Raw genomic sequence first — 72,089 nt, forward strand, 5'->3', positions numbered from 1 at the left:
TGGAGATTAGGCCCTTATCAGATATGTCATTGGCAAATATGTTTTCCCACACAGTGGGTTTTCTCGTTGTTTTGTTGATGGTTTCTTTTGCTGTGCAGAAGCTTTTTATTTTGATGTAGTCCCATTTGTTCATTTTTTCTTTAGTTTCAAGTGCCCTAGGAGCTGTATCAGTGAAGAAATTGCTTCGGCATATGTCTGAGATTTTGTTGCCTTTGGATTCTTCTAGAATTTTTATGGTTTCCCGTCGTACATTTAAGTCCTTTATCCATTTTGAGTTTATTTTTGTGTATGGTGTAAGTTGGTGGTCTAGTTTCATTTTCTTGCATATATCTGTCCAGTTTTCCCAGCACCATTTATTGAAGAGACTATCTTGGCTCCATTGTATGTTCTTGCCTCCTTTGTCAAATATTAATTGAGCATATTGGTTCGGGCCGATTTCTGGGCTCTCTATTCTATTCCATTGATCTATATGCCTATTCTTGTGCCAGTACCAGGCAGTTTTGAGAACAGTGGCTTTGTAATACAACTTGATATCTGGTATTGAGATCCCACCTACTTTGTTCTTTTTCAGGATTGCTGCAGCTATTCGGGGTCTTTTTTTATTCCAGATGAATTTTTGGAGAGTTCGTTCTAGATCTCTGAAGTATGCCGTTGGTATTTTAATGGGAAGTGCGTTGAATTTATAGATTGCTTTGGGTAGTATGGACATTTTAATGATGTTGATTCTACCAATCCATGAACACGGTATGTTCTTCCATCTGTTTATGTCTTCCTCTATATCTTTTTTCAACGTCCTGTAGTTTTCTGAGTAGAGGTCTTTTACCTCTTTAGTTAAGTTTATTCCTAGGTAGCTTAATTTTTTTGGTGCGATGGTAAACGGGATTGTTTTTATAATCTCTCTTTCTGAAAGTTCACTATTGGTGTATAGAAATGCCTCAGATTTCTTGGGGTTAATTTTGTATCCTGCTACATTGCCAAATTCATGTATTAAGTCTAGTAGCTTTTTGATGGAATCTCTAGGGTTTTGTATGTATAATATCATGTCGTCTGCAAATAAGGACAGTTTTACTTCCTCTTTTCCAATTTGGATGCCTTTTATTTCTTCTTCTTGCCGAATTGCAATGGCTAACACTTCCAGTACTATGTTGAACAGGAGTGGTGAGAGGGGGCATCCCTGTCTTGTTCCTGTTCTTAGGGGAAATGGTGTTAGTTTTTGTCCATTGAGTATGATGTTGGCTGTGGGCCTGTCATATATGGCTTTTATTATGTTGAGGTATGATCCTTCTACTCCCACCTTGCTGAGAGTTTTTATCAAAAATGGGTGTTGAATTTTGTCAAATGCTTTTTCTGCATCAATTGATATGACCATGTGGTTTTTTTCTTTCAATTTGTTTATGTGATGTATCACGTTTATTGATTTGCGGATATTGTACCATCCTTGCATCCCTGGGATAAATCCTACTTGGTCATGGTGTATGATCTTTCTGATGTACTGCTGGATCCGATTTGCTAAGATTTTGTTGAGGATTTTGGCATCTATGTTCATGAGGGATATTGGCCTGTAATTCTCTTTCATTGTGTTGTCTTTACCTGGTTTTGGTATTAGGGTGATGCTGGCTTCATAGAATGAGCTTGGAAGTGTTCCTTCCTCTTGAATTTTTTGTAGTAGTCTGAGGAGGATAGGTTTTAGTTCTTCCTTGAATGTTTGGTAAAACTCCCCTGTGAAGCCGTCTGGTCCTGGGCTTTTGTTTGATGGAAGCCTTTTGATGACTGCTTCAATTTCTTCCATAGTTATTGGCCTGTTGAGATTTTTAGATTCTTCCTGATTGAGTTTTGGAATGTTGTATTTTTCTAGGAATTTGTCCATTTCCTCCATGTTGTCTAGTTTGTTGGAGTAGAGCTGTCCATAGTATTTTTTAACAATCATTTGTATTTCTGTGGGGTCTGTTGTTATTTCGCCTCTATCGTTTCTGATTTTATTTATTTGGGTCCTCTCTCTCTGCTTCTTGGTGAGTCTGGCTAGAGGTTTGTCAATCTTGTTTATCCTTTCAAAGAACCAGCTCTTGGTTTCATTGATTTTCTGTATTGTTTTTTTGGTCTCTATGTCATTTATTTCTGCTCTAATCTTTATTATCTCCTTCCTTCTGCTCACTCTGGGGTTTTCTTGTTGCTCTCTTTCTAATTCTTTGAGTTGTAGAGTTAGATGATTTACTACCATTTTTTCTTGTTTTTTGAGATCGGCCTGTAGAGCTATAAACTTCCCTCTCAGGACTGCTTTCATTGTGTCCCATAGGTTTTGGATTGTTGTGTTTTCATTGTCATTAGTTTCCAGGATGTTTTTAATTTCTTCTTTGATCTCATTGGTAACCCAATCAATATTTAATAACATGCTAGTCAGCTTCCAGGTGTTTGAGTATTTTGGGTTGTTTTTATTGTAGTTTATTTCTAGTATTATGCCATTGTGGTCTGTGAAGATGCTTTTTATGATTTCAATCTTCTTGAATTTGGGGATACTTTGCTTGTGACCCAATATGTGGTCTATTTTTGAAGATGTACCATGAGCACCTGAGAAGAACGTATATTCCCTGGCTTTGGGGTGAAGTGTTCTGAAGATGTCTATTAAGTCCATCTGATCTAGTGAGTCATTTAGGATTGCTGTATCTTTGCTGATTGTTTGTCTATAGGACTTATCCAGAGAGCACACATCTTACCCGATGACCCCACAACCCCTGGTCCCTGGCTCCCTCTCCCTTGTAGTTGCTCGTACCCCTGTGCTTATCCTACAGGGAGAAATGAACTGAGCTAATCACTGGATGACTGACCCCCGCTGCAGTCGCAGGATGGGCCCCACCCCCAGAGCAGGATGCAAATAGATGCTTTATCTAAGGTATGTCATCATCATATATGCTCGAGTGAGCACACAAACATTTTACCACTAAGAAATCTGAAAAAAATAAACATAGACAAACATGATTATAAATTTTGTATTTTCATGGTGGACAGTCATCATTTGCCCCAACAGCCATCTGAAGCCAATAGTCCTGATTATTAAAAATCACAAAATTGTATAAATGTTCTCCTCCTTTTTGAAAACCATGTTCATTTTCTCTCCATGAAACAGGGCTGTCTGCAAAGCCTTGAACCGACAACGTAACCCACGGAGCTAACTTGGGTTCGTCAAAGTAGCGACTGAAAAAGAAAGATTAATTCTTAACAAACAGGAAGAATTAGGAATGTTCACTTTTTTTTTCTTATTCAGAGTAAGTGATACTTCTGATGTTCCAATGAAGCTTAGACCTTAATTTTTATTTATAAAAATCAGGAGATGCAAATTAAATTCTTGATGCTATATTGTCAATTCAATAAAGGTTAACCAAAATACAATGCACAAAACAAACTTCAGCTTTTCCTACCTCCATTGTGGAAGATCATGTAAGATTCAAAGGACAAAAACCCCCCAAAGTGAATAAGAATAGTTTCTCTCCATATAATAGCGCTGCTTTCAGTCTCTGTTACCTGAAATCCTGCAAAATAATTTATTGGATTCTAAAACTGAAGTCTTCCTATTGAAGAAAATCTAAGTACTCAACTAACACATGTGAAAAAGAATGCTGGATTTAAAAAGGAAAACCATCAAGACTTCAACCTTAGACATTTTCAAAGTGAAGACTGACACATTATGCTTACTTTGTAGACTTTTCAATATGGGGGCTGAGTTTCCTGACATTAGATACAATGTAGCGCTTATTTATATAATACCTCCCAAAATGAAAAAACTACTACTACTTAATACAGTCCTTGGCATATTACTGATGCCCAGTGAATCATACGATGTTAGGGCTGGAACTGATCTTAGATAGGATTTGGATTCAGAGATAGTCAACTCCTTTTTTGTACTCCCTTTAAAAATTAGACATTTTGCAGAACTCCATTATTTAAAACAGATTATGTCTTTCATAGGGTATTGGTATTTTCTTAATGACATTATAACTTCAACAAAGTGATCCAGGGCAGCAGAACTAGAAAAATGAGCAGTTTGTCTTCAAGAAGTATCCTGAAGCTCTGTTATTTGTCTTTCCATACGGACAAGTATGTGGCAATAGAATTTCCCATCACCAAGGATAATTACGTCATTTAAGATAACGTTGCTGCACTGTGAGCCCAAACAAGGAAAAAAAGGGAAATGTGTATGACAGGACGATGAAATTTGGAACAGTAGCACTGCTCCTAAAATGTCACGTTGGCACAGACAAACCAGATGAAAAAGGTAAAAAGTTTCATACCACAGCTGTTCCAACAGGAGACATATCTTCTCTGGAAGTATGAAACCGGTGATTGTACACAAACAAGCTTTGGCCACCACTGTGCTTGGCTGAGGACAGCAATAGGTTGATATGAAATTATTAGGCTCATTATTTCTGTCACAAAAAAGAAAGAAAACACATTTATGTCCACCATATGTTCACTTTCAGAATATTAAGACCCTGTTGAAGCCAGAGCCCTTAGAGGCGCAGGAGCGCTCTTACGCACAGTTTGGCATTACTGCAGACGGCGCCCAGCCAATCGAGGAGCTCGCAAGGGCTGCAGGCCGCCCCTGGCTTTCCCCGGAGCTCACTGCTTTGCAGCACCGGGCACTGCAGCTCTGTCATCGTGCTCACTGCGACTTTTGGCTGATGCTCCTGAATTCCGTAACTGGAGAAGTATGACATCATCGCCGAGTCTCCCACACCTTAAAACAAACCATATAAGGCCTTTTGAATATTGTAAACAGTCTACGGCCATACCACCCTGAACGCGCCCGATCTCGTCTGAATATTGTAAACAGGTCCCATGAATCCCTAAAACTACTCCTCCCATAGGAGAGTTACGGGAAGCAGGTAGGTTTAAGTAAAATGGAAGGAAGTTGTGCAATGCTTTATTCAAATTAAAATAATTTAAGTTGCTTTCAGCTGCATGTGCCCAAGTTCTATAAACATTCGTCTTCTTTCACACTTTTCCAAGAAAAACATATACTTTCAGATTCAACCCATACTAGTTTCATCATTTTCTGTAGTAAGAAATTTCAACTTAAATAAGACCCAAATCATAACTTTTATACAAATAAAATTAATGAATTCTACAGAAAAAGAAACATATTTGCACATACTCTATAAAAGAAAGAGGAACTGAATGATGATGGAAACGCATTCAAGGTTGTCTCTGAACCCAGTAATCCAGTGTATCTTCAAGGATTTTCCAATATCCTTGGAAGAAAAAATGGTGCCCCCCTCTGGAGCAAATGGCAGGCTTGTCTGCTGTTCAGTCTAATGAAAATATTATCTCCTTCCCCCCTTCCAGGGCAAAGGTCAGCAAGCTTACTGCCCAGTATAAAAGACTTGAGTTCGTTAGATAAGCTCCAGTCTCCCTTCCTGCAACATGTATGGCCAGCACCACCAGGCCCCCTGTGTATCTCCCTGGAGGATCTGGAGTTCGGTGGACGGTGCAAGTGCTGATACTCTGAGCACTGATGCTGCTGTGAGTCATTAAGTCATTTGTCTCTGACCCATGTCTCCTGCCAACATCTATGAGATTGTGCAGGCTAACTTCATAGCCTATAAGTAGGATAAAGTCGCAGATAGTTCCTGACAATCCCTTAAAATAATTGGGAATCTTAGGACACAGAGCCATGCAGAACCCAATGCATAGATGGTCCTCAATGAAGACTCATGTGACTAAAATGTCAGTCCATCTCTCTGCCCTCTTGTATCTCTACCATAAGGAGGAGGAGGAGCACTGAAGTATTACAGACCCAGGACTCATGCAAGACAAACACCCAGCAGCCAGACACTTCCCACGAGGGGCAGAGAGACGGACATATTTCCAAAAGGGACCTATGTGCTTTCCTATTTTCCAAAAGAGAGCACTACACCATCGGAATTGTGATGCTCTGAGTCATTATATTCGTGGGATGTGCCAAAAAATACACTTCTAAAAGGAGGAAGGCACAGCAATTGTAAGTAGATTAACATTTTGGTGACCATCAAATTTTGAATTAAATTTATTGTTCCAATCAATTAAAAACTGCAACAAATTTAATCCAATCTCTAATGGCATGCCTGACTATTACTGTGCAATGTGAAGGGGAAGTTTGTGTATATAACTATAGTGGTATTAGTTTAAAACATAACATCTGAAACATTAAGCTGTTCGAGATAAGCTGGAGAAAGGAGAGAAACAGGTAAAGGTAAGCTGCTCAGCTTTCACTCTCAAGATCTCTGGGTCTAAAAATAAAAACCAACAAATAAATAAAAATAAATAAAACAAACAGATCTCTGGGTCTACACATAAGCAAGGAGATGGAGGCAGCAGGCTCCACACATAGATTATCCCGAACTACAGTTTCTGTGGATGTGAGAGGGGCCAAGGCAGCTTCCTTAATAATGTTCACACATATGTGTACATAATATCCCTGACCACAGTGATGAATCACCATTCTTCATCACTCCCCTTTAATTACAATTAGATTTCAAAATCACTGTATTTATTTCACAGTTGATTCTTCATACCTGTATGATGCCAAGCCAAAAGAAAATCAAATTTCAGTGGCTTCTTTTCTTTGAAGGACCAAGATATTCTTTCATACTTCTTAGAATCCAGCTTAAAGGATAAGTCCATCAAATCAATGGAAATAACTTAAAAAATGGAAACAGAAATAAGTATTTCATTCATATGTAAATAGCTTACACTGTGGAAAAAGTATTGTATTAAAAATCCAGAGTTTTAGGAAACTATATGGGTAATAAAAATTATGTTCTTCTTGCCCTCTCTTTGTTTTGTCAAATCAAAATTCTGCCTTTAGTGGTCATTTCTAGCATTAAGAGATAGTAACAGATTTTTTAAAATGTTTTTATTGATTTCAGAGAGAGGAAAGGAGAGGGAGAGAATCATTGATTGGCTGCCTCCTGCACACCCCCCACTGGGAATCAAGCCCACAATGGGAGCATGTGCCCTGACCAGGAGTCGAACTATGTCACTCAAACACTGAGCCAAACAGCTGGGCAACAGATGTTTTTAATTCATACTTTTCCTAGGTCAAAGCCAAGGACAGAGTCAACTCCAACCTACCTGTGGATGTGGCAACTTTTGCTACTGAGGCTCAAGCTGGACACTGCCAGCAGAATGACAACTCTTCACTCATAAGTACATTTCTACCAGTAACCACAGACTTGGGCAAATCAAAGGAAATTCTTTTTTTGTACTTTTGAAATGTTTTTATTGATTTTAGAGAGAGAGGAAGAGGGCAAGAAGGAAACATTGATGAATGAGAGAATCACTGACCAGCTGCCTCTTACACGCCCCATTTGAACCCTGGGCATGTGCCCTGACTGGGAATTGAACCAGTGACCTCAACCAACTGAGCCACATGGGCTAGGGCTCAAAGGAAGTTCTTCATTAAGAACAATTTGTAGACTCTTACCTTGAGTTTATTATTTTAAATTTTTGAGCCAAAACGTAAATACTTAAAGGACCATTCTAATTCTATGATCTTGATAAGATGCAGCCTACAGCTGAAGAGAAGTAGCATTATCTTATCCTCCCTGTGGTCCAACTGAGAGCCTTTTGAGTCAGAAGCTTTAAAGACAAGAAAAACCCATACTTTTTCTGAACAAAGAGAATAGAGGTGATTCAAGCATTTAAATTTAAATTGCCACGAAAAGATTACTACCTTGCTAGAAACTGATGGAGCAAGCATAATACTTACTAAATTTCATTATTTTTCTACCAGAATAACGAGATGGATGACCTTGAAGTCCAGTTTCTTCATAAGTGTCTTTATCCAGTGATAAAATTAATTTCCCTATAAATCAAATAATTCCCATAAAAGTGATGTCAAAACATGACTTATGACTAAAAGAAAGCAAGGTAATATCAGAGTGATAAATTGCATACAAGAATTTTATTTATAATACAAGGATATTATTTATACATACAGACATCTTATTTATAATACAAGGATACTGTTTAAATGTTACATATACAAGGATATTATTTATAATAGTGAAACTAGAAATTTATCTAAATTTCTATTAAAGAAAGAATGAACAAGTCATTGTATACCTCTTTTTTGGAATACCTTCGAGACATTAAAAATAGTGCGTTAGAACTATATGCACTGGTATGGAAAGATGTCTATGATATAGAGCTTGGGAAAAAGGCAAACTGAGAGATAAAATACTATAATGTAATTTATGTTAAAAAGAAGCACCTTTATGTGTGTTTATAAATTCATAGGAAATGTCTAGAAGAATGAACACAACCTGTTAACAACAGTTCCTTCTAAGAAGGGGAGTGAGTTTGGAAGAAGGGGGATGAAACGGTGACTTTCACTTTCTGTACATCTGGATGATTTGACTGTTTTTACAGTTTGCATTTCCTTTTTAATTAACAAAGAAAAGAAAAGATGAGTGTTGTTACCATTTGGCAGCAGGGCAACAGTATTATCTTCATCAATATTTGTATTGTATGATAGTGCATAGCATGAACCTGTAAGAGAAAGCCCAGAGGAGAAATTTAGAAAAAAAAATCACAGCTGCAAAAAGTTAGCGGATTATTTTTTATATGATAATAAATCTTTGAAATTACTGCTCCAGCTCACGCAATACACCTAAAACCTGCCAGCGCTGACCTGGGGGACATGAAAGGCCAAGCACAGTTAGTTTTTCTTTTGTTTTGTTTTTTATTGCTTAAAGTATTACAAAGGGTATTACATATGTATCCTTTTTTCCCCCGCCCTTGACCTCCCCTACCCCCCAATGTCTTATGTCCATTGGTTATGCTTATATGCATGCATATAAGTCCTTCGGTTGATCTCTTACCCCCCCTCCCCCTTCTGCCCCACCTTCCTGGCCTTCCTGCTGCAGTTTGACAGTCTGTTTGAGGCAGCTCTGCCTCTGTAACTATTTTTGTTCATAAGTTTATAATGGTCTTTATTATCCATGGATGAGTGAGATCATGTGGTATTTTTCCTTCATTGACTGGTTTATTTCACTTAGCATAATGCTCTCCAGTTCCATCCATGCCGTTGCAAATGGTAAGAGTTCCTTCTTTCTTACAGCAGCATAGTATTCCATCGTGTAGATGTACCAGTTTTCTAATCCATTCATCTACTGATGGGCACTTAGGCTGTTTCCAGATCTTAGCTATGGTGAATTGTGCTGCTATGAACATATGGGTGCATATATCCTTTCTGATTTCTTGGGATATATTCCTAGAAGTGGGATCACAGGGTCAAATGGGAGTTCCATTTTTAGTTTTTTGAGGAAACTCCATACTGTCTTCCATAGTGGCTGCACCAGCCTGTAATCCCACCAGCTGCAAGCACAGTTAGTTTAATCCCCTGCCCAAGACCTGTTTGTGCAAGCTGACTGCTATCGAGCAGAAGATCGACTGAGCATGGGGCGTGAGTCTTTGGGGATGCTGGCAGAGAGGCACAAAGTGGACTATTAGGTAAGTGTACACACGCGTGACGCAGGGTTCCAGGCTGAGATTCAAATGTGCCAGGAACTTGTATGAAGTTAAGAAAGCAACTCAATCTCTCCCAGTTCAATTTCCTCACCTGTAAAATGGGAATCATAGGCCTATTTCATAGAGTTGTTGCAAGGATTTAAATTGGGTAAGATGTGTAACAGTGCCTACTATTGCTATGTCCACACTATTAACAAAGTAGTATTAAGATTCAAAACAGAATAAAGGAATAATGTCGATGAAACCAAAGACAAGTCGTCCAGCTTCATAAGCAGACCCAGCAACATCAGAATGAGCAGAGTTCCAGGTAACTAAGATCCTTCACAGCTCCACTGAGAGGACACACAAGAGTCCTACAACAAGATAAGTAAGTGGCTTACTTCTAAGTGTAGCAACTTATGGAGCGAGGGCGGGATCCCTAAACACTTTCTGAAATACAATTTCAAACAAGTGGATCCTAGAAAAGAACAGGAATAAACCAATCAACCCAGCAGATATGAATGGGAATGAGGTGAGCCGAGTAGGGTGAGAGTCATAAAATCTAAACAGAAGACATCAAACCACAACAAGTGCCCGGCTCTGAGAACAGCTGCTGCGGTTGCCTCAGGAAGCCAGCCCTGTGAGACAGCTGTTGTGGGAACTACTGGGAGCAGTGTTCTTTGCAGCCACACACCCAGCAGCACGGTATCTGAAAACGTGGATCAAAAGACGTTCCTCTTCATTAATTCCTGTTTCAAGACGAGGGATATCCTTTTGTTACAACAACCCCATGGAACACTTGTGGACAAGTGTCATCAGAAACCAGCACCTAACGAAAGCATGAGAGAGAGAAAGTTGAGAGTACGGAGAGACGGGGAGAGTGATGCCTGCACCAGGTCACAGACCATCTCCATCGGCCGTGCCGAAAACACCAGCCCTTGTATTGTGATATGATCTAACTGTCCTTCCTCGTCTTGCCATGCTCACAGACACTACAGTTTTTCTTACCTTTCTTTACAAAGGTATTGATGAATTCTTGGGTAATTAACTCATGAAGAGGTAAATTCTTCACAAAGTAATAGGCTCCAGTTTCCATGACCAGGCTTTTCAGTTCTTTGGATAGTATCCCACACTCAGGAATCAGAAATGAAACCTATTGGAAAGTGTAAATATAAACAGGTCTCATTATTATGGAGACCAACACCCAAGTTTCTACATCATGAAGACTGTTATTTCTACAAAACTTTAAAAAAAATTTTTTTATTGATTTCAGAGTGGAAAGGGGAGGTTAGAGAGATAGAAACATCAATGATGAGAGAATCATCGATAGGCTGCCTCCTACATGCCCCCTACCAGGGACTGAACCTGCAACCCGGGGCATGTGCCCTGACCAGGAATCCAAGTGTGACCTTCTGGTTCATAGGTCGATGCTCAGCCACTGAGCCACACCGGCTGGGCCAAAACTCTTATAAATTAACTTGTCAATCTCAGGCGGGGAAAAAATCTGACAATCCAAGTTTTTCATTTCTGTATTCGAAGATACAGTTCTAGAAAGAGAATGAGCAAAAAAACTTTAATGCAGGGGTGGGGAACCTCTGCCCTGAGGGCCTATAAGGCCTGAGAAATCATTTGTTTTGGCCCTGCCAAGGCATTAAGGGTGAGTTAATTAAATCTTTGACCAAATACAGCAGGCTACTTTTTAGTTGATAATTTTGTATGGCCTGCGAATAATGTTATTAATATCCAAATGACTCTTGGCAGAAAAAGGTTCCCCACCCTTGCTTTAGTAGCAAGGTCTTGTTAATATTGTATCTTTTATAAATAATCAATATATTTTGTCCTGTTCCTTTTACCACTCTAACAAAATTTTAGGGAAATATAGGACAACTGAATATCTAGATTTGTTTATCTAGTAGCAGGCTTGAATCAAAGGAACTGTCCCTTAGGGCATAAGGAATGTGTCCCTTCAGAATCAATGATTCAGAGGGCACCTGGAAGCAGAAGTGTTCCCGGACTAAACATTCTACAGAGCAGACTGGTGGGTTAGGCGAACACCCCTGACTGCTGGCAGTGGTGAGCTTCCCGCCCAAAGCAGAGAGGCTAAACCTAAGGGTGTACATGCTGCCCACGGGCTCCACACCTTGAAAACCGCTCTCCCAGGGCCTGACCGCCAGTCTGTTCCCAAGGACCAGGACCACCGCTTGCGTCTGGGAGACTGGCCCGTCCAGCCTGAGAGAAGCCCAGGTCGGTCACTTACAGTGCTGAAGGCTTAAACCATCATCAGAGGCTGATTTTCTGGAGGCCTAGCCCCTTCAATAGGCTGGTAAAAGCGGCCTACTCAAACTTGACCGGGAATTTGGGTTGTTCTCCCTACTCAGCAAATCCTGGATAAACCCATGATTAACCTCATGGAGGCCTCAACTTCCCACATCTGTGAAGAACGCACTCCATGAGGATGACATTCTTTTATTTTTTATTTTTGGTTAATACGCACTCGAGGATATTTTTCCCATTGATTTTTAGAGCGAATTTAAGGGAGAGAGAGAGAGGGAGCGAGGAGAGAGAGAGAAGCAACGATGTGAGAGACACTTCGATTGGTTTCCAGGACGGGATCGTGCCCTTGAGGAGGAATCTAACCACTTAGCACAGCGGCCAGGGTGGGGGTGACATTCAAGAAACAGCAGCCAGTGTTACCAACCCCACACGACCCTTAAGGGCGCTTGCTAGCAGGGCCACCACAGGAATGTGTCCCCAAAGCGGCAGAAATAGCACAGTTTGCCTGCAGGACACAGAGGGCAGCAGGCAGGCAAAGCAGAAAGTTGCCACGCGCAGGATAGAAAAGCAAGTAGTTTCCTGGGGCTGGACTCCGCACGATGCTCTGTGGGGAAGGAATTACGTGATGGGGAGGCGAGAGTCTGGCTTCCTTTTGGGGCAAAAGTAAGTTCCCTGCGGCTGCGCTTCGCAGCTGTCACGCCCTCCTATCTCCCTAGCCGCGGGCTGGGAGTCCCTCCCCGGAATGCAAGGCACCTGGGCCGCGGAAGGGACCAGCCAGTGGCGTTTGGATCAGGCCAAGAGCACATTGCCTCACGCCCGGCGCATCCTGGGAATTGTAGTCCTACAGATCCGCAAACCACTGGCTCAAAGCGGTTAAGAGACTACACTTCCCAGAGCACCCCGCGAGCGGACCCACCACACCAGAGCGCGGGATCTCCCAAGCTTCCCCGGCTCCCTGGCCCAGGCGGCCGGACTCACCCTGTAATTGTGATAGTGCGTCTCCACAAGATGCCTGTGGCGCGACTTGTCGTCACCGAAGTTGGATTTCTCGCAGACCAGCAAGTGCCGGGGTACCTGTCGCAGCCTGCGCAGGGTAGCCATGCTCTCCCTTACGCACGCCTTCCAGAAGTTGGTGTGCCCGCCCCTCCTCGTCGTCCCGCCCCATCTCCTCGCCCCGCCCATTCTCCTCGCCCCGCCCCTCCTCCTCGCCCCGCCCATTCCCCCTCGCCCCGCCCCCTCCTCCTCGTCCGCCTGCTAGTGGAGTCAGGCTCCCAGGTAGGGTTGGGGCTAGCGTGCGGACCAGTCTAGGCTTCTTTGGAACCCAGGCAGAAGCTTAATAACGGATACCGGACACTGCAAATCCGCTGCCTAAAATGGAAATTTCTGGTACCTGGGAACCTAGAACTTGCCTTTTCAAAGCCACCTTTCTTCCTGTGCCCTCCATTTCTTACCATAGATCCTCCTTCTGAGCGCAACTCTTCCCCCTTGGTTCTTCCCAAAATATTAAGGAAGTTTCTTTAGGAAGGAAATACACAATTTCTATTTTCAGCCCTACAATAAGAGGCCTTTGGGACCACTTTTAAGATCCCTTTAAAATATCCTTCAGAACCTCCTATAATTTGTTGCTGTTGGAAGTTACAGTAATAATTCATTTTTCTTTTTAACTTTTCTGATCAACTCCAATTATTACATAGCTACATGCTTCTTAGATTGCATTATGCCCACCCCCAATTCTGTGCAGAGAGAATGCAAAACAGCAGAATACCCGTGGTACAACTTTCTGGAACATTAATTTTACTATAAAATTTGGAAGAACCAAAGTTAAGTAATTTACAAGGTTAGTATTGTCAATGTAAGAAACATTCAAGCCTGTGAAGAATTTTGTGAGTTTATTTGATTCAAACTGTTGATAATTGTCAGGAAGCAAAAACTCAATGAGTTGAGATAATGTTCCAGAGAATGGCAGTTTTGTATCTTATTTTATACATTACAATCAAAAGAGGAGACATGTATGGGTTACATGAAATCCATTGGTGATAGCTTAGGGAGGCAGCAGAAAGTTAAGCAGGGAACCTCTGGGACTGGATAAAAAATAAAATGATACGCACACTTTTTTACATAGGTGAGTGCAGGAGACTTAACAGTCAACAATCTTCTATACTAATAAAAGGGTAATATGCTAATTAGACCGGGTAGACCAGACGTCTTTCGGATGTCATTCTGGACATCCTTCCTGACAAAGCCAGGGCATGGCTGGCCTGCAAACTGCCCACAGCCCCTCGCCCAGGCTGGCCCCGCCCCCCCAGCGGGGACCCTCACCCCAATTGGGAGTGTGGCCGGTCTGCAAACTGCCCGCAGCCCTTCACCCCAGCCGGTGTTGCCCCTAGTGAGGACCCCATCCTGATCTGGGGCCCTCTTCAGGGCAGGCCAGCCAGCCCCCACCCATGCACCAGGCCTCTATCCTATATAATAAAAGGATAATATGCAAATTGACCCAAACGGCAGAATGACCAGAACAACCACTGGACCAGTCACTATGAGGCACACTGACCACCTCTTGGTTCCTTTCCCTGGCTGGCAGGCTCCGATCACCTGATGGCCACCCGTGGTGGGGGTGGGGCCGGCGAGTGGGCAGGAACAGCCGACCTCTTGGTCCCTTCCCCTGGCTGTCAGGCACCGATCACCCGATGGCAAACAGGGAACCAGGGGTGAGTGGCGATGGGCACGGGGCCAGCTGCGGGCAGTGAGGGAAAATGGCCTTGATTGCAGTCCAGGCCTAGGGACCGTACCCGTGCACAAATTTCGTGCGCCAGGCCTCTAGCCCTATATAATAAAAGCCCAGTGACCATAATGGCAGAACGACCAGAACGACCTCTCAACCAGTCACTATGAGGCGCACTGACCACCTTTTGGTCTCTTTCCCCTGCCGGCAGGCTCAGATTGCCGATGGCGAATGGGGACCCAGGGTGGGTGGTGGGGGATGTGGGCGATGCCAGGCCAAGGACCCTGCCCTGCCGGTTGCCCCACACACACAGGGTGACTGGCGGTGGGATGGGGCTGGTGAGCAGGCAGAATGGCTGACCTCTCTGTCCCTCCCCCAGCCGTCAGGCTCCCATCGCTGCTGGGGAATGGGGAACCCAGTTGGGGGGTGGCAGCGGGGGGTGGGGCTGGCTGCTGGCAGCCGGGGAAGATGGCCCTGATCGCAGGCTAGGCCTAGGGACTGTACCTGTGCACGAATTCGTGCGCCGGGCCTCTAGTTAACTCAATAACCATGAGGGGATTTCTGGTCTCCACAGACCAATGCCTGTGCTTTGAGGGCTCTGGAAAAAGGAAAACTACTTTCACATTGTAAAGATATATTCTTATAGATGCAAAAAGTCAATAGACAGGCTCAGCTTTATTAAAGATTGACCTTTGTCAGGGAAGATGCCGACCTAGGACATGACTATCCACCATAAATTGCTTTAGTTAAAAGGTTTTAATTTCAGACCATCCTTTGTGGTTCGCTTTAGGTCTCTGAGTTTGCAAGGCTGCCATGCAGACCCTCCCTGAGCTAGTCAGGTTAGCATGTGGCCCCTTTTCATCCACAGTATAAAAAATTTAAAACCAAGACAAAGCTAGAAAGTCACCTGAGGGTTAATGTCACAAACCTGTGCCCAAAATGTCAGACTGACTCTGAGAAAACGCTAAGGAAAACCTATTTCTCATTATTGTAAATGGGAAAAATTATAAGACATAGGGAGTCAGTGAAAAACTCTAGGCAGTCTCCCTCCGGAGCACCCCTTGCCTTCCCCTCCCCCGCCTCTCTCGGGCATGCTTTTGCTCCCTGCGTTCTAAGGGTCCACACGAGACTTGCAACCAATGGAGCAATGGGCAGCAGCAACTCATCCTGGGCTAATCCCTGAACCTATCCCCAAGGCCGGCTTTGGAGGCAGCAGCAGCCCCACCTTGGCTCACTCCTTTCTTGTAACGTCTCCAGAGAGCCGAAGCAGCCCTACCCAGCTCTCCCCTGATGCTTCTTCTATTTTAAGCCCTTCCTTGTCTCACTGTCCCCAGATTTAATAAACATACTCTCAAAATCAAAAAAGAAAAAGAAAAACTCCACTAATTTTCTAAATCACAATAGGGCACCTAGACTCATTTACAAATATTATACTCAGATATACACTGCTTAAAACATTGCTTTTTGGTCACTTCACAGTTAAGCAGTGGTGGCCTTCCTAAAGGCAGCAATATCATATCTGTTCATCTCCTTTTGAAACTGGACAGCTAATGGATCTGGGCTGCCTGTCACTGCTTGAGCCAATTAAGCAGAGACAGGGTCGAATGGTACATGAGCGTTTTTATTTTCCAATATTGCCGACAGCATGGGAGAGCAGCAGGTCATCCACAAAAATCTGTCCTGTCTCCCTACCTCCTTGCCCCCTAAGCCAGTTGCTTATATTGGGTAGAAGGACAAAGATTACATGGGGAAGTAGGCAAAAGGCATAAAAATGGGTATAATTACAGGCAATGTAGACTGGGGTTGCAAAGGGCGGGCACCTCCAGGACTCCATTGTTTAGGCAACAAGGTTATTAATCTTTCCGTGATGATGGGCAGTTCTTCAATTAGGAGAATGAACCACAGCATTTCGAGGTTGACTGCCAGGCCCCAGGGCATACAGCTCTCAGCCAGGTCAGAATGTGCTTTCTTTAATCAGAACAAAACAATCACAGTTAACAGAGCGTGATTAGTATTTCTTATAATTATAGCTAGTCCCCACTATTCTATTTCTTCCTCCCACCCATAACATTTTGTTGATATTCCAAAGCTTTCCCAAGTGACTAGTGTGATTCTGATGGTCTACCAATTGTATTTGGAGGCAAGATGCTTTTCTAGCAAGCCATTTAGTTTAAAATATTTTATTAAATTTTGAAGACTCAGTATAAATTTTATGCTTATAAACATCAGCTGCACACACACACAAAGGATTGAGAGGTAAATACCTGTTATGCAGTTAGGGTATTCAAAACTCAGACCTGTCTTTTCAGGGAAACATTACCTGAGGATTTGTTTTGTGGGGTGTGCCTGTGGTATGAAATAGAAAGCAAAAATCCCATTTATTTTACAGATTCAAGCTGTAGCTTCAAATCAATTTGGGGCTGAGGAGTGCTTTCAGTCTACCTTCCCAGAGTTATTTTTTTAAAGTATATTTTTATTGATTTCAGAGAGGAAGGGAAAGAGAGAAAGAGAGAGAAAATCATTGATTGGCTGCCTCTTGCACGCCTCCCTACTGGGGATCAAGCCCGCAACCTGGGCATGTGCCTGACCTGGAATTGAACCATGACCTCTTGGTTCATAGGTGATGCTCAACCACTGAGCCACGCCAGCCAGGCAGCCTACCTTCCCAGAGTTCTATGCCTGTAATGACTCCTTGCCAATATTATTCATTTCCTCCTCCCTCCATGGGCCATTTCTATCAGCATACAAAAACATGTACTTAAGCCCAGCCAGTGTGGCTCATTGATTGAGCATCCACCAAGGAACAACTGTTCTATTCCCATCAGGACACATGCCTGAGTTGCAGGCTCCCTCCCCGGTAGGGGGTATGCAGGAGGCAGCCAGCGGATCAATGATTCTCTCTCATCATTGATTTTTCTATCTCTCTCTCCCTCTCCCTTCCTATCTCTGAAATAAATAAAAACATATTTTAAAAAACAAACAAACAGGGAGAAGACCTTTCTCCAAAGAGGATATACAGATGGCCAAAAGACATGAAAAGATCCTCAATGACACTAATCATCAGAGAAATGCAAACTAAAACCACAACGAACCCTGATTGGGTAGCTCGTTTTGTTAGTGTCATCCTATACACCAAAAAGGTTGTGGGTTCAATTTCCAGTCAGGGCACATTCCTAGGTTTTGGGTTCAGTCTCCAGTTGGGTGCATAGGGGAGGCAACCCATCTATGTTTCTCTCTCTCATTGGTTTCTCTCTCTCTCTCTCTCTCTCTCTCTCTCTCTCTCTCTCTCTCTCAATGAAAGCATATCCTCAAATGAGAATTTAAAAAAAAAAAAAACAACTCTAGCTGATGTGACTTAGTTGGTTGGAGCATTGTTGGTACACCAAAAGGTTGTGGATTCAATTCCCAGTCAGGGCACATACTCAGGTTGTAGCTTCGATCCCCAGGGATATGTGTGAGAGGCAGCTGATGGATATTTCTCTCTTACACTAGATGATTCTCTCTCTCTCTCTCTCTCTCTCTCTCTCTCTCTCTCTCTCTCTCTTTCTCTCACAAAAAATCTGTATATATATAAACAGGTAATATGCAAATTAGCCTGGCATCATGACCGCTCAGGAGGAGCTGCATGTGCAGATGGGCAGGAGGGGACTGAGTGCCACCCCCAGCCCCAGCGGACACACACCAGGGGTGGGAGCGTGCTCTGAGTGGCCACAGCATGGCTCAGAGCACGCCTCCGGTGGGTAGTGGCAGCGGCCAGAGCGAAGCAGCCCAGGTCCCGGGTGCTGGAGGGAAGCCGGTGCTGGCAGCCAGGGGAAGGAAGGCCTATTCTTGCACAAATCTTCGTGCATTGGGCCTCTAGTTAAAAATAATTTAAAAAACAGTCACTAATAAAATAAAAATAAAACTACAATGAGATATCCCCTCACACCTGTTGAAATGGCTACCATCAATAAATCAGCAAACAAGTGTTGGTGAGGATGTGGAGGAAAGGGAACCATCATGCACTATTGGTAGGAATGCAGTCTGATGCAACCATAATGGAAAAATAGTATGAAGGTTCCTCAAAATATTTAAAATGGAACTGCCTTATGACCCAGCGATTCCAGTTCTCTGGGTCTGAAGAAACCCAAAGCACTAATTCAAAAAGACATATGCATCCATATGTTCATTACCGCATTATTTACAACTAGGGGCCCAGTGCACGGATCTGTGAACCCGCCATGTTTCACACAGACACCAGTCCTATCACCTCCACCTTGGTCTCCGCAGAGTGGACGCCAACAACTTGGGCGCGCACTTTCACCAGGCGGCTGCGGGAACTAGGTTGGCCCCTCCTTCGCAGAGTCTGGTGCACCTGGGTTTGCGCGCACTGGGGGATGACAGGGATGGCGGGCATGCTGGGAAGTGCTGCATCCAGAAGCTGACAGCCCAGCCTGCAAGATACACAGTCCTGGGCATGTGGCCACCCAACTGCTTGCTGTGGCTCCAGGAGGTGATGACGCTGAGGCGAGGCATGGGACACGGGGGCCTGGAGCAGGGCCTGTGTGAAGGGGCTTGTTTTTCTCACTCAGACTCAAAGTTATTTGGGATCCTGATCTCAGCTGTGCGAGGGCGGAACTCCACTTTTTGACAGAATTTCCTGAAGCCGTCCAGAACTGGTCTAGTAGAATCAGTCTAGAGCTGTCGCCACGCCTATATTTATTTGCACCTTTTCTTAATCGCTGATTGTTGCCATCTTTACTTCCTCTCCAGCGGTGAACCAACCACTTAGCATATTATTAGCATATCACACTTTGATTGGTTGAATGGCCCACCGGTCCAGCGCCAGTGGAGCAGACACTTTGCATTTTACGCTTTTATTATATAGGACTAGAGGCCCAGTGCATGAAATTTGTGCACAGGGGAGGGTCCCCTCAACCCGGCCTGCACCCTCTCACAATCCGGGACCTCTGGCTCCTAACCGCTCACCTGCCTGCCTGCTTGATTGACCCTAACCACTCTGCCTGCCTGCCTGATTGTCCCTAACCACTTACCTGCTTGCCTGATCACCACTAACCACTCACCTGCCTGCCTGATCACCCCTAATCACCTCTGCCTCAGCCCCCACCGCAGCAGCTTCATCCAGAAGGTCATCCGAAATGACGTCTGGAAGGTCGTTCGGCAGTCTGGTCTGATTGGCATATTACGCTTTTATTATTATAGATAGCCAAGATGTGGAAGTAAACTAAGTGTCCATTAATAGATGAATGGGTTAAAGAAGATATGGTACATCTTACCATTTGTGACAACATGGATGGAGCTAGAGGATATTGTACTAAGTGGAATAAATCAGACAAAGAAAGACAAATACCATATGATTTCACTTATATGTGGAATCTAAACAAAACAAATGAATAATTCATAACATAAACTTGAAGATTCAGTGAACAGACTGATGGCTGCCACATTGGGGTAGGGGAATTAGGAGGATGGGTGAAAAGGGGAAAGGAATTAGGAAATACAAATTGGATAGTTACAAAATAGTCACAGGGATGCATCCATATGTTCAGCATAGGGAATATAGTTAATAATTTATAATAATAAAAGCACAATATGCTAATTAGACTGGACAGCTGAACGACCTTCTGAAGGTCCTTCTGGACGTCCTTCAGACGACCTTCCAGCTGAAGCCAGGGCTGCGAGGGCCGAGGCAAGCCGCCGCGGCTTCCAGGGCTGAGCCCCTTGCACAAATTTCATGCACCGGGCCTCTAGTATAATAATTATTATGTATGATGCCAGATGGATACTGGAAATATCAGGGGGATCACTTTATAAAGTACATGATGGTCTAACTACTGTGCTGTATTTCTGAAACTAATACAAAATAATAATAAATAGCAACTGTAATTTAAACATACAATTTTAATTAAAGAAAAAGATCTCTAGAGGTGGACAGCACTGGTTCTTATTTCAGAATGTTACTTATTTTTTCCATAATTGTAGAATACTAAGCTGTGGGGTGAATTTTTGATTCCCAAATGAATGTGAATGAAGTGGAGAGTGCAAAACAAGTTATTTTACAATAAAAGGAGTGAAAAATCCATGAAAGTAAGATAGAGTAGTGGTGGGGAGGGAAGAAGGGCAAGGGGAGAGCTGCCTGAAGTATACTGAACAGAGCTTTGAGCAGTGTGACAGAATAAGCAATGGAAGGACAGCTGGGGTGCAGACTCTGAGGGGAAGAAAGAAGGTGATGAGGTAAGAACATTGGGTGAGATAAATTTCCAAATTCTCCGACTGCTGGAGCCATTGCCCTGGGGCAGGTGTGTGTGTGTATGTGGAGGGGATGTGGTAGAAGGCTAATTCTCAGGCAGGAGTGGGGTACAGGGGCATCACTGTGTGCATGGACATCCAGTGCCAGGAGTGGGACTTACCACATCTGGCCTTCATGTCCACTGGAAGTATTCATTTATTCAATCATCAACCTCTTAATTAAGTGCCTGCTACATGCCAGACACGGTGCTAATGAAGCACCAGAGACTGCACCAGAGACGATCTCCCTGTTCTGCCTTCAAGGGATTTACATCTCATCAGAACAATACTTGTTATTTCTTTTCCACCTCCCCACAGTTCCTGAAAGTGTATTCCATATAGAATGGGCGAATTGCAATTATTGTTAATAATGGAATAAATTTTTACATTCAAATGAAGCTTTTTACATTCAGAGTTTTTACAAAAATGCAATATCTGAACTGTAGGACTTTATTTTTGCTGTCTTTAAAATTAATAATACAGACAAAATAGAAAATAAAAAACTCCAATTTTCCAATATTAAATGTTCACATTGATACCATTGGGAGTTTTTCAAAATATTTTTTAATTGATTTCAGAGAGGAAGGGAGGAGAGAGAGATAGAAACATCAATGATGAGAATCATTGACTGGCTGCCTCTTGCACGCCCTCTACTGGGGATTGAGCCCGCAGCCTGGGCTTATGCCTTTGACCAAAATCAAACCTGGGACCCTTCAGTCTGCAGGCTGACGCTCTATCCACTGAGCCAAACAGGCTAGGGCCCAGTGGGAGTTTTGTTTTTGTTTTCTCTTAACTAGTATCCATGGACTTAGGGACTTCAAATGGTTATAAAAGGGGTGGGGGAGAGGGAGAAAAAGAAACATGTGACACATGCTCTATCATTTCCTTGCATTTCATATTTCTGTGATGATTAATACACACATAGATGTATGGATCTGAAACTTTTTCAGTGACACTTGTTTACAATTAAAATGCGAATTTCACCCTAACCGGTTTGGCTCGGTGGATAGAGCGTCGGCCTGCGGACTGAAGGGTCCCAGGTTCGATTCCGGTCAAGGGCGTGTACCTTGGTTGCGGGCACATCCCCAGTAGGAGGTGTGTAGGAGGCAGCTGATTGATGTTTCTCTCTCATCGATGTTTCTAACTCTCTGTTCCTCTCCCTTCCTCTCTGTAAAAAAATCAATAAAATATATTTAAAATAAATAAATAAATAAATAAAAATGCGAATTTCATCTCCTTTATTCCTCTTGAATGTAGTCATAGTCCTGAGCAGCCATCATAGCATTTCTCCATGAGGCAGGGCTTCACTCCCTGGACATGTTTACTGGAAAAGAAAAAGAATGAAATTGCCGCGAGTCAGCTAACTTTGGCCATCATGCTCGCTTTGACTAAAGAGTATTATTTGGGCCTGGCCCGTGGTTGGAGTGTCAGCCTGCAGACCTAAAGGGTCGTGGGTTTTATTTCTGGTCAAGGGTATGTATCTGCAATGCAGGTTTGATCCCTGGACCCAGTCAGGGTGCATGCAGGAGTCAACCAATCGATGTGTCTCTCTCACATCGATGTTTCCTTCTCTCTCTCTCCCACTCTTCTAAAAAATCAAAGGAAAAAATATCCTTAGATGAGGATTTTTTAAAAAAGTATTGCTTGGTGTTTCTGTGAAGTTTGGCTCCCTTCACAGCGTCGCAGCCCTGTGGGCGCTGGATTCAGCATGCACAGTCCCTTTCAACACCACTGATGGCACAGGGGACTGTCACAGTCTCATGCTTGGTGTGGCTAAGTCTTGAGAACCTACTAGGGTTGTTGGATGTTAGGCACATTTTAGCAAAGCACATGCCTGTGGAAATTAGGTGCAATGTGTCTCTAGACTCAATTCATTGTGTTCTTTTCCCCAGCTGTGGCCTGCAGCTGGTAATCCTGAAAATAGAAACTAAAAATGTTGGTAAGCAGAGAAAGACAAATCCTTTGGCTTCTGGGGGCTTCAAACGTTAATTTTGGTCATGTTCCTTCATCACACCGGAGTGGAGGATCGCAGAAGATGCAAATACAGGGACCTGCAGCCAACCTTGAGAGGCTCTCTCACCAGTAAAGTCTTGAGGTTGAGGACGGTGCCTTCGCACTGCGGCAGCCCTGCTCAAAGTGAATGCAGTGCACTTGTTTTGTCATTAAACCTTACATGTAAGGTTATGTTGTGGTAAAAGGCTTTATTAAATCCTTTATTCACAAATGGAAACAATGAAATAACAAATTATTCTAAAATTTCTGCCTTCATAACCTTCCTGACCTCTGGTTTTCTGGAGGAAGCCTGAGGTTGGAAAAGGGAGGCAACGCCCTACCTGGTCTGGCTCAGTGGATAGAGCGTCAGCCTGCGGACTGAAGGGTCCCAGGTTCGATTCCAGTCAAGGGCATGTACCTTGTTTGTGGGCACATGCCCAGTAGGGGATGTGCAGGAGGCAGCTGATTGATGTTTTTCTCTCATCGATGTTTCTAACTCTCTATGCCTCTCCCTTCCTCTCTGTAAAAAATAAAATATATAAAAAAAAGAAAAGAAAAGGGAGGCAACCTTCTAAGACAGCAGTTCAATAGAAACACATTGTGAGCCATGTCTGTAGTTTCTAATTTCCTATTAACCACATTAAAAACATAGAAAGAAATCAGTGAAATTGATTATAATATAATTTAACCCAATCTATCCAAAATATTATTTTAATGTGTAATCAATATAAAAATTTTAATGAAATATTTTGTATTTCTTTCTGTGTATATAGAGAATCTTGAAATTCACTCTATTTTATACTCCTAGTACATCATAATTCTGACCAGTCATACTTCAAGTTTGTAGCTGCCAGTGCAGGCCTAAGGGCTCTGACTCCCTCCCGCTCTTTAGTCAGGGCTAGGGATCACCCTTCCTGTTAACATCTCTCCTCAGACCCAAGGCAGGGAGAGATGGAGCCTGAGAGGGAACAGAGGGATGCAAGCAGGAAATTTCCAAAGGTATACCACTGCTTTTTGGCGTGGTCCATTCCCCTTTCCAGAGACCAGACAGCAATGAAAGGAAGATGAGGCCCCAAGAGGAGGGAACTGCATGTCTTCAGATCTATCCACAGCCTTGACCTCTGGAGTTCAGATGGAAGGGCATGGATTAAAGGCAACTTCTTATTTTGCAATCTGACCTTAGGCCCTAGAGGTTGTCTGTTTTCTTTTCTTTTCTTTTTTAAAGAGGTTGTCTGTTTTCCTTGTGGTGTGGGATACTGTGTGAGTTTAAGCACCAATCACATGCATACATGTCTACATGTATTTCTGTAAAACTCAAGAGATCCAACTTAAAGAGGGGAAAAGAAAATCAGCATCTATAGGATGCCTACTGTTTGCCAAGTCACATTATTATTATCCCTGAAACCTGGCATCCTGTCTGCAGTGGGTCTCTGTATTAGCTATCCCTGCATCACAAACCACCCCAGAATTCATGTAGCTCATGACTGAAATGGTCAGCAGCGCTGGCTGGGCTCAGCTGGATCCTTCTTCTGCTCTCAGCTGGGCTCCTTCATGAATGTATGTGGTAGCTGCTGGTCGACTAGGGGCCTTTGCTTCTGGGGGTTAAGCTAGCTGTCAACCAGCACCATGGTTTTACTCCCTGTGGTACCTCATCCTCCAGTAGGCTAACAGGTTTGTTCTCATGGAGATGGCTGGGTTCTAAAAAAAAATTAAATTAAATTAAAAAAAAGCGAAGCAGACCTTTTAAGCCTCGTTCATGCAATCCGGCACACTATTACATCTGCTGCGTTCTGTTTGGCCAAACAGATAAGGCCAGCCGTGATGCGAGGCATGGAGTAGCAGGCTCTGCCTCTCGATGGGAATGGCTGTAAAATCACATCGCAAAGGGAGGAATGAAGCATCACTGATGTCTTTGCAATCGCCGTCATTGTGCCTTTTCTTGCAGACAAGGTTTATAGAACTGTTGCAAGTCAAGAAACTTGTCCAAAGCCCCAAGTGGCTGGGCTGGGATTCCATGTCAACTCCGCCTGACTTTAGAGCCCACTATCCCTACCAGACCACTCTCCTCCTACAGCTTCCGAACCACGTGAGGTCTGGAGAGAGACCCTTCTGAAAGAAAAGCAGGGTTCCTCTGAGATTGCGGTCTATCTAGTACTTTTCATCATTGGGAATAATACCCTCAAGAAGTTTGCTGGAGTGTCTTTTCTTTCCAATTTTTAAAAATTGATTTTTAGAGAGAGAGGAAGGGAGAGGGAGGAGAGAGAGAGAGAAACATTGATGTGAGAACGCAGTATCAATTGGCTGCCTCTGGCACATCCCCAACCAGGGACTGAGCTAGCAACCCAGGCCTGTGCCCTGACCTGGAATCGAACTGGCCACCGTACACAGGATGATGCCCAGCCAAGTGAGACACACTGGCCAGGGCTACTGGAGTGTCTTAGAAAGGCTTGGAATAATTTAGGAAATGGCTGAGGGCTGAGTTTAGGGAATCAAGACCCCAGCAATATAGCTTTTCTTTCTAATCACAAGAGAAATTTGAAAGGATGTATAATTCTCTCAATAATTCTGCAAATTCTTTTCATCCCTTTGTGGTATTTGCAGGCTAGCTATGATTTTCAACACCGACTAAACCAAACTGTGCCAGAAACAGCCTCTTACTCTGAAAGCAAATGACATACAGATAGGTCAGCTGGAAGACATTCCCCCCTGCTGCAATTTAGCCAAATCCTAACTAATCCTGAAGTAGTCCTTTGATTTTAATAGGGCATGGCTGTTTTCTAACCCTCCTCCCTCCTCCCTCCCCACACACCATAGCACATATGGGCATCACTTGCAGCTAAGGAGTCTTTGGCCCTGAGTCTGTGGTTCTCACCCTTGGCTGCACATTAGAATCACCTGGGGTGAGGGCTTTTAAAATTCCCCAAACCCTAGTTGCAACAGACCAATGAAATCCAAATCCCTGGAGTGGGACGGGCATCAGTATTTTTGTGGCTCTCCAGGTGATTACTGTGCGGCCGGGCGGAGAACCACTGCTTTAAGCCAACCGCTTTGGGCAAACTAGTTGCAAAGGGTTTACCAGGTGAATGTAAACACATTTGCTGCTGAGTTGTACCCTTCAGGCTTACCTGCATCCCTACTTTCAATCTTGTGCGTGAACAAACCTCTAATACCTGTTTTGGTCCTGATTCAATCAAGTTCCACAATATTGTGTGTACGCTACACTAAAGGCACTGTGGTAGGTGTTATGGTCTTGGTGAGCATCAGTGTGGGGGACTTTTCTGGAGGAAAAAATAGCATTATTAAAAATCAAAACCAGCATTGGCCAGCTGGCTCAGTTGGTTGGAGCATCATCCCATACACCAAAAGGTTGAGGTTTGATTCCAGTCAGGCACATACCTGGTCAGGGCATGGGGTGCGTAGGGAGACAACAGATACATGTTTCTCTCTCACATCGTGCTTCTCTCTCTCTCTCTTTCTCTCTCTCTCTCTCTCTCTCTCTTTCTCTCTCTCAAAATTAATTTTTAAAAAGTCAAAACCATTCTATTTACCAAATTGAGGCAAAAATGGAAAGATCCTAAAGGTCGCCCAAGGGTTAGGATATTAATAAATACTTTGGAATATTAAAATCCAAGTTTATGATGATGCCATGAGTGACATGTTCCACTTCCAAGGAAAACAAGCTTTGTGTGAACTAGCTGTTATTCTGAGATATTGAGTTGGGATATTCGTGTAAATAGTAATACTTAAATTTATGTATTTATGTATAACATGCATAATGAAATATATGCAGAAACCATTGATATAAAGCTTGATAAATTATTACAGAGTGAATACATTTGTGTAACCAATAGCTAGAACCAGCTTTTCTCAGGCCCCTGACAATCACTTTCTGGCTCCCCCTTCCCAAAGGTAACCACTATCTTAATGGCTAGCACTGTAAATCAATTTTGTCTTTTTATAAAAACATTTTATTACGAAAATATTTAAGCATATTCAAAATAACAAAATGCTATAATAGACCCAACTTCAACAACTACTAATTATCTGCCATTTTTGTCTCATCTATAGCTTAGCTTATGACCCACTCCTCACTTTATTTTTCTCAGATTGTTTTTCATGTGGCAAGATGTACAAACATTGAAAGGCACAGATATTAACTGTAGAGTTTTGATAAATATAAACACCTGCATAGCCTTCACCCCTTTTAAGAACAGAGTATTTCCATCATCCCCAGAAAAATCTCTCATGTTCCTTCTCAGGCAATTTTTTCCTCCCCTATAGGCAACCACTGTTCTGAGTTTTTTCATCATAGGCTTATTTTGCCTGTAATCATACAATGATGTATTAGGTCAGCTTGTCTCACTCTAGTCTGTCCAACATTCATCTATGATGTGTGTACTTTGTTCCTTGGTATTACTGAGTTCTATTCTGTTGTAGTAAATAAACAAACTACAATTTGTTCATCCTTTTTTTTATTGATGAACATTTGGGTTATTTTCTGATTTGGGGTACTATAAAAGATCTGTGAACTTTTTTGTACATATACTTTTTTTTGAGAAATCCTCACCCAATGATATGTTTTTATTGAGTCAGGGAGAGAGAGGGGGAGAGAGAGAGAGAGAGAGAAAGAGAGAGAGAGAGAGAGAGAGAGAGAGAGAGAGAGAGAGAAACATTGATGTGAGAGAGAGAAACATCTATTTGTTACCTCCCTGACCGGGGATCAAAACTGCAACCTATGTATATACCCGAGAAATCTTTTGGTGTATAGGATGATACTCCAACCAACTGACCCACCAGCCAGAGCACAAATACTTTTTTTTGTATTCTATTTAATTTCTTTATTAACATTTAAATGACACCTCCACATTATTTTAGTGGTTGCTCCAGAGATTAAAATAAGCACCTTTAACATATCACAATCTATTTAGAGTTAATAGTGTACTGTTTTAATAAATGTAAAATATAAAACCTTGCTACAGAGAAGTTTCATTTACCGCCTTCTATCCTTTGTGCTACTGTTGTCATACATTTTATATCTACATGTTATAAATCCCATAATACGATGTTATCATTTTGTCTTAAATACTCATAAGTCCTTTAAAAATTATGAGAAAAAGGTTATTAATAAATATTTGGAGGGAGATATTTGAAGCGATGCAAATATATTGTTTCGCCTTTATGTTTTACTCACAATTTTTGCATTCATGACTGAATCTTGTCTACAGTAATTAATATTGTGGTGTTCTAGTGATGATTTTATTATTGGGTAATAATCCAATGCTATCATTATTTATATTGCTGCTCACATTATTCTAGCTTGGGCCATTAGGTTGACTCTTTTTACAGTTCCATCTTTCTTTTTTTTTTGTTTTTAGTACTTTTTAACTTTCGGGTACTACAAGATAGTCTAGGACAGAGGTTCTCAACCTGTGGGTCGCGACCCCTTTGGGGGTCGAATGACCCTTTCACAGGGGTTGCCTAAGACCATCGGAAAACACATATATAATTACATATTGTTTACAGTAGCAAAATTACAGTTATGAAGTAGCAACGAAAATAATTTTATGGTTGGGGGTCATTAGGAAGGTTGAGAACCACTGGTCTAGGATAATCTTGCATTTTCCACCCCAGCCCTAGAGTTAATCATTTCTCCAAGAAACCCTGGTTCCTTTTATTGGATAATGATATTTAGGAACTAAGATCTGGGTGCAAGGTGTGCTCACTGCTACTGGAGTGTCACTGCTAGTAGGCCCTCTCAGTAGACAGAGTTTGGAAATATATGTATGAGTACAAACTCAGGTATACTCATCTATCTATCTATCTATCTATCTATCTATCTATCTATCTGGATAACTATGTTAAAATAGACACAGGTTCATACTACAGAGTTCATTCTAGTATTCTCCCTTTGCTTGTAACTTCTTTCCCAACAGTAAAAAACAGGGCTCCAATTGTCTACAGTATATTTGCTAACATGTAAAGTAGTTTCAGAATTGCTGACTCATGCCCTTCTGAGAAACAAAGGTACCAACTAGAGGACAGTGTCTGTGTACAGTTCTTTAGTTTCACAGTATCCTGTCATGACACTGTTTTCCGAAGGTACGAAGGGCAGGAGCTTTCATCGGCACCCCCTTCCATATGGTCATACATTCACTAGCTACTAACTGCATTCCATCTGAGTCCCCCCAACATCCTGGTTATTTTTTAAAAATTTGCATAGAGTAGAATTACTCCTTGCGGTTTTGACAACTGTATAGAGTTAGGTCTCCATCTCCATAGTAACACATGGAACTGTTTCACACTCCAAAAATTATTTCATGCTGCTGCTTTGTAACCATTTCCCTCCCCCACCCCATCCTTGGTAACCACTGGTCATTTTATATCCCTATAATTTTGCCTTTTATAGGATGTCATATAAGTCTCAGAAGTAAATGCCAACCAGTTTCAAGCAGAAAAAATGTATATGCTTTATCCTCACCCTTTTCTGAATAATTTCACAGCCCTGTACAATAGGAGCTGCTGTCACTGCAGAACCAGGCTCAGCCGGGAAAGTCATTGGTGAGACCAGCTTCCTGCCAGCTATTCCCTACGGCCCCGCAGTAATGAGACTTTCACCAACCTGGACATTCTGCTCTGTCCTCCCAGGTGGCTGGCAGGAAACCCTGGTTAGGATTCTGGATGACAGCTGCTTTCATCCTAGATATTCATAACAGAAACTCATGATGAAAAGTCTTTAAGACTTAAAAGCATAAATCTCTAACGTGTGATTTTGGCTGTTAAGAAACCAGTAAGAGGTCTTTCTAGCATCTCTTAAGTCATGATTAAAAATGACCCTGTATTCATAAGGCCAATCCTTATTGCCTCTATTGTGCAAAGTAGGGTAAGTTCAAGATGGTATGATGCAATGTTATCCTATCCATTAGAAATATGTCAGCTTATAAGTCATAGATAGATAGATAGATAGATAGATAGATAGATAGATAGATATAGATATAGATATATAGATATATATATTGATTTCAGAGAGGAAGGGGAGAGATAGAAACATCCATGATGAGAGAGGGCCATTGATAGGATGCCTCCTGCAAGCCCCCAACCGGGGATTGAGCCTACAAAATGGGCATGTGCCTTGACCAGGAATCAAACCGTGACCTCCTGGTTCAAAGGTCAATGCTCAAATCCCGGCTGGGCTAAAACTGTGTAAGCTTAAAAAACTCAGTGGGTATTTAAAATAAATTATAAAACAAAGAAAACCTTTTTTTTTGAAAGGGGGGAAATATCACAGATCAGAATAAAAACTAGAATTTTCATAGTTTATAATAAATTATATGCCTTATTCTATTCTTATGTAATATCCCTCAGTTTTGTAATAAATACTTCTAATTTTCAGCTTGAAAATACCCAGCTGTATAAAAAAACACAAATTCAGAAAAATAGAATTATTGTTTTCAGTATCTTCCGAGGAAAACCTTTCAAACAAAATGATTTGTGATAGGGCTGGTAGCAGGAGCTATCATTGTGAAAGACAGAACTACTCTAGAACAATCCAGATTTTGATTAATAACAGGGGCTTAGTCAGATGAAGAGGAATACAGACATGAAAACCAAACTCCCATCATTATCTCTGGAAGCATTTTTGAAAATTTCCATTTGGACACAAGTTTTTGTCTTCAGAAATACCAGACAAAAAACAAGCAGCAATAGAGGAGGATGAACTGCTTGGGCCGGCACTGAGAGGAACTCAGTGCCATAATTACGTCTCCAGGAGCCCCACGGGATGAGGGCTGTCACCAGGACCACCCTGGTACCACTCAGCAAGAAGAATCCTCAGTGACATTTAGCTTACTTCTCTGCACCATCAAAACCAAAATGAAACTACTGAATAAGAATTCAGTAAAACCTAAGTCCCTTATTTAAAGTATGCAAAGCGTCTAGCTGCAAATTCAACAATGGAAAACAAATCAATTTGCCGCCTGGCAAAAGCAGTACTATTTAATGAGAACATATTCTATGCTTCACAGTCTCATCACCAAGGAGATTATGTTTAACCAACTTTCCAATGCATAGGTAAACATGCATTTGTTTTAATTTTTTAAAATATATTTTTATTGATTTCAGAGAGGAAGGAAAAGGGGGAAAGAGATAGAAACATCAATGATGAGGGAGAATCATTGATCAGCTGCCTCTTGCACACCCATAATGGGATCAAGCTTGCAACCTGGCTATGTTCCCTGACCCGGAATCAAATTGTGACCTCATGGTTCATAGTTTGATGCTCAATCACTGAGCCATGCTGCCTGGGTATGTTTTTATAAAATATAGATTATACTGTATAATTTTATAGTCCCCTTTTAAATACCCAGTGTTAGTACAATTATTTTACAATTCTTTGGGACAATATATTAAATCAAAAGCACATATATTTGCCCTGGCTGGTGTTTCTCAGTAGTTAGAGCATTGGCCTATGCACCAGAGGGTCTTGGGTTCAATTGCCTGTCAAACTCCCAGGGGTCCATGGATGTTCTCAATGAGTCCAGGTTAGTAAAAAATGTATTGGGGAGGTTTTCTCCCTGACTAGGTAGCTCATTTGGTTGGAGCATCGTCCCATACACCAAAAGATTGTGGGTTTGATTCCTGGTCAGGACACATACCTAGGTGGCAGGTTTGAGCCCTGGTTGGGGTGTGCAAGGGAGGCACTGGGAGGCACTAATCTATGTTTCTCTCTTACATTGATGTGGTCCCTCCCCCTTCCCCGGCCCCCCCGCATCTCTCTCCCTTCTGCTCTCTGTTTAAAGTCAATAAAAACATAAACTTGGTCCTATAATTTTCCAGCTATTGTTTCATTACTGAGCAATGTTTTTTTTTTCCCCCCTCTCTCCCTTCTGCTATCTCTTTAAAATCAATAAAAACATAAACTTGGTCCTACAACTTTCCAGCTATCGTTTCATATCTACTTAAGTAGATAACATTGCTGAGTAATGAAACAATAGCCTTGTGGCAGGGAATCTGGGCCCAAACTGAAGTCCCAACCCTGTCTTACCTCAGGAAATTGAATCTGTTTAGGTCATTCTCTGAGGAATCAATAAAAACGGGTCCCAGGCAAACAAACAAACAAACAAACAAAAAATATATCCTCCAGTGAGGGTTAAAAACGATAATTAAAGAAATATTTTTTGTTGTATTTCTTAACTAGCCGGGCATTCCATGGCACCACTGTTTGTCATCTATGATGTCGTGAGAGTGATGGTATCAACATTGCAGCCCACAGATTGGGCAGTCCCAGCACCTCTTACATAGTTCCAGAGAGTTCTCTAGCTAAAGATCGGTGCCATATCTGTTGACCAATGTTGACAATCTCATAAAAATGATATTTCCACTGTGCTAAATGTGTTTTTGCTTCTTTCTGTCTTCTGGGAGTTCCTTGAGGGCTTTGATGATCAGGGCAGAGTGAGAAGGCCAGTCTGTTCTGAATGGTCAGCTCCATTGTAGTCCTCAGACCCTTCCAATCACCGGTTGCTTTGGCAATGTCATCACCAGCCCTTTTTTGGAGACAGATCCAGCAGGCCAATCTTGGGCGCCAGAGCAGATGTGGCACCAGCTTCCCCACTGGTGCACCTCAGGTGTACGATTTGGATCTCTTTGGAGTCCAACTTCCGCAGCATAGTGGAGGCAGCGGGTAGAGGTGGCTGGTGTTGGATGAACCCAGATTCTGAACAACCAAAGAAAGTTGCACCTTGGTCTCCTCTAAGCCAAAAGCCAAAAAAGTTCTCAAAAAGATTTTTAAATGTCTTATTCTAGATGATAATCTATAAAAAATGAAGAGAAGTGTATTCTGCATCTTCTAGATTACCTTCATTTTTATGACCAAGTTGTGTAATTTCTGTGCCCAAAATTGCAATAGGGAAAGCCAAAGAACATGTTTCCTTATCAAGAGTCACAGATTCTTGTAAGAACCTGTAAGCCTTACTTCACCTGTGTTAATGAACAAAAATTTAACCAAGTAAGTCTTAAGATTTCATTGGCTTTATTGAACAATTCATGAATTGGGCAGCCTCCCATTTAGTAAACAGTGAGGTGGTCTGAGAAGGTGTGCGAAGTGGAAGGTTTTTATGGGCAGAAACCGGGTGGGATAGGAAAGTTATTACCAAAAGAAAAGAAAGGATTATTTCAGTCTTTGGTCTGCCAATGGAGTGAGTTTATGTTTCCCAAAGGAGGTGCTGCAAACAGCTGGCAAGACCAAAGGCAACACCTTGGGCCAGGGAGCCCAGTGGTTTCAGCAAGTTTAGAGATTTAAGACTGAGGATCATATTCCTTCAGTTGACCTTGCCTGATGGTTGAGGGCGGTAGGCACAGTGAAAATTCTAAGACGTTTGCAAGGTTTTTATTGAGTATGATTTGCCCGGTGAAGTGGGTGCCTCGATCACTGGAGATTGAGGAGGGATACCCCAAGTGGGAAGCATGTTTTCTAACAGTTACTTTGCCATTGTGAGGCATTAGCCTGCGGCAGAGGAAGGCTTTAACCCATTCAGAAAATATATATACAACAACAAGAACTTATTGATAACCCATGCTAAGTAGCAGTTGAATGAAGTCCAGCTGCAGGTGTTAAAAGGGCCCAGAGAGAGGAAGTTTGAGGCCCCTAGGGACAAAAATAGTTTTTCCAGGATATGGAGCTGGCAGGTCAGATGTTGCTGGTAGACTGTGTTATAAATTTTATGTCTATTTATAATTTGAATCATCTTGAGTGCACTATGGTGGGTGAAGGAATAAAAAATCAGAAATTAGGGTTTTTCCAGGGAGCCTAGCACAGTGGTCGGCAAATTCATTCGCCAACAGAGCCAAATATCAACAGTACAATGACTGAAACTTCTTTTGAGAGCCAAATTTTTTAAACTTAAACTATATAGGTAGGTACATTGTTATTAACTTAATTAGGGCACTCCTAAGGCTTAGGAAGGGCCACACTCAAGGGGCCAAAGAGCCGCCTGTGGCTCGCGAGCCGCCGTTTGCCAACCACGGGCCTAGAAGAACCAAGTTGCAGCTTTGGGTTTTCCATAGCCCCAGCTATTCACTTAATTTGCAGCTCATCTTAATTTTTCTGATTCAGAGGCAGACTGATGCCATGTTGCAAGGACATCAGGAAGGCAAAGTCTGGCACTGAGGGACTGTTTTCTGCCGAAGCAGATGGACTTCATCCACACGCACCACCATCTTTACAGATCCTGATGCTGCTGCATTTGCGTGAAAGTCAGCGTGGGCGTTTTCCTGATACTCAGGTGTAGGCCTTTCAGCGGGAGCCTTAGTTTCGGTGACAGATATTTCAGAAGGTAAGAGCAGTAAGAAGACTATTTAGGTATTGCCCATTTTGGTTGGGGTCCCAGAGGATGTAAGAAAACCCCTTTGTTTTCATAGCACCCCCAAATCATGGACAGCCCCCCAAAGGCATACCAACTACTAGTATAAATATTAACATTTCCCCCTTTTGATCACTGGCATGCTTGGGTAAGGGCATGGAGCAAGTATATATTGGCTGTTGGGGTCTATAAGGATGCTGAAAAGGGCTGACCAAGTTTACAACAACAGTGAGCCATTTTGAGTCTGGTGGAACTTGTGACAAAGAGTGTTTGGGTTTGAAACAACCATTTTATTAACAGCTCTCAAATCCTAGACATATTACCATCCTCATCCACTAGATTTCCAAACTGGCAACATCTCTGTGTTGCAGATACTAATACAGGGGATTAGCACTGGGCGAATAGGTCTTCTATTATGGGCGTGAGGCCTCACATGGCCTCAGGCGTGGATGGGTATTGGGGTAATTTAGGGAGAGGTTTAGTTATATCGGAATCTTTATAGGTTCTGTACTTTTTATTCATCCAGTGTCAGTATTAGAAATAGCCTACAGGTTTTCAGGCACCTGGATTAAAACCTGTAGGCTACTTCTGTTGGAATTCTTCCTCTTCTATGTAAAGGATATACAGTAAGGAATATAAAAGATCAAGTTCAGGCTGGTCAGGAAATACTAAGGTGAGATCTCCATTAGAGGCAAAACAGTTTAGCCCTTTAATTGAGAAAAGAGATCTCTACTAGACTGACTGGAGCTTCATGTAGCAATTCATAATGTTTTCCAGTAAAAGGTCCCAGAGCCATTAGTACTGGTTGAGATAAAATTCTCTTTGAACTTTATTATATACTCCCACAACAGAAAACTTTTCTTTACTCCAAGGTATTTATCCTGTGAGGGTGGGGCTTAAAGTAGAAAGTATAACTCCAGTATCAACTAGAATCTGGCATTGACATTATTGTTATCATTAACAGATTTGGTGTCAGTGGTGGGACCAAAGAAGACTGCTGACAGCATTGGGGATGAAAAACACAGATGTGGTGACCACAAACCCTGTGGGTTCTCTCTCTTTCTTGCTGTTTCTGAGGCCCATTAATATTAATTATGGTTTTCCCATATCTGTTTAAGGGAATTACTGTGGGAGGGGCCCATTTGGAGGTAGATATGAAGGCATGCAAAAAGAATTTGCATAAGACCTTTGAGGACAGTCTCTTTTCCAGTGTCGCAGTCTTCGGACCAGTAACCATCATTCTGATGATGGGCCCCTATGGGAGTGCAGTGTGGAGTCACTCTCATCCTATCATCTTTAGGTGCTTTTTGTGCCTTCCACTTTTCATTAGCCTTTTGTAATGAGTCTTTTAATGAAGCTATTCTGGAATCTTGAGACTTTTGGAAGATTCTGCATGTCAATTAAAATCCCATTCTGTTTGTCCCACTTAAAAGCCCTTGCTTTTAGTGTACTTCTTAAATGATCTTATTTATTTAAAACATTCTCCATAATGGCCATTGTAATTCTAGGTTAATTTTAGTAAAATTTAGCCATCTTTCTAGATATCTGCAGCTCCTGAGACTAGATTGTTCTTAAACATAAAATAAACAGGTGTGTGGAAGGTGGCTTGCTCAACTCTAGAGAAAAAGGGTCCCATGTCTTTTTGCTAGGCCTTTTGGTTTCTCAAATGCCTATACTTTTTTTTTTTTTTTTTACCTCCAAGATCCCCATTAACAACTAACCTTTATTAATACAAAATGTATTCACCTGAGGCCTCCCACCTGACCCTGGCCAGCTCAAATTCGTACCGCCCAGTTTAAACTCAGATCTGGTCCAGTGTTTCGGTTGGACTCACTCCAGCTCTGACCAGTAACCACAAGGACGCCCTCCGTGGGACCTGGTGAGTCGGTAGGGAGCGAGACCAGCAGGCCCCAAGAATGCGCCTGCGCACTGGTTCCAAACGCACGGTGAGCCGCAGCTGTGACCAGAAGCCCCCCGGGGTCTGGGCAGAATTCCAAGTCAATCGAAGCTGCAGACGGAACCACAGGGCTTCGGGTTTGTGTTCCAGATGGAGCCACCTGCCTGCTAAGCCCTGGACCGAAATGCCAATTAGATTGGGAGCTCAATGCACAGTGGAGTTCAGAACTAAGGGCACCTTACTGCGACCTCAGAAACAGAAAGACAGAGAACTCAACTGGTTCTTGGGCACCAAGCCTGTGTTTTTCATCCCCAAAGCTGTCAGAAGTCTCCTTTGGTCCTACCCCTGATACCAAATCTGTTAATGACAAAAATTCAACCAAATAAATGGTAAGACCTAGTTGGCTTTATTGAACAGTTCATGAATTTGGCAGCATCTCCTCTAGTAAACAGAGAAGTGCTCCAAGAAATTGTACAAAGTGGAAGGTTTTTATTGGCAGAAACTAGGTGGGACAAGAAACTAATTAGAAAAAAAAGGCAAGGTATTATTTTAGGCCAGGGCACATTTCTTGAAGGAAAAAAATTACCTCACTAGTGTTCATCAGGAATTTTCAGACTGATTGATACAAGGTCACACTCCGGGGAGGGGCTAAAACTGCAATTAAGTTTTGGTTTGTTGTCCTGGAGGCAAGTGACTGCACTTTGAGACTGTTGTTTCTTTTTCAACACCTGGTTTACTTAAAAGAGCTACTGCATGAGGGCTTTAAGTTGTCCAGTGATTTATCTTTCATGTATCAGCAAGCTGTAGAATTACTTACCAAACTTTAATAATAATTGACATTATCTTTATTGCGGTATAATTGATACATAACATTATATTAGTATCCAGTGTGTGGCATAATGATTGTATTTGGATATATTGCAAAGTAATCACACTATAAGTCTAGTTAACATTGTCTCAATACATGGTTACAATTACTTTTTTTTTAAATGAAAACTTTTAAGATTTACTCTTAGTCACCATGCTATAGATTACTTCCCATGACACTATTTTTTAAAAATATGAGGATAGAGAACCACAATAAAAGTAAAATATATGTTTAGGGAAATCTATTTGAGTCTTACAAAATGTACTAGTGTGACAAACATTTTAATTTCTTTTATAATAAATGTGTTATCCTGAGACTGACTCTAACAACCCTTCTGCCCGAGTAGGCCTGAAGCTGCCCAGACACAACATTCTACCTACAAGTCAGTCAGTGTCCAACATAAGAGTGGCTTCCAGGTGAATCTGACTGCTGGCTCATTGCCCAGGGGGTCCGAGTGTCAGACGTCTGTGTCTTTCTCCCTGTGAAACTGCTCTGTGGTTCAGTCCCGGGATGCTTACCGTCACTGTTGAGGGTTGCAGTACCGCCTACCTAGGGAGCAGTAAGAACTGGAGTGAGAGGGGGCATATCTACTAATTATATAGAGAAATGGTCAGGGGGTCAAGAATGGGGAGGCACTTCGGTTGCAGAAGCAGAGTACACAAACTGTCAAATACAGAAGTGGAGTTAGGCCATAGCTCAAAGGGGTCAATTCACCTCCTGTTTTAAATAAAGTTTTAAATAAATTTTTTAGGCACATGCCAAGGTTCCATTTTTGCGCTCAGTGACGTTTGTTTGGGAAATGATGAGGCTGTCCTCTGTTGGCCCTGATCTTGGGTGTGATGCTCTGGGTAGCAGGGTGCCCCACCCTAGGAATCCAGGCCATTGCCAGCTCCAGGGATGAATAATAGATGTCAAGTTATATTTGATGTGATTTCTAGAAATCTACTACTAAGACCCCTGCCAGCAGACTGCCCTCCCTGGTGCTGAGAGGAACAATAGGAAAGAGCACCCCATTCATGGGCTTTGGGGGGTTTAATGGAATTCTTAAAGGAATAGCTTTGTGAGCAGTGATGAATCTGCTGCAGAAAAAGCTAATTAGAGCTGGGAGTAGACCAGGGGTTTTCACACTGGCCTGAGGCTGAGGAATTCAGGTGGAAGCTGGCTGAGGCAATAATGAGTTTTTTGTGATGAAAACTAGTAATACTCAGGGCTGTAGGGCCTGAAGTCTCATCATATGTCACCAGTTTTATGAAAGTCTAAAATCAATGTAACAATTAGGATATCTACCGCTAATTTTTTGTTGAGGGTTTTTTCCTTTTAGTCAGGGGATATAAGAATGGAGGAGAAGGAAAAGAAGAAAACTTAATGGACAACAAGACTATTAATTATTAAAAATATCATCATGGCATTATTCTCACAGCTTGCTTAAAGTTCGCATTTACTGCCTCTTTCAATGTTCAAAGTGCTAATGTGGTTGCTTAGTCTCTCATTCGTATTTGAGTTAGAAAATTTGGGTACAGGACTCTAGGAATTAGTTTTGACCCTCACTCCACCCTTTCCCTACTCTTCATTGTTCTTTAAAAAAATGAAAAAACAGGTTGATTGAATACATACTTTTTAATTTATTTAGTGATTTTATAGAGAGAGGAAGGGGGAGAGAGAGATTTGTTGTTTGACTTAATTACGCATTCATTGGTTGATTCTTGTATGTGCCCTGACCAGGATCGAACTCTCAACCTTGGCATATCCAGAGGACACTCTAACCACCTGAGCACCTGATCAGGGCCTGAATACATACTATTTAAGTTCCGTGAGAGCAGGGAACATGCCTGTGGTGTTCACTCCTCTGCTTCCAGGGCTTAGTACAATGCCTGGGTCCTCAATGAGCACCAATTGAATAAACACTACTTTTCCTATTGCCTTGCTTCAAACTTCTAAAAAAATACAGTTTAATAGTTTTGAAATGACAGCAACTTCTGGTGAGCTTCATACCAGTTTCCCTTGCAGGGTTACATAGTTATTTTTAAAGTGGCAACTCATTTTTTTAGATTAGGGAAAATAAACAATATTGTAGGTCCGCTTATTCAGTGTTACAGGGATATCAGACATCCTGAATTTTCAACCATAAGTAATTGTGATAAAAGACACAATGGCAAAATCAAGATGGCGGCATAGGTAAACACCGGAAATTGCTGCCTCGCACAACCACTTCAAAAATACAACTAAAAGACAAAACGGACATCATCCAGAACCACAGGAAGGCTGGCTGAGTGGAAATTCGACAACTAGAAGGAAAGACAAAAGCACACTGAGACTCAGAGGAGCTGCGGAAGTAAAGTGCAGAGGTACGAAGGCGCACGTGGAAAGGGCTGGCAACTGAGGACACGGTTGTCTTTTTCAATCAGGAGGGAGTCTCAAGCTCCTGACTGCTCTGAACTCCAGTTCCAGGCAAGTCTCTGGGGACCCAGACTCATACGAGGAGAAACTGGACTGTCTGGCATTGGGCAGAACTCGAGGGCGGCTTTCTCTCAGAGGTGCTTGCAGTGATTACCACGGGACACTGAGACCCGGGGCCTCTTTGGGTAGGACTGAGGATCAGCCATAGCTGTTTGCTCCGCTCTGTTGATTCCCTGAGACCCCGCCCCACCCAAGCTGTGCGCAGAGGCTTTTGCATATGAAAGGCCTGGCCCTTTGCAATCTGATAATTACCTAACAAACTGCATCTGGGTCAGAGAGACCCAGAACTTCCAAAAGAAGGCCCAAGGCCCCACAGCAGCTTGCATTGCTTCACAGCTGGGCCTCATCTGGGCACCTCCAAACCCCAAACAAAGAAGAGGAATCTTCAGATCTCTCCATAGCTCCTGCTGGGTAGCCTCAGGCAGAGGCTAAATTAGCACCTCCTTGGGATGAGGATCTAGGCCAGCGGTTCTCAACCTGAGGGTTGCGAACAATGAAAATACATCCTGCATATCAGATATTTACATTACGATTCATAACAGTAGCAAAATTACAGTTATGAAGTAGCCACAAAAATAATTTTATGGTTGGGGGTCACCACAACATGAGGAACTGTATTAAAGGGTCGCGGCATTAGGGAGGTTGAGAACCACTGATAGGCTTTAGCATCTGTCTCTGTTGACTCCGAGAGAAGCTCCCAGTGTTATGTGGTGCCTGTATCCCACACCCACAGGTCCTTCTGAGAAGCGGCTGCACTTTCTCACATTTCTCGCCCAAGAAGGAGGTGCTGGCTCCAAGGGCAGCTAATTTGTACGGTGACCTGTCTTAGGAGGTGGACTGATGTGAGACCTCTGCCCAGAAGGAAGGAGCGTCACTTTTGGAAGCCATCGGATCTTTGCTGTGTGGGGACTTGACTTTGAGACCTGAAGAGACTGTCAGCACTTGCCAGTCTAGATAGGAGCATGAGGTGGGCAGAGAGAAGAGTGACAGGAGTGCTGAGTCAGGATGAAGCATGACCAATCATTCTCTGGAGTTTCCTTACCAGCAGCCCCAGGTGCAGGAGTGACAAAGACCTGATTGAGGAGACAGCTGGTTGTGGAGTCACAGCGCTGCTATCGGAAAGCTGGACCCAGAGATGTCTATAAATGAACGGCCTTCCTTTTAGACCCCACACAGCTTGGGGAGGGCTGATTCTGTTTTTCCCCCTTCTATCTTCTTAGATAATCTGAAAGAGCCTAATTAACATATATGTAAATTAAGATATCTTTGGTTCTAAAAGTCTATAATTATATTTGAGGCCCGGTGCACAAATTCGTGCATGGATGGGGTCCAGCAGGCCTGCCTGATTGGGGCTGACCGGGCCGGCTGGCTGGGAGGAAGGGCCAAGGATGGTTGGCCGGCTGGCCCCACCCCCTGGTCAAACTCCTGGTTAAACCTCCAGTTGAACTCCTAGTCAAGGGGGCCAATTTGCATATTAGCCTTTTATTATATAGGATTGAGGGCTGCCAAAATTCCTGATACCACTTGTTCCAAGTTTCTAATTACTCCATTTTGCTCATAAAATTTTATTATATACAGCTCAAATTCACAGATAAGGAAAAGCTAAAGGAGTTCATCACCATCAAACCAGTATTATATGAAATGCTGAAAGGTATCCTTTAAGAAGAGGAGGAAGAAGATAAAGGTAAAGATACCAATTATGAACAACAAATAGACATCTATCAACAAGTGAATCTAAAAATCAAGTGAATAAATAATCTGATGAACAGAAAAAAAAAAAATAAAAAAAAATAAAAGAAAAGGGACCCCTCCCCAGCTGGTGTGGCTCAATGGTTGAGTATGGACCTATTCAATCCCTAGTAGAGGGTGTGCAGTAGGCAGCTGGTCAATAATTCTCTCTCATCATTGATGTTTCTGTCTCTCTCTCCATATCCCTTTCTCTCTGAAATCAATAAAAAAATATTTTTTAAAAAGAGAGAGAGAAGGGACCCTGGCCAGTGTGGCTCAATGGTTGGAGTGTTAGCCCACACACTGAAGGGTCTTGGACTATTTATACTATGTTTTTCCTATCAAAGGCATATACCTGGGTTGCAGGTTCCATCCCTGGCCCCACTCTCTCTCTCTTCCTCTCTTCCTCTCTCCCTCTCTCCCTCTCTTCCACTCTCTAAACCAGTGTCCTCTTGTGAAAACAGTGGACCAAATATCCTGGGGTGAGGATTATCAACTAAGACAGAGAGAGTGGGCAGAGGAATTATTTAAAATTTTTCAGAAAACAAGCTATTAATTTAATATGCTAATTTAAAAATATTTTATTCATTTATTTAAAATTTATGACATAGGGACCTTCAGTTATGTAGAATGAATAGATATCATTGCTTTTTATGCTTTTTATTTTTATTTATTTTATTTTATTATTTATTTATTTATTTTACCCTGTATGCCTTTTTTTAAAAGTTTTTTATTGGTTTGAGAGATAGAATAAGGGAGGGAGAGAGAGAAAAACATCCGTGTATTGTTCGACTTCTTTATGCATTCATTGGTTGATTCCTGAATGTGCCCTGACCAGGGATCAAACCTGCAACCTTGGCATATCAGGACGATGCTCTAAACCAGTGATGGCAAACCTATGACAGGCGTGTCAGAGGTGACACCCAAACTCATTTTTTGGTTGATTTTTCTTTGTTAAATGGCATTTAAATATATAAAATAAATATCAAAAATATAAATCTTTGTTTTACTATGGTTGCAAATATCAAAAAATTTCTATATGTGACACGGCACCAGAGTTAAGTTAGGGTTTTTCAAAATGCTGACACACCGAGCTCAAAAGGTTCGCCATCACTGCTCTAAACTGAGCTACTAGAAAGGGCCTATGTGCTTTTTTTTTTTTCTGTACATCTTTATTGTTCCTATCTATGAGCCAGGCTCTGCGCTAAGTACCAGAACATAGAAACACAAAATCATCTATGGCATTGTACTGTATGCTAATTTAAAAAATAAAATAAAAGTGCAACATGAGAAATATCTTGAAGTCTTTTGCCGCCCCTGTATATATGTATGTATAGTCAAAATCCCATTTTGTCATATATGTTCATTTGCCAACCTCCCTGTAAAAGAAGCCAATCCCAACATCATTGCACACCTGAGCTTCCACATAACCCTTTTCCTGTGCAACACTTAGCAGGTGTTTTACAAGTTCTTCCATAGGCTCCTGGTCTGCAGAGCCTGCCTCACCTGCAAGTTTAATGCTTTCCTCACCATATCACCTTTTGAAATGTGTGAGTCAGTCAGCACTGGCTGAGAAGAGTTTAACATTTTCCTGGCCATAGCTTCTTTGGCTCTCCTCAAAACACTGCTCATTATGCTTTACTAAATCAGTTGTCATCTCATGAATCCACAAATTTAGCTGCTTTTTCATAGCTTCATCATGCATTATGCCCATTATTCCAAGATACTCAGAGGATGTCTGGAACAGCGAAGTGTACCAAACCCTATTTTTACTATGTTTTTCCTATACATATATAGCTATAATGTTGAATTTATAAATTGAGAACAGTTAGAGATTGAGACCAATAGTTAATAATAAAAGAACAATTATAATAATATAATGTATTGAAAGTTATGTGAACACTAGAGGCCTGGTGCATGATATTCGTGCACTGGGGAGGAGAGGGGTCCCTCAATCCGGCCTGCACCCTCTTGCAGTCCAGGACCCCTCGGCAGACATCCCCTGAGGGGTCCTTGGCACTGCTGCAGAGGCAGGAGAGGCTCCCGCCACCACCGCTGCACTCGCCAGCTGTGAGACAGGTTTTTGGCTGAGTGGTGCTCCCTTTGTGGGAGCACACTGACCAACAGGGCGCAGCTCCTGTGTCGAGCGTCTGCCCCCTGGTGGTCAGTGCACGTCATTGCGACTGTGCATTCCACCATTTGGTCAATTTGCATATTAGGGTTTTATTAGATAGGATGGTCTCTCATTTCAGGGGATCCCTTGCTAAAGTCTTTGTTATAGGCTCAACTCTTTCTGGGGCAACACGTTGCTGTCAATCAGAACACATTTTCTGTTCACGTTTCCCACCTGCAAATTTAATGCCTTCTTCACCTTAACTAAGCACTTATCACACAATGTGGCCATAGCTTTTGCAGTTGAGGCGCAACAGAAAAACTAGTGTGTATTTTTTCTTCTTTACAACTTCACAGGTAGAATATTCTTAATGCAGATCTTAGCAACCTCCGCATATGACTTTTTTTCTTTCCTCTTTAACTCGAGAACTTTCACCTTTTCACCTAAAGGAACCACTTTATAGCTGCTCTCTGGCATATCCTAATTGGCAGCATCGTGCACTTTGCAGCCATTATTAAGTAAAATAAGGGCCACTTGAACACAAACACTGTGATAATGGGACAGCCACTCTGACAACCAAGATGGCTGCTAAGTGACTAACAGGCAGGGAGTGTGAACAGCATGGATGAGCTGGACAAAGGGATGATTCACATCTTAGGAGGGATAGATAAGATGCCATGTGATTTTATCATACTTCTCAGAACAGCATGTTTGTTTGTTTCTTGTATTTTTTAAGAGAGAGAGAGAGAGATAAAGAGAGAGAAAGAGAGAGAGAGAGAGAGAGAGAGAGAGAGAGAAACATTGAAGAGAGAAACATCCATGGGTTGCCTCTGGGACACCCCAACAGGGGATCAAGCCTGCAACCCAGGCATGAGCCCTGACCGGGAATTGAATCGGCCTCCTCTCAGTGCATTGGATGAGGCCCAAACTGAGCCACACCAGCCAGGCCAGAGCAGCACGTGTTTTAAAACGTATGAACTGTTTATTGAATGATTTATTTCTTGAAGTTTCCATTTAACATTTTCAGAATTGGCAGAACAGCAGGAAGTAAAAATTTGGATAAGGGGGACTACTGCAGATGTTACTCTAGCACTTTCTGGAGTCGCTTCATCTACAGGTTTGTGGATTTCCTCTTCCTTTTTCCAGATGTGCTGTATTGTTGATTCATTAACATTGAGCTCACAGCTGAACTACTCACTGTAATTCATGGCTGAATGAAGCCCATCTAACAGGTATTTTCTCCACAAGTCACATCACAGCCTTCTTGCACTTAGGAACACCAGACAGCACTTCAGCGCTATGTTTCAAGTCTTTTTTAAACAGCAAAATCATCAACAAAAATGTGGAAAATGTGGTGCTAAGTAGGCCATGAAGAGGACACTTGTTTAGAGAAGGAGCTGAAATGGAAAGCAAGCATCACCTTGTTCACCTCAGCAGGGAAGGTGTGCATTAGGTGAGTCACAGTTCCCGCCTCTCTGCGTATGTCTGCAATGACTGCAGAAGCGCCACGAATATTGATTTGGGTTATAAACACATTTTAGAGAGTACACACACTGGCCAATACAGAACCTGCAAATAATGAAGACGGACTGTGACGCTAGAGAAGCAGATAGAGGGCTGTTGCTACGTGGAAAAGCTGGCTCTTGGCTCAGTAGCCGTGCATTGCCACTGAAGGGTTTGTACAGGAAGGAGAGTGGCATGATGACAGGATCTGTGTTGTACAAAAAGCACTTTTACTAAACGTGAAGCATGGTTTGAAGAGAGGAAGTCCAGCGCCTCGCTAGGAGAGGGTGAGGGTGAACGAAGTAAGCCAGGGCAGATATTTGAGGAGCTGATCTGGGCACTGGGTGGGGCATGAGTGGTGAGGGAGGAATTGATTCAACGCCCAGGTTTTGGCTTGGCCAAACCTCGAAGGGCGGTGGGGGGAGCTCTAGCCTTGGAGTCAGAGACACTTGAGGTTAAGTACAAACTCATTGCTCACTAGCTGTACAGCTTAGACACATTCCTTCCTCCTTTAAGCTTCCACTTTTCATCTCTAGTGTATAGATTCTGTATGATGGGGAAATAACACCTCTCAAAGTTACTTTGAGATGTAAATAAGTGCTGCTTTTCACTTACATGAGGCAAATAGGAAACGAAGCAGCATTTGGGTTGGAGAGAAGTCCTGTTGGACATGGCATGTTGGACGTGCCTGCGTGCATCCATGTACAGTACTCAGTAGCCATGCAATGTGTCCCCAGAAGGCCGGGAGCAGTGGGCTGCAGACAGATGTGGACACTGTTAGTGGGCGGGTAGCTGCTGCAGCCGTGAAGAGTGGGCAGTGCCAGCAGCAGAGGTCCAGAGACAAGCCTGAGGAATTCCGACCTTTGAGAAGAGGCTGGGAAGGAGGTCAAGAAAGAACAGGAGGAGGAGGAGAACCAGGGGAGTGTGGGACAAGGAGGCAGGGGAGGAGAGTTCCGAGGGAGCCACTCCGTTAGTGTTCTGAAAGCGTAAACGGAGAGTCATAGAACTTTGGAGCTGGAAGGGACCCACGGGATCTTTTAATCTAGTCCCCTTACCTATTCTGAGTGAGATTCAAAGAGGTGAACAAGTTACTGAGGCCACACTGTGACTTCATAGTGAGCCGCCCTGCTTCCTGAGGAGTAATAAAATACGTTGCTCTAATAAATAGTCGAAATTAAAAATGGTCGCCCTGGCTGGTTTGGCTCAGTGGATAGAGCATAGGCCTGCGGACAGAAGGGTCCCAGGTTCGATTCCCGTCAGGGCAAATGCCCCGGTTGTGGGCTTGATCCCCAGTAGGGGATGTGCAGGCATCAGCCAATCAATGATTCCCTCTCATCATTGATGTTTCTCTCTCTCTCTCTCCCTCTCCCTTCCTCTCTGAAATCAATAAAAATATATATTTTTAAAAAGTGTTTCTATTAAGCTTATGCTAAGGTTCACATCACCAAACTGAGACTTAATGACAGTTTTGACTCTCCTAGAAATGGAATCTTACACCAGTCCATCAGGAATCTCCTGACCAGAGCTAGCTCAGGTAATCTGCCTGGCAAACCCTGCCATCCCCGAAGGAAGGTGACCCGTAACCATGAACCAGGTTTTCTGCCTGTTACGTCCTTATTCCTGCTCCCTTCTGCCTGTAGAGGGCTCCTGGGAGCGCCTTTCTATCTGCTACATTGGAAGCTGCCTGTTTCACGTATTGTTGAACAAAGCCAGTAAGATCATTAAATTTGCTCAGTTGAATTTTGTTTTTTAACACTCATCAAAACACGTATTTTAATTTTAATATATGTAAATTATCTCTCAATAAAACTTAATTTTAAAACACAGAGCAAATAAAAAGTTGAGCTGTTTAAATTAAAAAGTAATTATCTTTGAAGTTATTTTGTATACAAAGACCTAAGGGAGGGGAGAACCAAGATGGCGGCATAGGTTAACGCCGGAGTTTGCTGCTTTGAACAACTACTTCAAAAGTGAAACCAAAAAACGGAAGAGACATCACCCAGAACCACAGGAACGCTGGCTGAGTGGAAGTCCAACAACTAGGAGGAAAGAGAAACGCACATGGACACTCAGAGGAGGCGCAGCGCTGAAGTCAAATTCTGAGGTGCGGAGTGCGTGGAGCGGGCTGGCGGCGGAGGGCGCGGTTGTTGTTTTCAATCGGGAGGGAGTCGCAGACTCTGAGCTCCAGATCGGGGCGAGTCTTTAGGGACCCAGACTCAAACGGGAGAAGCGGGACTGTCTGGCTTCCGTCAGAGTGAGTGCAGCTTTCTCTCCGAGCTTTACAGCGGGTGCTGGGACTCAGAGAGGCAGAGCCCCTGGGGACAGGACTGAGAGCCGCCATAACTGCTCTCTCCGGCCCACCCTGTTGATCCTGTGCGACCCGCCCCGCCCAAGCCCTGCACAGAGGCATTTGCCGGATAGCCTCAGGCAAAGGCGAGATTAGCACCTCCCTAGAGGACAGAAGTTCTCTCACTGCTGACACAGCTGATTCTCATAGCCACTTGGCCTGGAGGTCAAACCCTCCCTGGAATTAGCTACAACAATCAAGATTTAACTATAAGACTGCGAACAAAGACCACTAGGGGGTGCACCAAGGAAGCATAACAAAATGCGGAGACAAAGAAACAGGACAAAATTGTCAATGGAAGATATAGAGTTCAGAACCACACTTTTAAGGTCTCTCAAGAACTGTTTAGAAGCTGCCGATAAACTTAATGAGATCTACACGAAAACTAATAAGACCCTCGATCTTATATTGGGGAACCAACTAGAAATTAAGCATACACGGACTGAAATAACGAATATTATACAGATGCCCGACAGCAGACCAAAGGATCGCAAGAATCAAGTCAATGATTTGAAATGCGAGGAAGCAAAAAACATCCAACCGGAAAAGCAAAATGAAAAAAGAATCCAAAAATGCGAGGATAGTGTAAGGAGCCTCTGGGACAGCTTCAAGCATACCAACATCCGAATTATAGGGGTGCCAGAAGATGAGAGAGAGCAAGATATTGAAAACCTATTTGAAGAAATAATGACAGAAAACTTCCCCCACCTGGTGAAAGAAATGGACTTACAGGTCCAAGAAGCGCAGAGAACCCCAAACAAAAGGAATCCAAAGAGGACCACACCAAGACATATCATAATTAAAATGCCAAGAGCAAAAGATAAAGAGAGAATCTTAAAAACAGCAAGAGAAAGAAACTCAGTTACCTACAAGGGAGTACCCATCCGACTTTCAGCTGATTTCTCAACAGAAACTTTGCAGGCCAGAAGGGAGTGGCAAGAAATAGTCAAAGTGATGAATGCCAAGAACCTACAACCAAGATGACTTTATCCAGCAAAGCTATCATTCAGAATTGAAGGTCAGATAAAGAGCTTCACAGATAAGGAAAAGCTAAAGGAGTTCATCACCACCAAACCAGGATTATATGAAATGCTGAAAGGTATCCTTTAAGAAGAGGAAGAGGAAGAAAAAGGTAAAGATACAAATTATGAACAACAAATATGCATCTATCAACAAGTGAATCTAAGAATCAAGTGAATAAATAATCTGATGAACAGAATGAACTGTTGATTATAATAGAATCAGGGACATAGAAAGGGAATGGACTGACTATTCTTGGGTGGGAAAGGGGTGTGGGAGATGTGGGAAGAGACTGGACAAAAATCGTGCACCTATGGATGAGGACAGTGGGTGGGGAGTGAGGGCGGAGGGTGGGGTGGGAACTGGGAGGAGGGGGAGTTATGGGGGGAAAAAAAAGAGGAACAAATGTAATAATCTGAACAATAAAGATTTAATTAAAAAAAAAAAAACAAAGACCTAAGGGATAGAAACATTTAAATATTTGGAACTTGATACTTCTTATAGCTTTGAGAAAACCACTATGCCTGCCTCATTCTGTCTTTGTTTCCCTTACTATAAAATAGTAATAATATCTTGCAAGACTGCTCATGGTTTATTAGTGCATATAACATTCTTGAATAAAAATATTAAATACTTGATAAATAATGTCTGGTAAATATTATCTAACTATATTTATAAATAATAATATTTTACAGTTGGAATTGCAAATTATAGCCTATTTGAAAATATATGCGCATATATATATATATATATATATATATATATTCTTTTCCAGTAGGAAAAGAAAGCCACAATTATCAATGAACAAAGATACAAAATATATTTTTTATGTAAGATTGTTTTGATTAATCAGTATAATAAAAAAATTTGATGATTGATCTTTTTTCACTTAGTTGTCTAATGTCATTTTGGGCTCTGCCCAACTCAGATAAAATTGTATATGCTATAGCCCTGGCTGGTTTGGCTCAGTGGATGGAGCGTCAGCCTGCAGATGCTCTGTCCCTGGTGGGGGGTGTCACTGTATATTCCTGGAGTCCTGAAGCAGAAGTAAATTATGAATAAATAAAATGGCTTATCTTCAGGCCAATTTCATCATTTGGTTTTCTTTATTAACTAGGAAAAAAGCTAGCAGTTATTATAGTTTCTTGCTATTTATAGCATATACAATTTTTTAAATACATTTTATTGATTTCAGGGAGAGGGAGAGAGAGATAGAAACATCAGTGATGAGAGAGAATTACTGCTCGGCTGCCTCCTGCACGCCCCACACCAGGGACGGAGCCCCAAACCAGGGCATGTGCCCTTGACTGGAATCGAACCTGGGACCTTTCAGTGGGCAGGCCAACGCTCTGTCCACTGAGCCAAACCAGTTAGGGCCATCTCTTGAGGCTCATCTCCCAGGGTGGGCCAGGGATGATTGGAAACACCCCTTTGTTTCCCCAACTTGCTTTTAGGTAAAGCGAGGCTGCAAGGGCCACAATGTATAAGCTGTTGCCATTGGCGGTAATAGCGTTTGCTTCTTTCCTGCCCCCCAGCCATGTCCAGGACACAACCGGGAGGGACAAGCTGCCCTGCCGCAGATTCCCTTTCCTCTCCTAAGGCCCATCTTAAAAACTGCTAGTTACAAGATACGGGACTGTTACAGCTGCAAGGGGCCTGGGGAGCATGCAGGGTGGTGATTTCTGAGCTGTGGTCTGGAGAGAGGTGTCAGATGGGGATGGAGGCATGAGCCCAGTGGGTAGGATGTCTTTCCTGCTACTTTTCATCTAAATAAAATTTTTATCTACTACCAACAACATTTGAAAACAAATTGTTTTAACCCAACCCTCTTCGTTTACAGACGACGAGACCAAGGCGAAAGCAAGCGGAGCTCTTACTTCCCTGAGCCAAGCCGGGAAGCCGCTTCCACCCCACGAGGGTCCCAGCGGCCCTGTGGCCCCTGGAGAGCATATCAGGAGCCCTGGGTGGGAAAGGGAGCAGTTAGGGATCAGAGACAAATGCGAGAGAGGAAACGCCAGGCAAGCTTCACATCAAAGGTAAAAACGGAAGAGGGCGGCCTGTTGGCCTGGGGACCGAACAGGAAGAGGAAGCTTCACTCACTAATGACTTGCCAGACCCCACCGCCTCAGGGGGACTGCTGCCTCCATAAATGTCGCCACAAAGAATAAGAAGAGGTTATTTCATGCCACCAGGCTGTAAAGAGAGTGGGTTTTTGGGAGTGGGGGGGTGGGATGGTTGGGGGTGGGGGGGTGTAGGCACAAACTTAAGGGTTAAGGAAAAGAAAAGTGATGCATGAAAGTAGCCGGTGGGGTGGGGTGGGGCTGGAAGGGAGAGGCTGAGCTGTCGGCTCCTTTCCCACCCCTCCTGCTCCTGACCCAGTCCGAGAGCTGCAGCTGTTGGAATCCAGCTGCAATTTTTCAAACCAGTTGAGAAGTGCTGCTGTCCCAGGAGGGCGTGCTGTCTGGTTCTCCTGAGTCAGCAGCTCAGACCAGGGCCTTGGGGGCTGAGATCTGAAGGCTCTAATTGATCCCCTCCGAGTTAAAAATAAAAAGGAGCAAGCAGCTACACTTTTGAGTCTAAACTGCTGCAGGGGGTGGGGTGTCTCTTACAACAGAAGTTTTCCAGCAGAGGTGCCAGGGAGCGTTTTCCCGCTGGCTTAACTATTGATAGAGGTAGCACATTTTCTTTCCGTTTGCACTGTCTCCTGCACAAGGCCTCCTGCCCTGATTGGTCAGTTAGCCTCCCATTTGCCAGAAGTAAGTTACATCTGGCGGGACAATACTGCTATTCAACACAAAGAAGCCCAACTCGCTCTGGCTGAGAAAACTTAAGACAATTGAGTGAAAACCAATGGAACAAAACAGAGAACGTGAGCCAAACCGACCGACCCTTTTGGTCATTCTGCAATCCTTTTTATTTTATTTTTTTAAATATAGCTTATTGATTTTTTACAGAGAGGAAGGGAGAGGGTTAGAGAGTTAGAAACATGGATGAGAGAGAAACATCGATCAGCTGCCTCCTGCACACTCCCTACTGGGTATATGCCTGCAACCAAGGTACATGCCTTTGACCAGAATCGAACCTGGGACCCTTGAGTCTGCAGGCCCACACTCTATCCACTGAGCCAAACCGGTTAAGCCATTCTGCAATCCTTAGACCAAGGACTTAGGCCCACTGTTTACTCTACCTCCATTGGTTTGGCATTGTGTAGCTGTGTCCTCCCCGGGGGCAGGGCAGGGAAGCCCTATTTACCTCTGGGTTTGATATCTGAATAGGAAGGTCTGCCCTTGGGAAGGGAGATGAAATTATCACCCACGGCCCTTAGGAGTGATAGCCAGTATGGGTGAAGAGGGGCCACATGCTAAACCTGACAAGGCTGTGTGGCGGCCTTACAAACTCAGAGACCTAAAGTAACACAAAGGATGGTCTGAAATTAAAACTCTCTAACTACAAGCAGTTTATGGCAGGTGATCATGTCCTAGGCCAGTCTTCCCTGACAAAAGTCAATCTTTACCTTAACTGAGCCTATTATCTTCTGCATCTGTGATGACAAACCTTCCCTTTTTTATGGTAATTTTAATTTCTCCTAACCTATAATAAGAGGGGGAAATGCTTTCTCAATCCTTGCAGCAGCATTTTTGCTTGCTTCTGTTTTGTTTGTTTGTTTGTTTTGTTTTCTTCTAAATCCCATTTCAGTTTCCTATAATCCTTAAGGTGGACAGACTTCTCTACAGTTTTACCTCGAACTTTCTTTAGCAATCCTGTCGCGTTTGCTCCCAGAAACCAGTGGGTATATTAATTGGAATAGGTTAGAATAGCCAGGATTACATGTTCTACAAGTTAAATTTCTTTGTGAATCCATCAGAGTCCTAGAGAAAATCGGGGAACAGTTGCTGTTTCCTCTTTGGCTGAGACCAGCTTTTCTCCAAAGGAAGCTGTTAGAATTTTTATTTTCTTTTTCCCTTATATCAGTACGGAGTGGTAGTGGAGGAGATAGAAAGGGAAGGAAGACAGGAAGGGGAGGGGAAGCCCAAGGAAGCTCAGAGAACAAAGGGTATAGTAGAGGACCTATAGAAGGGGGAGGAACGGGGTACCGTCATTTATTAGCTTCAGAAGCCTTCTTTAGTTCAGAGACAGTCTCTAAGATTTATTATTAATTTCTTTTTTAAAATAATAATTTATCTGTGCTTCTCCAAGAAGTTTTTAATTTCCAAATCAAGATATTTTTCCCATTCATCCATTCAGTTTAATTTTAAAGCCAGCATTTTTCTAAATTTGCATCAAAAAAACCCCTGCATTTTGGCCATTTTAAATTGATATAATTTCTAGTTAAATCTTTCCATTTCCGTAAAGCACTTGTAAATAAAAGGCTTCCTACCAGGAGTGTTAAGGAGGGCTGGGGTCTGGGAGTTTCCAGCCTTTGAGGAAGAATTTTCCATGTTAATTTGTTATTCTTTGTATATCTCAGAATCTGAGCAAATTTTCTAGGAATGTTAGGTAGTGGTTTGAAGTGTGCTGCGTATGGGTTGAATTCCACCAGGTTCTCACCCCTCAAGTAAGAATTTAGCCTGTCTTGTTTATGATCAAATCCAAGATTGATTAAGGATTTTTGGTTCTTAACTCTCCTGCACTGATCTGACCCAATTACTTCCGATTTTCCAAACTTGGCTCTGCTATTGTCCTGGCAGAGGGAACACTTTCACAGCCTGCCCAATCTGAATACTACAAATACAAAGCAGTCTTCCCTTTTTTTTTTTTTTAATTAAATCTTTATTGTTAGGATTATTACAGTTGTTCCTCTTTTTTCCCCCCATAGCTTCCCTCCACTTGGTTCCCACCCCACCCTCTGCCCTTACCCCCCCCCCCACTGTCCTCATCCATAGGTGCACGATTTTTGTCCAGTCTCTTCCCACTCCCCCACAGCCCTTCCCCCCAAAGAATAGTCAGTCCACTCCCTTTCTATGCCCCTGATTCTATTATATTCACCAGTTTATTCTGTTCATTAGATTATTTATTCACTTGATTTTTAGATTCACTTGTTGATAGATGTGTATTTGTTGTTCATAATTTGTATCTTTACCTTTTTCTTCTTCTTCCTCTTCTTAAAAGATACCTTTCAGCATTTCATATAATACTGGTTTGGTGGTGATGAACTCCTTTAGCTTTTTCTTATCAGTGAAGCTCTTTATCTGACCTTCAATTCTGAATGATAGCTTTGCTGGGCAAAGTAATCTTGGTAGTAGGTTCTGGCTATTCATCCCTTTGAATATTTCTTGCCACTCCCTTCTGGTCTGCATAGTTTCTGTTGAGAAATCAGCAGAAAGTTGGATGGATACTCCCTTGTAGGTAACTGACTGTTTTTTCTCTTGCTGCTTTTAAGATTCTCTCTTTTCTTTTGCTCTTGGCATTTTAATTATGATGTGTCTTGGTGTGGTCCTCTTTGGATTCCTTTTGTTTGGGGTTCTCTGCACTTCCTGGACTTGTAAGTCTATTCCTTTCACCAGGTAGGGGAAGTTTTCTGTCATTATTTCTTCAAATAGGTTTTCAATATCTTGCTCTCTCTCTTCTTCTGGCACCCCTATAATTCAGATGTTGGTACGCTTGAAGCTGTCCCAGAGGCTCCTTACACTATCTTCATATTTTTGGATTCTTTTTTCTTTTTGTTTTTCCAGTTGGGTGTTTTTTGCTTCTTCATATTTCAAATCTTTGACTTGATTCTTGCAATCCTCTAGTCTGCTGTTGGGATTCTGTATAATATTCTTTATTTCAGTCAGTGTATGCTTAATTTCTAGTTGGTCCTTTTTCATAACCTTGAGGGTCTCACTAAATTTATCGGCGGTTTCTAGAAAATTCTTGAGAAACCTTAGAAGTGTGGTTTTGAACTCTATATCCAGTAGTTTGCTTTTCTCCATTTCTGTCATTTGTGACCTGTTTCTTTGTCTCTGCATTTTTTATGCTTCCCTGTGTTGATAGAGCGGCTTTCTGTGCTAGGTGTCCTATAGGGCCCAGTGGCTCAGCCTCCCCAATTACCTGAGGTGGACACTCTTGGTGAACCCTTTGTGGGCTTTGTGCACAGTCTTGTTGTAGTTAAGCCTTGATTGTTGTAGGATCACTGGGAGGAATTGACCTTCAGGCCAATTGGCTGTGAGAATCAGCTGTGTCTACAGTGGGATAACTTCTGTGCTGGAGACACCCTTTTGGGGCAAGACTTGCTTCAGTGGGGCTTTGGTGCTCACTGAATCTGCCCCCTAAATGTGTCCCTTATGGATCTGAGGAGTTGTAATCTGGATGGTCCCACTTTGACCACTGGGTACACTGGCTCTTGGATCTCTAAGGAGGTGCTAATTTAGCCTTTGCCTGAGGCTACCCAGCAGGAGCTATGGAGAGATCTGCAGATTCCTCTTCTTTGTTTGGGGTTTGGAGGTGCCCAGGTGAGGCCCAGCTGTGAACCAATGCAAGCTGCTGTGGGGCCTTGGGCCTTCTTTTGGAAGTTCTGGGCCTCTCTGACCCAGCTGCAGTTTGTTAGGTAATTTTCAGATTGCAAAGGGCCAGGCCTTTCATATGCAAAAGCCTCTGCGCACAGCTTGGGTGGGGCGGGGTCTCAGGGAATCAACAGAGCGGAGCAAACAGCTATGGCTGATCCTCAGCCCTGTCCTAAGAGTCCCCAGGTCTCAGTGTCCCACAGTAATCGCAGTAATCGCTGCAAGCACCTCTGAGAGAAAGCCGCCCTCGAGTTCTGCCCAATGCCAGACAGTCCAGTTTCTCCCCGTATGTTCCCAGAGACTCACCCAGAACTGGAGTTCAGAGCAGTCAGGAGCTTGTGTCTCCCTCCTGATTGAAAAAGACAATCGTGTCCTCAGTTGCCAGCCCTTTCCACGTGCGCCTTCGTACCTCTGCACTTTACTTCCGCATCTCCTCTGAGTCTCAGTGTGTTTTTGTCTTTCCTTCTAGTTGTAGAATTTCCACTCAGCCAGCCTTCCTGTGGTTCTGGATGATGTCTGTTTTGTCTTTTAGTTGTATTTTTGAAGTGGTTGTGTGAGGCAGCAATTTCTGGTGTTTACCTATGCCACCATCTTGGTTTCTCTTCAGCACTCTTTCCTTTTTATTGACACATAATTAGGAATCCAGTTGATAATGGTTGCTACTCTGCAACATGCTTTTTCTCTTTTATGAGAACCAGGAAGCAAGAGTTTCCACCTCCAAAACAAAAGTCCTAGTGACATTAAGTCAGCAAATAATTCCTAAAGTTGAACCCCATGCACTCACACAGACAATGCATTTCTCTCCTTCAATGATCATCATCCTTGCATTATTTTAGTGGTATGTTCTAGGACCCTGATGGATTCACAAAGAAATTTAATTTAACTGTTAGAACATGTAATCCTGGCTATTCTAATCTATTCCAATTAATATACCTACTGGTTTCTGGGAGCAAAAGCATCAGAATTAATAAATAAAGCTTGCAGGAAAACTGTAGAGAACTTAACATGCTGGTTGTATATTGCTATGTAAAGATGCCAGGGGATGTATTCCAAATAAAAGAACACATCCTAGTCCCTCAGTAATCTGTCTGATAAAAAGTTCAAAGTAATGGTCATAAAGATACTCACTAAACTCAGGAAAAGAAGAATGAATGAAAATAATGAGAACATCAACAAAGAGAAGGACATATAAGAAACTATGAAAGAGCTGAAGAATACATTAGCTGAACTGAACAGTACACTAGAAGGGTTCAACAGCAGACTAGATGAAGTAGAAAATGGATCAGTGACCTGAAAGACAGGGCAGTAGAAATCACCCAAATAGAGCAGCAAAATAAAAAGATTTTTTAAAAGTGAAGATATATTAAAGGACCTAAGAGACAACATCAAGTGGAATAACACTTGCATTATAGTGATTTCAGAAATCTATCTGAAGAAACAATGACTATAAACTCCCCAAACCTGGGGAATGAAATAGACATCCAATTCCGGAAAGCACGGAGGTTTTCAGATAAGATGAACATAAACAGATCCACACCAAGACACATTATAATTAGAACATCAAAAGTTAATGATAAAGGGAATATCTTAAAGGCAGCAAGAGAAAAGCAAAACTAGTTATGTAGGGAACCTGCATAAGACTATCAGCTGATTTTTCAGCTGGAACTTTGCAGACCAGAGGGAGAAGCATAATATAGTTAAGGGGCTAAAAGGAAAAAAGCTATCAACCAAGAATACTTGGCAAGATTATCATTCAGAAGGAGTTAGCTTTCCAGATAAGCTAAAGTTAAAAGAATTCATTACTATTAAACTGGTCTTACAATAAAAAGGTAGTAACTAGTGATAAGAGAACATATGAAAGTAAAAATCTCAGAGGTTTCTGGTTAAGATGGTGGAGTAAGTAAACAATGTACTCCGCTCTTGCGTGACTACATCAAAATTAGAACTAAATTACAGAATAACCATCATTGAAGTCTAGCTGAGCAGAAGCCCTATAACTAAGGATATGCAGAAGAAGCCACAACAAGACTGGTAGGAGGGGTGAAGACCCAGAAGGGGTTGGTCCTACACCCACAGTGTGGTGGTTAAAAATTGGGAGAAATATCTCAGCTGCAGAAGTCCCTCTGAGGAGGGAGGGGTCCTAGTCCCATACTGGGCTCCCCATCCCAGAGTTTTGATGCTGGGTAGAGAAGTCCCCATAACTTTTGGCTGTGCCAACCAGAAGAAATTGTAACTGACTGAAATGGAAGGCTGCTAGAGTCCCAGGCATGCCTTTTAAAGGGCGCATGCAGGCCCTAGCTGGTTTGGCTCAGTGGAGCAAGCATTGGCCCACAGACTGAAGGTTCCCAGGTTTGATTCCAGTTGAGGGCACGTATCTAGGTTGCATGCTCAATCCCCAGCCCTGGTTGGGGCATGTGTGGGAGGCAACCAATTGATGTCTCTCTCACATTGATGTTTCTCTATCTGTGTCTCTCCCTTTCCCTTCTACTCTCTAAAAATCAATGGAAATATATCCTCGGATGAGGATTAACAAAATAAAATAAAATAAAAGGGCCAATGCATGGACTTGCTCATGACAAACTAGACTCACTTGTTCTGAAATCCAACACTGGGGCAGCACCTTGAAAGGCACCAAAGACATATGGGTAGAACCTGTATTGTCTGGCCTCATGTGAGGCCTGCAGGGGCAGCTTTCTCCCAGACAGAAGGGCTGGCAGAAGCCATTGTTCCTTTGTTGAACTCCCACAACCCAACCAATATGTGCAGGTAGTCACAATATATGAGTCTTCATCAATCTGCCTAACACTATTTGTCTTGCTCTGGTAATTCCATGAGATCCCGCCCACCTCCCTTGCAGGCTCACCCAGGTCACTTCCAGTGGCTTTTTCACTAAAATGGCTTGTCTTGGTTCATGCTGTGAACTTTCCTAAAATCTCTCAAAGGTTCACAAACCCCAAACAAGCAGCATCTGGACTCAGTGGCCCCCGTACCTCTTACTAAACAGCCCCAAGCTTGGCACTCATGGCAGCTGGCCTCAGTTCTCAGCGTAGCCTGTCTTAGACACCTCCAAGCCCAGTGCAAGTGACAACCACCTGCAGATCAATTTGTAGCTCATATCAAGTGGCCCTAGGCAGGGGAAAAACAGTGGCCGATCTTGGCCTGCACCAGAAGCCCTCTCAGGAGGACCCAGAACCAACATACCAAGTGGCCAGCTTTAGACCACACCAGAGCACCATTAACTGCCTCCACAAATAACACACCCAAAGAGAAGACTCAGGAGGCACCAGAGCTCCACTAAAGCAAATCTCGCTCTGTAGGGTCAGCACCTGCACAATAGCATGTCCACGGCCATCACGGCCAGTCCTTTCAACCAATCATCCTGAAGGTCAATCCCTCCCATTAATGTGCCAGCAGCAATCAAGGCTCAACTACAACAGAAGGGCACACACAACCCACAAAAGACATACCTGGAACACCCAGTTAAGTGAGCAGGGAGACAAAGCCACTGGGCCCCATAGGACACCTACTACATAAGGCCGGCCATTCTACCAAAACCAAAGTTGTAGCAGCCCCACCTAATATATGGAAACAAATACAGAGAGGCAGCCAAAATGAGGAAACAAAGAAACATGTCCCACATGAAAGAACAAAATAAAATTCTTAAAAAAAAAAAAAGAATAAACAAAAGTGGAGATAAGTAATCTAGCAGATGCAGAGTTCAGTACACTGATTATAAGGATGATCAATGATCTCAGTGAGAACTTCAGCAAAGAGATAAAATACATAAAAAAGAACCAGTCAGCCCTAGCTGGTTTGGCTCAGTGGATAGAGCATCAGCCTGCGGACTGAAGGATCCCTGGTTTGATTTCAGTCAAGGGTACATGCTTGAGTTGCAGGCTTGATCCCCAGTAGGGGGTGTGCAGAAGGCAGCCGATCAATGATTTTCTCTCATCATTGATGTTTCTATCTCTCTCTCCCTCTCCCTTCCTCTCTGAAATCAATCAAAATATATTTAAAAAATTTTTAATGAAGAGAGTTTAAATGGCCTTTGGGACAATATCAAGTGTACCAACATTCACATCATAGGGGTACCAGAAAGAGAAGAGAGAGAGCAAGGAATTGAAAACCTATTTGAAGTAATAATGATAGAAAACTTCCCTAACCTGGCAAAGGAAATAGACATACAAGCCCAGAAAGCACAGAGAGTTCCAAACAATATAAACCCAAAGCCACCCACACCAAGAACATTATAATTAAAATGCCAAAGGTTAAAGACAAAGAGAGAATCCTAAAAACAGCAAGAGAAAATACGTACACCCCTATGTTCATTAAAGCATTATTTACAATAGCCAAGCTATGGAAGCAACCCAAGTGCCCATCCATAGACGAGTGGATGAAAAAACTGTGATAAAAATATATATAATGAAATATTACTCAGCTATAAAAATCATTAAATCTTATCATTTGTGACAGCATGGATGGACCTAGAGGGTATTATGCTAAGTGAAATAAGTCAGACAGATAAAAACAATTATTATCACAAGATTTCACTTGTATGTGGAATCTAAAAACAATATAAACAAGCAAAAAAGACAGAAACAGACTCATGGATACAGAGAACAGACTGGTGGATACCAGAGGGGAGGGCAGTTGGAGATGTGGGTGAAAAAGGTGAAGGGATTGAGAAGTACAGATTGGTAGTCACAAAATAGTCGCAGGATGTAAAGTATAGCATAGAAAATGTAGTCAATAATATTGTAATAACTATGTATGGTGCCAGTTGGGTACTGGAAATATCAGGGGGAACACTTTGTAAAGTATATGATTGTTTAACCACTATGCTATACACTTGAAACCAATACAAAATAATATTGGATGTAAATTGTAATTGAAAATATTATTTAAAAAAGAAAACATTTGAAAAGGACTGCAAAAGAATATCAACAAACCACTATTAATGTTTTAGTAAAACAAAATAAAACACCAATTTAAATGTATTTAAACATAAAGGAAATAGTTGCTTTGAAAGTGTTTAAGAGCAGGTTTTCTGTATGTATATTACAATCACATAAAGACCAATAATTGTGTGTTGCAAGCACAATTGGGCAGAAACTATTATTCATTTGGTTCATAAACCTTGCTAGCTATTTTATTTTTAAGAAACATAATTCAGAACTTATTTATCTAAAATATGGTTGCTTTTTCAAGGTGCTTTTGGGAAGCTATCTACTTATTTCAAAAACTCACCCATTAAGATATTTTTGGAAACTCTTGAAAAAAAGAGCAGCATTTAGCAAGACCCCATCGCTGGCCTTTGCCAACCCAAGGACAGTTGTGTTGTTGGAGTGAGAACCTGCATCTTCCTCTCCAGAGACAAGATGGAGCCCCAACCATTGCCCAAGCCGAGAATGTGAGCTTGGGAGGCACTGGAAAGTGAAGGGCTTGCCCTTGAAGGACCCAACCCCCAAGAACACAAGCTCCCCACCTAGCTTGGCTAATGTATATGCTATGCTGTGACTGAGATTTCCTTATACCCTACCATCCCCACGAAACCATCCCGTCAACAAAAAACAAGAGCTGAGATCATAGGCTTTATAATTCATAGGACCTGACACTTAAGAGTCATAGAACCTCAATAGGCAAGTTATTGGTGGTTCTTACCCTCAGTTTCTTCATCTGTAATATGGAATAATAATAGCTCATTATAATAATACTTGGTCTCTTTGAATAAGAACCTAATTTGGATCTTTTTTCCAAAAGTAAAGTTTGGGCAAGGGCAGTCTTTCAGGATGTGAAGTTATTGGCCTTTCACCCATGGACATCCAAACCCTGCATTAAGGAGCACTCTGAGCCCTGGCTGGTGTTGCTCAGTGGTTAGAGTGTTGGCCTGCACACTGAGTGGTCTTGGGTTCTATTCCTGGTCAAGGGCATGTACCTGGGTTGCAGGTTTGCTCCCCACCCCAGGCCAGGGACTGTGCGGGAGGCAACAAGTCAATGTGAGATCTCACATCAATGTTTCTCTCTTGCTCCCTCCCTCCCTCTCTCTCTCCGTTCCTCTTTCTCTGAAAAGCATTGGGGGGAAAATATTCTCTGTTGAGGATTAACAAAAGAAGAAGAAAGAAGGAGGGAGGAGGGGGAGGAAAGAGGGAGAAGGGAGGGGTGAGGGGAAAGGAGAGGAGGAGGAGGAGGAGCATAGGAATCCATATCGCCTCCCAGTGGCACTGGCAGAGTCTTTCTGTGACAATGTTGGAACTCTGAAGTCTATTGAAGGCTTGCAACATTTAGGAGGCTTGAGTGAGTGGTAAATTGTGGTTGAGTTTGGTCAATTTTAGCTATCAGGATAGTAGCATTCCCCACCCCCCAGCCCGTGGGCAGGCAGCCATGTACAAGTTCTGGGAGCAGCTTGAACACAGCTGGCAGGAGCCAGATGGGCAGAGAAAAACTGAATCCTCTAAATAGCAGGGATCTGTGTTACGATTACTGATTGTTGCTTCTGGTCACAGAGGTGCAGGCAGAGATGGTCAGCATTGTTATAATCTTTATTGTCATTTTTACAAACCCTGACTCTTCCAGCTGAAGCAAATTCCAGGTGATTTTAAAAGCTGACACTTATTTTTTATTCCTGTTTTTCCCTTCATATTTTCCTTTTCCTCCTTTTGGGAGCCAATTAAGGACTAGAGCATTCTAAAGCAACCATATATTCAGAGGAATCTAGAAAGTCACAGTACATACCCAGGGAAAGGTGCAGGATCAAAAAACACGTGAGAGGACCTTAAGTTTACCCCTCAGGTTGATCTCCATCACAGAGATACCCTCCTACAATAATACATTTTTTCTTTTTTTAAAATAGGGACCCAGATTCAACCCAGAAATTAATTATTGGATCAACAATCCAATTTCAAACACAATACCTTAACACTTAAAACACTTTGTTTTCAGAAAAATGACACTAGGTATGAGGCAGATTAGTCCTTGAACAACATGATGAGATTTTTTTCATAACAAACACAATAACTACTTACAAGGTACAAACTCATAAGTTACTAAAATTGTTATAATAGGTTTAGGATCACAGAAAAATTTAAGAATCACTGAAACATAGACTTTTCTTGCATTGTGTATTGACCTACCAAAGTTCAGCATTAAAAAAAAAATCATGGATTTGAGCACTTAAAAGTGTCCTTTCTGAAACTTATTCTCAGAAAATTCACATCAGCAAGAGCCATGTAAAAGTTGTTCTTTCCCCATCACTTAAAAAGTAAAAAAACATCCACAAGTTACTTATGGTACACATAAAATGAGTCATTCATATTCATCCACTAGACTTTAATCCCAAACAACAAGGTAGTTCAACCTCCATGTTTATGCAATTGCTAGTCTATTTACTGTCAACTCTTGTACAAAAACTAAGGACTAGTAAGTGAAGCTCATTAAACTTCATATACAGTAACCTGAAAATGCTTTGAATTACAACAGACATGGACAACAATTCTAATTAGAAATTTACCCTAAAGATATTACCAAGAAAATGCAAATCTGATTCTTGAGCTATGGTCCCAAAACTTCTTAGGACGATATTAACTGGCATGTTCACTGCACAGGTCAATCTTCCTTTTACAGATACAAACTAGATGGGCCACACAATTTAGTCTTAAAGAGTGGAAAGCAATCTTCTTAGATGCATGTGTTGCAGAAGACCAAAGAAATACCAAGCACGCTTCCTAGAGAAAGGGAGGGATCCCGTTTATTAACACTAGTGGACTCTGGGAATAATTTCCAAATCAGAGTGAAGTAACACACAGAGGTCTTCACTTTTTATTACCTTCTGGGGTCTTTGTCTTGCAGATATGGTTCTTCCCCCTTTCATGGGCTTACAGGAAGGCCCCCAGGTGTTGGGGGTCCCCAGGCCATATCCGATGCTCTGTCCTGAGGCCAGTGATAACGACCTTCCCACTCCTCCCCTCCAGGGTAGTGCATTGTTCACAGTTTTTATGGCCTGACATGCCTTGCCTTGCAAGACCAGTTTCCTCCTCACATGCAAACAATACTATATAATAAAAGGGTAATATGCAAATTGACCCCAACAGCAGAACAACTGGGAATGACTTGTCACTATGACACACACTGACCACCAGGGGCCAGACGCTCAATGCAGGAGCTGCCCCCTGGTGGTCAGTGGGCTCCCACAGGGGGAGCGCTGCTCAGCCACAAGCCAGGCTGACGGCTGCCAGTACAGCGGTGGTGGTAGGAGCCTCTCCCACCTCCTCAGCAGCGCTAAGTATGTCCGACTGCAGCTTAGGCCTGCTCCCTGCTGGCAAGTGGAATCCCCTGAGGGCTACCGGGCTGCCAGAGGGATGTCTGACTGCCAGCTTGGGCTTGATCCCCCAGGGAGTGGGCCTAAGCCAGCAGGTGAACATCCTCCGAGGGGTCCCAGACTGCAAGAGGGCATAGGCCGGGCTGAGGGACCACCCCCCACCCCCGGAGTGCACAAATTTTTGTGCACCAGGCCTCTAGTTTTAATATAAATTTCTGCACACCTGGGTAGAAATGTAATAGAAAAACCTGAATTATTTTTCCCCCTCACTTGGAAATGGATGTGGTAGGTGCCTTTAAAAATTAAGCTTAGGAGAAATGGTAGTTAACTGTTGAAGTTTCAGACACCACTACCATAGGAAAAATATAATGAATAGCTGTTTCTTGATAAGCTTAAACAGTCAAAACAGAACAGTTGTTTCAGTTTAAGAAAATTATATTAACATTTTGAAATCTTATAAAATATTCTTTAGAAACCAAATGTCAAACTCAGAGGAAAGGGTTGGTCTTGAAAAATTTTAGGAGTTACTGAGACAAGATTAGAACATGAGACAGGACACAAGAAGTCCTAGCCTGTGGGCGAACCACTTCTGCCTCCTGAAGGAATGAATGTCCATCAGGCCCATTTCATGCCTGTTGCTGTTGCTTCTTATGCGGCACATTAATAATGCACAACGGTTCAGTTCTCAGTTTGTGTGAAGAAAAGTTCTTTCTATTCAAACATTACAATTTGTCTTTGTGTTGCCAGTAAGCAGCTTTATTTCAGTTTCATGGACTATTCTGGGATGTCAAGAGTTATATTCTGAGTGCTCCCAAAGTGCCCTTGTTCCATTCTCACCGGGACGTGGGCATCACCCATGTTTAGAGATAATTGATACCGCACTGGTCCTAGCAGCAACTCCTCTCTGCTCCGAGTGCCCACGGCTGTCGCTGTCGCTGCCGCTGGCACCATCCATTCTGTCTCAGGCTGCTTCCACTGCCTGTGGCCCTCCACCTGCTGCTGCGGAGGCCGCTCGGGCAGCAGGAGCCATCTTGTTGGTCGGCCCTCTCCCCTCCATCCCCCTCCCCTCCCCCTTCTCCTCATCCTCCTCCACCTCACTCTAGTCCTCATCCCCTTCCTCTTCCTCCAGCTCCTGTGTCGCCTTGGAGACTGGGTGGGGAGCAGGTCAAGGCCCCTCTACAATAATAATTTTAAAACAAAAACCAGCAAAAGGGAAAAATCTGAGTTCCAAAGTTAACACATTATGAAATTCAAATGTGTAGCTTTCAACAACAATAAAAATCACAAGGCATATAAAAAAAGGGAAGTATGGCACACTCAAAGGGAAAAACAAATCAATAGAAATGATTGCTGAGAAAGACCAGGTAGCACACTTACTTAGCAAAGAATTTAAAGCAGCTCTCTTGAAGATGTTCAAAAACCTAAAAGAAGATGTAGATAAAGTCAACAAAATGATGTATGAACAAAATGGAAATAGCAATAAAAAGATAGAAAACAAAAAGGAACTAAAAAGAAATTCTGGAGCTGAAAATTATAACAACTGAAATAAAAAATTCACAAATAGGATTCAAAATTATATCTGAGCAGGTAGAAGAAAGAATCGGTGAACTTAAAGATAGGAAAAATAAAACTCTTGAGTCTGGGAGATAAAAATAAAAAAATATTTAAGAAAAGTGAACAGAGCCTAAGGGACCTAGGGGACACAATTAAGCAGACCAATACATACATTGTGGGAGTCCCAGAAGGAGGAGAAAGAGAAAGAGAGAGAGAGAGAGAGAGAGAGAGAGAGAGAGAGAGAGAGAGAGAGAAAGAGGGAGGAAGGGGCAGAGTGATTCCTTGAATATATAATGGTTGATAACTCCCCAAATTTGATAAAATACATAATAATAAACTTTAAAGAAGCTCAATGAACTCCAAGCTAGAAAAACTCAGAGACCCACACCAAGGCACATCAAATGCCAAACATAAAGAGAGAATCTTGAAAACAGCAAGAAAGAATAACTCATCACATACAAAGAATCACCAATAAGATCACTAACAGACTTTTTATTAGAATCTTTGGAGTCCAGACGGCAGTGGGTTGATATATTCAAGGCACTGAAGGAAAAAGAGCTGTCAACCAATAATTCTGTATCCAATAAAACTGTCATTCAAAAATGAAGGAGAAATTAAGAATTCTCAGACAAACAGAAGCTGAGGGATTTTGCTACCATTAGACCTGTTCTGCAATAAATACTAAAGGAGTCGTCACACTGAAATGTAAGACAGTAGATAGCAACTCAAAGCCAATTGAAGAAATAAATATAAATATGTGGACAATTATAAAGTAGTATTACTGTAACTTGGTCTATAATTCCACTTTTATTTTCTATGTGATTTAAGAGTCTAGTGTACAAAAAACAATTTATTATTTTATGTTTTGGTCACATATACATAAAGATGAAATTTAGTGATATCATAATTGACAGGAAGTGGTAGGGGCTTTACAGGAGATAATTTTTATATGTTATTGGATTAAGCTGGTGTCAATTCAAATTATAGTGTTATAACTTCAGGATGTTCAGTTTTGCAAGGTGAAAAATATTCTGGAGATGGAGTGCTGGTGACGACTGCACAACAATGTGAATGTACTTATGTCACTGCACCATACATTCAAATAGTTAAAATGTTAAATATTACATTGTATGTATTTTACCATGGTTTTTAGAAATACATACCTTTAAATAAAAAAGGAAAAAAAAAGGCACCCTGTGCTCTCCAAGAAGACTCTTTCCCACCTCCTCTCTCTGTCCTCACTCTTGTCTTCCTCACTTCTGGGGAGGAGAGTATATACACATATTTGTATTTGTTCCCTAGCTGTTTCCTCTTAGTGGAAAGCAATGCTTTTTTAATCCCTACATCTTTTTTTGTCATTTCTGAAGAGACCATGCTACCAGCTGCAGCCTCTGGATCTTGAGGGGCCATAATTATGGGTACTATAAAGAAGCACGATATTTCTACTCACTTTGGTGCTTACATACACTTGCTGTTTTGAATATGACATGGTTAGGCAATCATCCCCTTGGAGCCTCTGCAGAGCATGGAACTGGGTTTTTCATTCTATTAAACAGGAAATGACAGGATGACCCTGTTTCCATTTTCAGCATCTTCCCCAAATCAGGAAGTTTTGTTCCCCTACCAAAGAGTGAGCTAGATAAACCCTTTCCTTCACCCCAGCTCACTAACAGTTCCACAGCACAGAACTAAGGCCATAACAATAGCTCACTACACGGTAAAGACGACCAATAATGCAAAGGAGAGGCATGAGGAGAGAGGGCAGGAGAAGGAGAAGGGGGAGGGAAGAGAGAGAAGGAGCAAGAAAACAGACAGAAAAAGAGGGGAGAGGACACTCACTGGGGAATAAGTAGGAAGAAACCTTTGGCAGATATAGAAGCAGCAGATTCCTAGAATATCATGGGCAAGGACTCTGCTCTTAAACTTGGAGCATTCATCTAAGAAGAGAAGGGAGCCTATTACAAATAGTATTAAATGCTCTGACATAATAAAGCAACACACATTAAGGAATTGGACATTGAAATCAGAATCCCTGGGAAATTACTTATAATTCCTTCGTATTGTTTCCAGGTTAACTGTACACACATTTACTGCATGTACTAGTAGCTCTTGTCCTGTTCGAAGGGATTTCAGCCATTTTCAATGAATCCCTTTTTTTGTCTTCATGAAGTCCCAAGAGTAGGACTCTACATCAGTGGGCCCTTTTGCCTATTTCAGTAAAAAAGCAACAACAAAAACAACCCCCCAAAACCAGAACCCAATGTGGGTAAAGACAGATAAGTGGCCCTGCTATCTGAATATGCTTTATCCAGAGCTGGTTTTCCTACCTCAAATTTCAGTAGCAATGCCTGTGCACTCACTGACTTGCCACTAACAGAAAATCATTAAAACGGCTGTCTACATATACCACATATGGTGTTTTCAAGTCCAGTTAACCTCAGCCCTTCACCCAGGAACTAAAGCCACATGGCTCTGCCCTCTTGGAAGGCATTTGTTCAGGATGAGGATCCCAGTCTGAGTGTCTCTGCGGGGTGGAGGGAGGAGAGGGAAAGCAAGGACAGATATCTAGTCTGCACATTGCATTAATGCCCTGTCCCAGCACTGTGCTTCCACATATGCTTGTGATTAATTGTTTCAACAACTCTGAGAGGTTGGTGTTACTATGTCCACTTTCCAGATGGGGAAACAGACTAAGAGATGGGAAAGCCAAAATTCCAATTGAGTTCTGTCCTACTTCAGGGTCTATGATATTTTCATAGGAGGTTTGTGCCAACATCACCAAATACTAAGCCTTTACTCTCAGCCTCAAATCATGCAGAGTACTCCTAAAGACACTTCTGACAATAGCCTTATTTAAGGCATGCCAAGGAGTTGTAGGAATGGCATTGGTAATGGGAAGAGAGAGATGGAAAGAAGACAAGAACTGACATGCTCTTACCATGATAAAGTCAGTGTGCCTAAGACTGTTTCCAACCTGTGAATGTTGCATTGGCAGGCCAAGATTTGGCTCTACCTGACCCCTGTGCTATCCCCACCCTCCCAAATCCCCTTGGCACAATTCAAAGGGTTTAATGTGCCTGCCTGCTATCTTTGGACTGGATTTATTCCCTCCCTCCACCCCCCTCACTCAGGCAGAAATCTTCCGAGTGGGTAGAAAGGATCCTGAGCTGAGTAGGTCTCTGGCCACCATGCCAGAACTACCCAGCGTTTCAGATTTTGGCTTCAGTTCTGAGGGCTGGAGGGGCAGAGCCCAAGAAGACCTGCTAAAAGGTGACCCTGGAATAATAGAAACCCACGTGCATCCTGCCAGATGGACCTACTGGTATAACTCCCTGACCAGTGATTCTTAAAGTTTTTGATCCTGGGACCTCTTTGTTTTAACAGCTACTGTTGTTGTTTTGAAGACCACCCACCCCCAAGGAGCTTTTGTTGATATGGCTTATATCTATTGATATTTACCATAATAAAAATTAAAACAGAAAATCTAAAATATTTATTTATTCAATTATTAATATTTTTAAAACAATTATACGTTAACATTTTAAAAACCTCTTATGGAAAAGCCCTGTATTTTCCAAAGCAAAAGAGAATTAGTCAGAAAGGTGGCAATGATTTACATAATCTGTGCATCTTTTTAATGACTAGCTTAAAGAACAGCCGATTCTCATCTTTACTTCTACATTCAATCAGTTGTGACAGGTGCTGAAGGTTACGAAGAAAATCCAGCCTCACCTAGATATACAGTTGGAAAAGGGAGAAGCGCTTTTAACAGCCTTTTCAGATGTGTAGACATTTTTTTAAAAATTCTACACAGAAACTCAACTGGATATAGTTTCTTTCAGGTAGCTAGTTACAATGTGGAATCTGAAAACTTGTCAATGAACTTTTCAGACTCTGTTACATTACAGTTGGTTTATCTTGCACTTTGCATGGATCTTTTACCCACACATGATTTTGTGACATCATGTTTGGTTGTTCAGAAAATGAGTTCACTGAGATAGGCCGTGAAGAAAGATCATCTCTTTTACTATCCATTATAAAAAAACGTTTGTTTCCCTGCTGATCTCAAGATATCAAGTCTTCCTAAATTACAATATTTCCTTCAAAACTTAGATTTGAACGTTAATAGCACATTCTTTTCATTGTTTTCCTTGAAGCCAAAGACTCACTTCAATGATTTGCAAGAAAATGCCTACTAAATGCCCAAATATGAATGTTCATAGTTTATCAGTCATTCTTTTAAAAATGATGTTTCATGGAAAAGGCAGTGAATTTAACTCACAACTCAACAACCACCCAAGTACTTTTCCTCAAGGCAGTATCATGCTTTGGGAGTAGAAGTGCTGTAGGCATACTTCCCGTTGTGTGACACAGAATATTAAAAGCCATGTACTCAAGGGTTGTGCAAATGTCCACAAAGTGAAAAGGCAAATAATGTCTTAATATTGTTATGAAAATGGTTTGGATGTGATGAACCCTCAGCCCCTTCCCTAGTCTCTTCCATTATTGGGCACTGCTGTCCTACCCAGTAACAATTGCTAAAGCATGGTGTGTGCTTTAACCTAAAGGGGGAGCTCAAGGCTTTCTGAATCCCTTTCCCTCCCTCTCCTTTCCTGTTCACCCTCCGTCCCTTCCTAAGAACCAGAGAGGCCAGTGTGGAAGACCCAAAGGGACCCTAACTTTAGAGCTTAAAGTTCTCCACTTTGGACAATGCCTTCACTTTTCTTCATTCAGTTATTACATGACTCACTTGTCTACATTAGGTTCGAAATACAGTACATCTCCTTTACTGTTCCAGTTACCCAAGATCCAGTGTTCCTTCTTAATTAAGGGTTCCACCCACATTAAGGGTCCCAATGGGCCTCTGTGCCCGGAGAGAGGAGTGGGCTGGAACTCAAGGAGACCACAGCAGCCACTGCTCTTTGTCACATGGAGTCACTATTAAAAATGGGTTCACATACAGTGTTTTCCAAACCAATTTGACCTTGGAACCTTTTAAATTCATGTATCTCGAATACTTCCAACACAGAACACTGGTTTGAGAAATAGCAGCATAACAAATACGATATTATAAATATTAAAAATGTTCCTATACATTTAGTAACCTTTTAATAACAACAAGCAAAAGCAGGTCTTGCACAGTGTGACAGAGGCCACTCCCAGAATGCTGCCAGCTCTCTGTCCAGACCCACACCCTCAACAACCTGTCCAAGCCCACTCTCCCCATGGGAACACAGTCTTTAATTTACACCCATACGCAGCCATTGATCTCCAAACCACAGCCCGGCTTCCAGAGAGAGCTGTCCTGGAGGAGTTCCCACATCTGCCTCACACTGGTCCTACCCCAGCCCACACTCCCCATCCTCATTGCTCTTTTACTTCTGGGTCTTACCTGGGCTGTCACTCAACGTCAGGCAGCCTTGGTGGGGACTCAGTGGGCACCCAGTGTCCAACCTATAGCCTCCACAGGGGACTCAGCTCTGTCAGCCTCTAGCTGTTATCTTTTTTCCTTCCTTTCTTTTTTTATTTTTTTAAATTATTTTATTTTATTTTAATTTCTTTATTCATTAAGGTATTACATATGTGTCCTTATCCTCCAATTAGCCCCCCAAACTCCCCACTCATGCCCTCATTCCCCTTCTTTCTTAGTTCCCGGTTTTGTTTTTCTGTTTTATCAATGTCATATTTGGTTTCACAGTGTATCTCCACACTCTTCAAGTATATAAAAAAAATTTATGTCTGTTGTTTGTTTTCCATTTTATCTTTCCACTTTAATTTTCTTTCTATTTCTTTAAGTAAAAAAAATTTCTGCTTATTTTTCTTAAATTTTTATTAACTTTTTAAATTGGAAAAGTAATAAAAGCATATGATGATAGTGGAGGAAATTAAAAATGGCGGCAGAGTAGGAGGATGCTGCACAGACATGCTCCCAGGAACAAACTGGAATTACAATTGAAATACAGAAAGGCTTCCTGAACAATCAACGGAAAACTCACAGTAGAGAACCCTGATACCCAACGACCGAAGGTGGAGACCACATAGAGACTGGTAGGAGGGGTGGAGGTATGAAAGGGCTGGCCAGGCACCCACAGATAGCAACTGAAGTCCCGGGGAGATATCTCAGCTGGGGGGCGGGGGGAACCACTGAGAACTCTGGGATCTAATCCCGAAACTGGGCTCCCCAGCAGAGAGCACCAAACTGAAGATGGTACCCACATAACATCTAGCTGGGAAAAGCAGTGGGGTGCTGTCTGCCAGGCAGTGGCAGCTGAAAGTTTGGGCACCCACTTAAAGGGCCAACACACAAAATTCCCTGTGGAACCCCCACCTTGTGCTCTGGGAGAGGGAGAGTGAAGTGGACTAGAGCTGTGAGAGCAGAACCCAGGACTGGGGACTTGGGGGATAGAACTCAGAAGGCAGACACCCCAAGTTTCCTGGGCTGAGTCATTTCCTCACACAGTTGGAGGACATCTTTCCCACACAGACATCTGCCTTGCCTGGGGAAAGACAGTCAGCACACCCTATTGGAAAACACCTTGCCCTGAGGCCATTTAAGAGATTAAAAGTAACAATTAGCCTCCAGGCAGAAGCAACTGCCTCATCCCATTGAAAAAAACACACACACTCTAACCACACCTGAGGACCATTGCCTGAGGGCAATTCAAGTCAGAATCCTATCAGTCTGTAGGAAGAGGTAGTCTCTAGAGGCTTTGAATCCTTGCCTGATCCAATTAGTCAGAAACAGCCTTTAACACTGTCCTGCACTAGAGAGGTGTAGAGGATCTATGTAATACAGTGGGGCCTTGACTTACTAGTTTAATTTGTTCTGAGACCAAGCTTGTTAAGGAGCTCGTTAACTCAAATTACTCTATCAACTCAATGCAAAAAATCAGCCGAGAGACAGCTGGTATCTCAAAAAACTTGTTAGTCGGGACACTCGTAAGTCAAGGCCCCACAGTACATAGTCACAAACCCAAACAGAAAGCCAAAATGAGGAGATAAAGAAACAACCCCCAAATGAAAGAACTATTGAATTCTCCAGAAGAAGAGATAAATGAAGCAGAGATAAGAAATTTATCTGAAACAGAGTTTAGAGTAATGATGTTACAAAAGCTCAACAGCATGAAAAAAGATATAGTAACTATGAAAAAAGAACAGTCTGAGATAAAGAATGACATAACACAAATAAAGAACACATTGGAAGGAATACACAGCACATTAGGGGAAGCTGAGGATCAAATCAGTGAATTAGAAGACAGAGTTGAAAATATCACTCAATCAGAAAGCCAAAAAGAAAAAACAATTAAAAAACAGGAGGATAGCTTAAGGGAGCTGTGGGACAACATGAAACATAATAATATTGGAAACATAATAATATTAGAATAGCAGGTGTGCCAGAAGAGGCAGAAAAGGAGAAAGGCATAGAGAAGGTGTTTGAAGAAATAATGGCAGAAAACTTCCCTAAGCTGGTAAAGGGAAAAGTCACACAAGTTCAGAAGGCATAGAGAACCCCAAACAAGAAGAACCCAAACAGACCCACACTTAGACACATCATAATTAAAATGCCAAAAATTAAAGACAAAGAGAGAATCTTAAAGGCAGCAAGAGAAAAGAAAACTGTTACCTACAAAGGAGTTCCCATAAGGCTGACACCAGATTTCTCATCAGAAACTCTACAGGCCAGAAGGGAATG

The 72,089-nt window shown here is 42.5% G+C and overlaps 1 protein-coding gene and 1 pseudogene across 1 annotated transcript; both read right to left on the reverse strand.

Annotated features, from left to right (window-relative positions):
- Window positions 1–2,970: 2,970 nt before the first annotated feature.
- Window positions 2,971–12,908, reverse strand: RPP40 (ribonuclease P/MRP subunit p40). Its single transcript, XM_059688513.1, has 8 exons — window positions 12,736–12,908; window positions 10,492–10,636; window positions 8,455–8,523; window positions 7,742–7,837; window positions 6,546–6,671; window positions 4,531–4,729; window positions 4,284–4,418; window positions 2,971–3,189 (listed from the first exon to the last, which is right to left on the reverse strand). The coding sequence occupies exons 1-8, from the start codon at window positions 12,856–12,858 to the stop codon at window positions 2,991–2,993; spliced, it is 1,092 nt and encodes a 363-aa protein (XP_059544496.1). The 5' UTR covers window positions 12,859–12,908; the 3' UTR covers window positions 2,971–2,990.
- A 19,036-nt stretch (window positions 12,909–31,944) lies between these two features.
- Window positions 31,945–32,421, reverse strand: LOC132229391 (large ribosomal subunit protein uL11-like; annotated as a pseudogene).
- Window positions 32,422–72,089: the final 39,668 nt, after the last annotated feature.

Source organism: Myotis daubentonii, chromosome 3, assembly GCF_963259705.1.
Source record: "Myotis daubentonii chromosome 3, mMyoDau2.1, whole genome shotgun sequence".
In the NCBI taxonomy this organism is placed as follows: Eukaryota; Metazoa; Chordata; class Mammalia; order Chiroptera; family Vespertilionidae; genus Myotis; species Myotis daubentonii.

Coding starts and splice junctions, on each gene's coding strand:
- RPP40 (XM_059688513.1), bottom strand. CDS start 12,858: ATGGCTACCCTGCGCAGGCTGCGACAGGTACCCCGGCACTTGCTGGTC. Junction 6,672..7,741: donor TAGAAAAATAATGAAATTTA/GTAAGTATTATG, acceptor CCATTTTTTAAG/TTATTTCCATTGATTTGATG. Junction 4,419..4,530: donor GTCTGCAGTAATGCCAAACT/GTGCGTAAGAGC, acceptor TTTTTGTGACAG/AAATAATGAGCCTAATAATT.